Source organism: Pseudophryne corroboree, chromosome 1, assembly GCF_028390025.1.
Source record: "Pseudophryne corroboree isolate aPseCor3 chromosome 1, aPseCor3.hap2, whole genome shotgun sequence".
Taxonomy (NCBI): domain Eukaryota; kingdom Metazoa; phylum Chordata; class Amphibia; order Anura; family Myobatrachidae; genus Pseudophryne; species Pseudophryne corroboree.
The window spans coordinates 1,059,859,298-1,059,931,386 of NC_086444.1; the positions used below are offsets into that span (position 1 = coordinate 1,059,859,298).

General features: G+C 46.9%; 1 long non-coding RNA gene and 1 pseudogene across 1 annotated transcript in view; both read left to right on the forward strand.

Moving 5' to 3' along the window:
• The first annotated feature begins 23,517 nt into the window (after positions 1 to 23,517).
• LOC135050416 (homeobox protein OTX1 B-like) lies at positions 23,518 to 54,864 on the forward strand (annotated as a pseudogene).
• A 1,360-nt stretch (positions 54,865 to 56,224) lies between these two features.
• Positions 56,225 to 72,089, forward strand: part of LOC134989010 (uncharacterized) — a 16,992-nt gene continuing 1,127 nt past the window's right edge. Inside the window, exons 1-3 of the long non-coding RNA XR_010194391.1 lie at positions 56,225 to 56,476; positions 63,696 to 63,717; positions 71,498 to 71,994. This is a non-coding gene — a long non-coding RNA (uncharacterized LOC134989010). The remainder of the gene's footprint in view (positions 56,477 to 63,695; positions 63,718 to 71,497; positions 71,995 to 72,089) is intronic.

Consider the following 72,089-nt stretch of genomic DNA (forward strand, 5'->3'; position numbering starts at 1 on the left):
AATTCAACCCTCTATATGCTTCAGAGGTTGGAGGAGCAGCAAAAGGCCATTCAAGCCTATACAATTGAGCACGATATAGGAGGTGGAATGCACCTGTCTCAAGCGCAGTGGAGAATGATTTCAACGTTGTGCAAGGTTCTGCTGCCCTTTGAACTTGCCACACGTGAAGTCAGTTCAGACACTGCCAGCCTGAGTCAGGTCATTCCCCTCATCAGGCTTTTGCAGAAGAAGCTGGAGACATTGAAGGAGGAGCTAACACGGAGCGATTCCGCTAGGCATGTGGGACTTGTGGATGGAGCCCTTAATTCGCTTAACAAGGATTCACGGGTGGTCAATCTGTTGAAATCAGAGCACTACATTTTGGCCACCATGCTCGATCCTAGATTTAAAGCCTACCTTGGATCTCTCTTTCCGGCAGACACAAGTCTGCTGGGGTTGAAAGACCTGCTGGTGAGAAAATTGTCAAGTCAAGCGGAACGCGACCTGTCAACATCTCCTCCTTCACATTCTCCCGCAACTGGGGGTGCGAGGAAAAGGCTCAGAATTCCGAGCCCACCCGCTGGCGGTGATGCAGGGCAGTCTGGAGCGACTGCTGATGCTGACATCTGGTCCGGACTGAAGGACCTGACAACGATTACGGACATGTCGTCTACTGTCACTGCATATGATTCTCTCACCATTGAAAGAATGGTGGAGGATTATATGAGTGACCGCATCCAAGTAGGCACGTCACACAGTCCATACTTATACTGGCAGGAAAAAGAGGCAATTTGGAGGCCCTTGCACAAACTGGCTTTATTCTACCTAAGTTGCCCTCCCACAAGTGTGTACTCCGAAAGAGTGTTTAGTGCCGCCGCTCACCTTGTCAGCAATCGGCGTACGAGGTTACATCCAGAAAATGTGGAGAAGATGATGTTCATTAAAATGAATTATAATCAATTCCTCCGCGGAGACATTGACCAGCAGCAATTGCCTCCACAAAGTACACAGGGAGCTGAGATGGTGGATTCCAGTGGGGACGAATTGATAATCTGTGAGGAGGGGGATGTACACGGTGATATATCGGAGGATGATGATGAGGTGGACATCTTGCCTCTGTAGAGCCAGTTTGTGCAAGGAGAGATTAATTGCTTCTTTTTTGGGGGGGGTCCAAACCAACCCGTCATATCAGTCACAGTCGTGTGGCAGACCCTGTCACTGAAATGATGGGTTGGTTAAAGTGTGCATGTCCTGTTTTGTTTATACAACATAAGGGTGGGTGGGAGGGCCCAAGGACAATTCCATCTTGCACCTCTTTTTTCTTTTATTTTTCTTTGCGTCATGTGCTGTTTGGGGAGGGTTTTTTGGAAGGGCCATCCTGCGTGACACTGCAGTGCCACTCCTAGATGGGCCCGGTGTTTGTGTCGGCCACTAGGGTCGCTAATCTTACTCACACAGCTACCTCATTGCGCCTCTTTTTTTTCTTTGCGTCATGTGCTGTTTGGGGAGGGTTTTTTGGAAGGGACATCCTGCGTGACACTGCAGTGCCACTCCTAAATGGGCCCGGTGTTTGTGTCGGCCACTACGGTCGCTAATCTTACTCACACAGCTACCTCATTGCGCCTCTTTTTTTCTTTGCGTCATGTGCTGTTTGGGGAGGGTTTTTTGGAAGGGACATCCTACGTGACACTGCAGTGCCACTCCTAGATGGGCCCGGTGTTTGTGTCGGCCACTAGGGTCGCTAATCTTACTCACACAGCTACCTCATTGCGCCTCTTTTTTTCTTTGCGTCATGTGCTGTTTGGGGAGGGTTTTTTGGAAGGGACATCCTGCGTGACACTGCAGTGCCACTCCTAAATGGGCCCGGTGTTTGTGTCGGCCACTACGGTCGCTAATCTTACTCACACAGCTACCTCATTGCGCCTCTTTTTTTCTTTGCGTCATGTGCTGTTTGGGGAGGGTTTTTTGGAAGGGACATCCTGCGTGACACTGCAGTGCCACTCCTAAATGGGCCCGGTGTTTGTGTCGGCCACTACGGTCGCTAATCTTACTCACACAGCTACCTCATTGCGCCTCTTTTTTTCTTTGCGTCATGTGCTGTTTGGGGAGGGTTTTTTGGAAGGGACATCCTGCGTGACACTGCAGTGCCACTCCTAAATGGGCCCGGTGTTTGTGTCGGCCACTACGGTCGCTAATCTTACTCACACAGCTACCTCATTGCGCCTCTTTTTTTCTTTGCGTCATGTGCTGTTTGGGGAGGGTTTTTTGGAAGGGACATCCTGCGTGACACTGCAGTGCCACTCCTAGATGGGCCCGGTGTTTGTGTCGGCCACTAGGGTCGCTAATCTTACTCACACAGCTACCTCATTGCGCCTCTTTTTTTCTTTGCGTCATGTGCTGTTTGGGGAGGGTTTTTTGGAAGGGACATCCTGCGTGACACTGCAGTGCCACTCCTAAATGGGCCCGGTGTTTGTGTCGGCCACTACGGTCGCTAATCTTACTCACACAGCTACCTCATTGCGCCTCTTTTTTTCTTTGCGTCATGTGCTGTTTGGGGAGGGTTTTTTGGAAGGGACATCCTACGTGACACTGCAGTGCCACTCCTAGATGGGCCCGGTGTTTGTGTCGGCCACTAGGGTCGCTAATCTTACTCACACAGCTACCTCATTGCACCTCTTTTTTTCTTTGCGTCATGTGCTGTTTGGGGAGGGTTTTTTGGAAGGGACATCCTGCGTGACACTGCAGTGCCACTCCTAAATGGGCCCGGTGTTTGTGTCGGCCACTACGGTCGCTAATCTTACTCACACAGCTACCTCATTGCGCCTCTTTTTTTCTTTGCGTCATGTGCTGTTTGGGGAGGGTTTTTTGGAAGGGACATCCTGCGTGACACTGCAGTGCCACTCCTAAATGGGCCCGGTGTTTGTGTCGGCCACTAGGGTCGCTTATCTTACTCACACAGTCAGCTACCTTATTGCGCCTCTTTTTTTCTTTGCGTCATGTGCTGTTTGGGGAGTGTTTTTTGGAAGGGCCATCCTGCGTGACACTGCAGTGCCACTCCTAGATGGGCCCGGTGTTTGTGTCGGCCACTAGGGTCGCTAATCTTACTCACACAGCTACCTCATTGCGCCTCTTTTTTTCTTTGCGTCATGTGCTGTTTGGGGAGGGTTTTTTGGAAGGGACATCCTGCGTGACACTGCAGTGCCACTCCTAAATGGGCCCGGTGTTTGTGTCGGCCACTAGGGTCGCTAATCTTACTCACACAGCTACCTCATTGCGCCTCTTTTTTTCTTTGCGTCATGTGCTGTTTGGGGAGGGTTTTTTGGAAGGGACATCCTGCGTGACACTGCAGTGCCACTCCTAGATGGGCCAGGTGTTTGTGTCGGCCACTAGGGTCGCTTAGCTTAGTCATCCAGCGACCTCGGTGCAAATTTTAGGACTAAAAATAATATTGTGAGGTGTGAGGTATTCAGAATAGACTGAAAATGAGTGGAAATTATGGTTTTTGAGGTTAATAATAATATGGGATCAAAATGACCCCCAAATTCTATGATTTAAGCTGTTTTTTAGGGTTTTTTGAAAAAAACACCCGAATCCAAAACACACCCGAATCCGACAAAAAAAATTCGGTGAGGTTTTGCCAAAACGCGGTCGAACCCAAAACACGGCCGCGGAACCGAACCCAAAACCAAAACACAAAACCCGAAAAATTTCAGGCGCTCATCACTAGTCTGGAGGCGCTGCGGGTACTGTGCCTGCCAAAAAGGTAGTTGGAGGGCATGCAGTAACAGGGCCAGGACAGGAGTGACAGGATCAGAACAGGGGTGACAGGGTCAGGACAGAGGTGACAGTGTCAGAACAGGGGTGACGGGGCCAGGACAGGGGTGACGGGGCCAGGACAGGGGTGACGGAGCCAGGACAGGGGTGACAGTGTCAGAACAGGGGTGACGGGGCCAGGACAGGGGTGACGGGGCCAGGACAGGGGTGACGGTGCCAGGACAGGGGTGACAGTGTCAGAACAGGGGTGACGGGGCCAGGACAGGGGTGACGGGGCAAGGACAGGGGTAACAGGGCCAGGACAGGGGCGACGGGGCTAGGACCGAAATGACAGGGACAGGATAGGGGTGACGGCCAGGGTAGGGGCGGCAGGACCAGGACAGGGGTGACAGGGCCAGTATAGGGTTGACAGGGCAAGCACAGGGGTGACAGGGCCAGGATAGGGGTAACAGGGCCAGCATAAGAGTGAAAGGGCTAGGATAAGGGTGACAGGGCAAGGCCAGGGGTGACAGGGACATGACAGAACACAGGGCACGGGAGAGATTGGTATTAGGGACAAAACAGTGGTGACAGATAGATGTGTATTACCGGAGTGACTGCTGCTGGCTGCTGCTGTTCCACTCCGACCTGTTGGGATCTGCTGCTGGTGGAGACTTGGCATGGCTGACTCTCTCAGGCTGGAGTCCTGCTTCTTCTGCCCGTCAGCATCCCTCCCCCCTCCTCAGTCACACACTGCAGACCTCGTGCAGCTGCCGGGCACTGTGGTAAGGGGAGACTGGGAGTGACTGGTTAACCCCCAGGAGACGCTGCGGCTGGAGGGAGGAGGGGGTCATAGCATGCACGCGGCGCGGACCTCGCGGCTGCTGGGCACTGTGGTAAGGGGAGACTGGGAGTGACTGGTTAGCTCCCAGGAGATGCTACGGCTGGAGGGAGGAGGGGGTCGGAGCCTGCAAGCAGCTCGGACTTCTGCAGCGCTACCCGCTGGCTAAAGTGTGTGAAGGAACTGGGCGCACCTCACTGCGGGCGGCAGCACTGCAGCTAGCGGTGGTGTTGCCGGGGCTGGAGATAACAGAGGCAGTACATAACCTGCACAGCAGCAGTTGCCCCACAAAACTGCAGCTAAGAAGCGTGGAGTGTGCTAGAAAGTGACGCTCCTCCGCGCCAAAGAGTATGCTGATGTGGGGGGTCAAGCACACAGTGAGCCGGTGCCCGTCTGTCTGTACGGCATACCACCTCACACACCCTCATACCTCCCAACTGTCCCGAGGTTCCGGCAGCAGAGCCGGATTAAGGGGGGGGGGGGGCAGGGGGTACGTACCGTGGGCCCCACAGTTTTAGGGGGCCATCCGGCTGGAGTAGCTCTGTCCCAGCTCAGAAGCTTCCCCGTCCTGCCAGCAACAGCGGCAGCATTGTGCTACAGTCAGCACACGCTGCTGCGTGTTGGCAGGTCTGTGGTGTTGCAGGGAGGCAGCAGTCTCCCTGCTTTCTTCTGCCTGTGCGGGTGTGTAGGGGGGAGCGACCACCTCCTCTGGATGTGGCCCTAGATGAGGGGCCAAAATACCATATAAAAAAAAAAAAATCCCGGAATTTGCATAAGGGGGCGTGGACACGTGGGGCGCGATTAGGCCACGCCCCCAACCCACAGCAGGCACAGCAATGAGATAGGGCTCCCCTGTCTCAAGTGCCCTGGGCCCCCTGGACTCATAATCCGCCCCTGGAGGCATGCCAGCAGCTCACAGAGCGCTGGGCATGCCCCCTCACTGACGAAAACGGGGGCCCTCCCGTGAAGCCACGCCCCCTTTTTGTTTGCCACATCCCCTTTTCGCCGCTGGGAGGTATGCACCCCTGTCTACCTGAAGAAAGCTGGGAGATATGCACCCCTGCCTGTGCCATGCCCATACTATCTGCTTCTGCTCCTAGTCTCCTATAGATTTGCCCAGATCTGCGACTCATTTGACTAACTCCGCCCAGTATTGTGACTCCGCCCAGCGTTAGCAAATGAGTCACAAAGTCACAGATCTGGGCTATTATATAGGAGATATATATATATATATATATATATATATCATTTTATTTTTTATTTTTTACTTCATTTCAGCAGGGACGTGCAGTGAGCTAAATGGCTCAGGAGGCACTGGCTAGCCCCAGAGCCAGATTTAAATGCAACATATGAGCCAAAGGGTACATGTGGGCATTATCCACAGGTGCAGCATTATAAACTCCTGGAAATTTGGTGAGTTTTGATCAGAGATGTGCGAAAAAGTTAGCCAGGTGATGCACTGCTTCACCTGCCATAGACTTTTTACTCCAGTGTTTTGGCTATAAAAATGATTAGAATAATACAAAGAAGATATTTCAAACAGATTACTTGTATTTTTCATATACATTATGCAGTCAAAGCTCTGGTAAAAACATTAGTATGACAGGAAAGGCTCTGCCTCACCTGCCTTACCCCACCGCACGTCACTGCATTTCAGCCTATACGCTATAGGATTATCTTTGGCAATCTATCTGACAATTATCATGGCTGTATTTGTACTGCTGTACTCCCTGTTCTATTATCACCATTTCAATACAATTTCAATACAATAGAAGATTAGGGGCAAATTTAGCATTTATCTAAAAAACAAGCCCCTAAAACTATAAATCCTTACCACCAGACTTGCGCATTGCTGATTATCCTTTTATCATAACATTACATTTCTGGTGAACTCATCATAGAAGACTGCATGGGGCCAGACATTGCAAGGTGGATGAGCATTAATAAGTTGCAGTCAGGCCCGCCATCAGGGGGGTGCTGTGGGCACAGCTGTCCCGGGCCTGGCCTCTCTAACATTCATGCTGCTGCCCGCCCGCCGCCATCCATCTTCCTGCCGCCACTGCCATTGTTTGCCCGGCACCCGCAGGCTATTGAAAATGTCCCTCTCAACATGGCCGCCACCTCAGAGGAGACAGTTATTAAAGATACTAGAGGACGCTCTAGTATCTTTAACAACTGTCTCCTCGGAGGTGGCGGGAGGGACATTTTCAATAGTTTTACTTGAAGCAGCAGCGGGTTTTTTTTTTTTTTTTTTTTTATGGGGGGGGGGGGAAGTGGCCACTGCCTATTTAGCCAGTCCCAGGCCCCATCATTTCTGATGGCAGCCCTGGTTGCCGTGGTTCTTTATACCAACGGCGGGATGTACAGTAATGCCACCCGAATCTGGCAGACGTGTGGGATGCCGGCTGAACTCGGATGTTTTTTTAAAGAGTCAATCACTTACAAGGCAAAACCATGCATTGTAAGTAGTGATGTGCAACGGAAATTTTTCGGGTTTTGTGTTTTGGTTTTGGATTCGGCTCCGCGGCCGTGTTTTGGATTCGGCCGCGTTTTGGCAAAACCTCCCTGAAATTTTTTTGCCGGCCGACACAAACACCTGGCCCATCTAGGAGTGGCACTGCAGTGTCAGACAGGATGGCCGATTTAAAAAATAGTCCCCAAACAGCACACGATGCAAAGAAAAAAAGAGGTGCACCAAAGTCGCTGGATGGCTAAGCTAAGCGACCCAAGTGGCCGACACAAACACCTGGCCCATCTAGGAGTGGCACTGCAGTGTCAGACAGGATGGCCGATTTAAAAAATAGTCCCCAAACAGCACATGATGCAAAGAAAAAAAGAGGTGCACCAAGGTCGCTGGATGGCTAAGCTAAGCGACCCAAGTGGCCGACACAAACACCTGGCCCATCTAGGAGTGGCACTGCAGTGTCAGACAGGATGGCCGATTTAAAAAATAGTCCCCAAACAGCACATGATGCAAAGAAAAAAAGAGGTGCACCAAGGTCGCTGGATGGCTAATCTAAGCGACCCAAGTGGCCGACACAAACACCTGGCCCACCTAGGAGTGGCACTGCAGTTTTCTAGCGAGAGGATGAGTGCTTCCATCCTCATGTGAATCTGAACCACTAGCCATGAACATAGGCCAGGGCCTCAGCCGTTCCTTGCCACTCCGTGTCGTAAATGGCATATTGGCAAGTTTACGCTTCTCATCAGACGCTTTTAATTTTGATTTTTGGGTCATTTTACTGAACTTTTGTAGTATACTTGACGACACAGAGGTAGAGCAGTGGACTACTGTACCGTACTGCTATATATATACTGGTGGTCAGCAAAATTCTGCACTGTCCTCCTACTATATAATACTGCGCACAACAACTAAAATGCACCACAGGTATGGATGGATAGTATACTTGACGACACAGAGGTAGGTAGAGCAGTGGACTACTGTACCGTACTGCTATATATTGTATACTGGAGGTCAGCAAAATTCTGCACTGTCCTCCTACTATATAATACTGCGCACAACTAAAATGCACCACAGGTATGGATGGATAGTATAATTGACGACACAGAGGTAGGTAGAGCAGTGGACTACTGTACCGTACTGCTATATATTACATACTGGTGGTCAGCAATATTCTGCACTGTCCTCCTACTATATAATACTGCGCACAACTAAAATGCATCACAGGTATGAATGGATAGTATACTTGACGACACAGAGGTAGGTAGAGCAGTGGCCTACTGTACCGTACTGCTATATATTATATACTGGTGGTCAGCAAAATTCTGCACTGTCCTCCTACTATATAATACTGCGCACAACTAAAATGCACCACAGGTATGGATGGATAGTATACTTGACTACACAGAGGTATGTAGCGCAGTGGACTACTGTACTGTACTGCTATATATTATATACTGGTGGTCAGCAAAATTCTGCACTGTCCTCCTACTATATAATACTGCGCTCAACTAAAATGCACCACAGGTATGGATGGATAATATACTTGACGACACAGAGGTAGGTAGAGCAGTGGCCTACTGTACTGTACTGCTATATATTATATACTGGTGGTCAGCAAAATTCTGCACTGTCCTCCTACTATTTAATACTGCGCACAACTAAATGCACCACAGGTATGGATGGATAGTATACTTGACGATACAGAGGTAGGTAGAGCAGTGGCCTACTGTACCGAACTGCTATATATTATATACTGGTGGACAGCAAAATTCTGCACTGTCCTCCTACTATTTAATACTGCGCACAACTAAATGCACCACAGGTATGGATGGATAGTATACTTGACGACACAGAGGTAGGTAGAGCAGTGGACTACTGTACCATACTGCTATATAATACTGGTGGTCACTGGTCAGCAAAATTCTGCACTGTCCTCCTATACTACAATGCAGCACAGATATGGAGCGTTTTTCAGGCAGAGAACGTAGATATTTTCAGCTCACTGAGCACAGATATTTGCAAGCACACTGAGCACAGATATTTGCAGCACACTGAGCACAGATATTTGCAGCACACTGAACACAGAAACTGAGAGAACGCTGCACGTCCTCTCCCTATCATCTCCAATGTACGAGTGAAAATGGCAGCGACTCGCGGCTCCTTATATAGAATACGAATCTCGCGAGAATCCGACAGCGGGATGATGGCGTTCGGGCGCGCTCGGGTTAACCGAGCAAGGTGGGAGGATCCGAGTCTGCCTCGGAACCGTGTAAAATGGGTGATATTCGGGGGGGTTCGGATTCCGAGAAACCGAACCCACTCATCACTAATTGTAAGTGACTGCCCCTTTAAAAAAACATCTGAGTTTGGCCGGCATCCCGCACGGCCACAGTACTCGGGCGGCATTACATACCGCCGCATATCTCTGTTGTACAATGCAATATACTAGTTTATTACTTGTTGGACTTCTTCTCTGGAATTTTCAAGGGGCAAGTCAGTGGGGCATAACACTGCGCATTGCATCATCAGACCCCATGGCTCTGTGCAAAGACACATGTCTTGATGGCCTTGGATTCCCTGATATTCCTGATCGCAAAAGAAAACTTTTTCTCTAATAGACAAAATCATGTGCTCTGAAGTTGGGGCAAATATAACGTGTACATTTGCAGAGAGACTTAGATTTGGGAGGGTTATATTGTTTCTGTGCAGAGTAAATACTGGCTGCTTTATTTTAACACTGCAATTTATATTTCAGTTTGGACACACCCCACCCAAATCTAACTCTCTCTGTGTTTTGTTCATATGTTTGTAAATCCAGTCATAAACAACAGAGACATGTGAGTTCACTGCTGTGCTGTTTATTCCATCACCAACTCCAGGCACACTGCACACTGGACCACCCACTTCCCAGCATCCCCCTGGTCCTAGGGACCATCACTGAAGATTCAGGCTTACACATATCAGTAAGGGAGTGTCTACAAATATTAAGCATTCTAATACACTAACATCACATCCTCTTTTCTTTAAAGATAAGCCCTGTACGCTTCAATGCAACAATTAACAACGTCATATTAAGAACATCATCTAACACGTTTTAATGAGTCTCTTGGGTCTGCGTATTTCCCTTTTGGGTCTTTCATACACAGTCTGTGTTTCATCGACCATGTTGGACCTTTCTAGAATCGTGGTTTGTTCACCATTATCAGGATCATCATACATGTCAGATGAAGGGTATTCTTCAGTCATGTTGTCTTCATTATGGTTAGGTTGAGATCTTAAATCCACCCGATTTCTTCTTACTTCCGTTCCACGCTCTGTACATATAGTATAAGATCTTGGTGCTACTTGTGCTTGCACAATACCTTTCTGCACCCAAATACCTTTCTCATGATCTCTGAGACGGACTTGGTCACCCGATTTTAGATCAGATAAGCTTTTTGCTCGCCTGTCATGGAACAGTTTCTGTTTCGCCTGTTGACGTTCCTTACTCAGTCTGACCAACGCTGAGTTATGTGTATTAAGCAGTTCATCATGTATCGGGAGATTTGCTCTAATCCTCCTTCCCATCAGCATTTGTGCAGGAGAAAGTCCATTCTGTAAAGGTGTACTGCGGTAGATTAAAAGACTTTTGTAGAAATCTTCTTGAGCTTTTTTCATGAGACTCTTTACAGTTTTTACTGAACTTTCCACCAACCCATTTGAGCGTGGATAGTGGGGACTTGACGTAGTATAGACAAATTCCCACTCATCAGCAAATTGTCTAAATTCAGCACTGGAAAACTGAGGACCATTGTCAGTGAACACTTCCATAGGAACACCATGTCTTGCAAAGATTGACTTCATGCAATTGATTACGGCTTTACTAGTAGTTGTATGTAGTGTCTTCACCTCATGGTAGTTAGAGTAATAATCAGTCACGACAATGTACGTTTTCCCATTACAATCAAACAAATCTGCGCCAACTTTCTGGTACGGTCTCTCTGGCACTGCGTGAGGACTCAGTGGCTCGACTTGTTGTTTCGGTCTATACGTAAGACATAATTCACATGTAGCTGTAGTCTGTGCTATGTCTTGGTTCATTCTTGGCCAATACATAACTTCACGCACTCTCCGCTTACATTTTTCTTCTCCTAAGTGGCCTTCATGTATCTTGCACAGCATAGTTTTTCTTAGTCGTGCAGGTATGACAAACCTATTGCCTTTGTAAATAATACCATCGACAACTGTAAGGTCACTGCGGTACATCCAATAATCATGGATAGACAGTGGGCACGCATGTTTTTCTGCTGGCCAACCTTTCAGAATGATATCTTTCAACACTTTCATTGTGTCATCTGTCTCAGTTTCTTTCCTAATCTGTTCTTGTCTTGCAAGAGACACTGGTAGAGAAGCTATGATCAAGTTAACATAGGCTTCTATCTCTTCATCCATCAGACTTTTGGAACCTTCACTTTTGTCCACAGCACGAGAAAGTGTATCAGCAATGTACATGTATTTCCCGGGACAGTACAGCAAGTGTACATCATATTTCTGTAGTCTGATAAGCATTCGTTGAATTCTCATGGGACAGTCATGTAATGATTTAGTCATGATAGCTACCAATGGCTTATGGTCAGTTTCCACTGTAAATGTTTGACCATACACAAACTGATGAAATCGCTCACATGCATATGTGATCGCTAGAAGTTCTTTTTCTATCTGAGCATACCTTGTTTCAGCACTTGTCAGTGCTCTTGATGCATAGATTACTGGTTGCCATGTATCCTCATGTTCTTGTAACAGCACTGAGCCTAGGCCAAATTGCGAAGCATCTGCTGAAATTCTTATTCTTTTCGCAGGATCAAAGAATTTTAGCACTGGTTGCTCTGTAATGATATGTTTCAAGTTTTGCCAACTTTCTTCTTGTTCATGTGACCACATCCACTCGTTATCTTTGTCCAACAACCATCTAAGAGAGGCTTTTCGTTCAGAGAGTTTAGAAATAAACTTTCCTAAGTAAGTAATCATTCCTAGGAATCTTCTGGCGTCGTCTTTGTTGTTAGGACGTTCCATGTTCACTATAACTGATATTTTCCTTGAGTCTGGTCTTACACCTTGATCAGAGACCACGTCGCCCATAAAGGTAAGTGTATTCATGCCAAATTCACATTTGTCCTTGTTTAGCTTTAGATTCACTTTCTTAACAAGTTCCATTACTTGTCTCAATCTAGAATCATGTTCTTCCTTTGTAGATCCCCAGACAATAATGTCATCCATCATTGTTTCAACACCTGGAATATGTTCAAAAATCATGTGTAGCTTTTTGTGATATACTTCTGGAGCAGACAATATTCCATATTGTAGTCGAAGAAATCTGTATCGACCTTCTGGTGTATTAAATGTACAAAGCTTTGAGCTGGCCTCATCTAGCTTCATTTGCCAGAATCCTGAAGATGCGTCCAATTTACTGAACCATTTTGCTCCCGCAAGTTGCGACATGATTTCATCTCTGGTTGGTAGTTTGAAATGTTCTCGTTTAATAGCTTTGTTTAAATATCTGGGGTCTAGACATATTCTGAGTTGTCCATTTTTCTTTTCAACAATTACTAAGGAACTTACCCATTCAGTAGGCTCATCAACTTTCTGTATCACACCAAGGCTTCCAAGCAATTTAACTCGTTTCAGTTTTTCTCTCAGCGCAAACGGCACTTTTCTACAGGGGTGTATCACTGAAGAAACTTGCGTGTCTATATTTATTTTATGCTCTCCAGGCAAACAACCTAGACCTTCAAACAAGTCTCTGTATTCTGTAAACATCGATTTGCAGTCATTTTCTACTTGTGATGTCACCATAAAAACTTTCTTTAGCAAGCTTAGTTTCTCACAGGAACGTAATCCTAGAATCGGTTGCACATTTTTATCCACAATCCGTAGAGATGTTTTAAACTGTTGTCCCTTATATTTCAGTGTCACTAAGCATGTACCTTTCACAGGAATTACCTCCCCAGTGTACCCTGTAACTTTCACTATGGCTGGATGAATTTTAGGTTTTACTCTAAAAGTCTTATAGTCTTGAAACAATATTAAATTCACCTGCGCGCCAGTATCAAGCTTAAAGGGAATGACAATCTCATTCACAGTTAAAGGGACAATCCATTCTTTCTTATCTGCACTGCAAAGTTCAATGCAATCCACAAAGAATTCCTCTGTTTGTTTAACAGCATGCACATTGGTTGTTTCACTTTTCATTTTACAGTATTTGGCAAAGTGATTAAGTCTACCACATTTTATGCAGGTTTTACCATAAGCCGGGCACATTTTAGGATTGTGAGCATTTCCACATCTACTACACATTTCCTTATTAGACTGTGGCTTAGACTGCTTTATTCTTGAGAATGGAGGTTTGCTTGGCTCTGTTTTCTGCACTACATGTACATCAGCTTCCTTGTGTAACGTTTTGGCTTGAAATCTAGTTATTTCTGCAGATCTACACATAGTCACTGCCTTGTCTAGTGTTAGGTCTTGCTCTCTCAGCAGTCTCTCTCTGAGTCCATTATCAGGTATTCCACAGACAATACGATCTCTAATCAGTGAATCCTTTAAATCACCAAACTCACATGTTTTACTGAGTGATTGCAGCTCTGTAACATACTGATCAAATCCATCTACAGACTTCTGATCACATGTGAAAAACTTATATCTTTCATATGCCACATTTTTCCTTGGCACAAAGTAATCTTCAAACTTTTGCATTATAGAAGATAGCACCATATTCTGCCCCTCAGCAAAATGAAAACAATTATAAATGTCCAGCACATCCTCTCCTATCACATGGAGGAAAATGGATGCCTTCGTTTTGTCAGCCTCTGTATCAGCTCCACATGCAGCAAGATATATATTAAACCTTTGCTTAAATCTTTTCCAGTTTTCAGACAAGTTACCAGACATCAGCATGCCGGTTGGAGGAGCTAGTTTATCCATGGTTACTCACTGTTTGAAGAGAGGAGCACACAGCAGGCTTTGCAGACACTGAGTATCACAGCCTTACAGACTTCTACAAGATTCTTTCACACTCTGAGAGCACTAGCAGTCCAAGTTAAACTTCTTCTGACACCATGTTTTGTTCATATGTTTGTAAATCCAGTCATAAGGACACAGAGACATGTGAGTTCACTGCTGTGCTGTTTTATTCCATCACCAACTCCAGGCACACTGCATACTGGACCACCCACTTCCCAGCATCCCCCTGGTCCTAGGGACCATCACTGAAGATTCAGGCTAACACATATCAGTAAGGGAGTGTCTACAAATATTAAGCATTCTAATACACTAACATCACACTCTGCACATGTTATATCTGCTCCACCAGCAGTGCACGTGGTTTTGCCCATTAGAGAAAAAGTTTGCTGTTGCGATCAGGTCTGAATAAGGCCCTAGGTTGGGAGGTATGTCCAGAAAAACACCATAGCCCACTAGGCCCAGCGCTGACCACTCAGCAAAGTGATGCAGAGCAGGTAGGCGCTAGGCAGGAGAGGCGCTCTCCCTGCTCTGCATCCCTGTGCTGAGTTCCCCTGCTGCCGGCTGCCGCTGCTCTTGTCACACTACAGACACAGGCAGCGGCGCCAGCAGCCTTAAGAGTCTGTACCCCTTCTCCCTGTCAAACTTCGAAGCAGCAGTGTTGTTGATGAGAACAGGGGGTGGAGCTAAGTCAGACAGAGGGGGCGGAGCTACATGGAGCGGAGAGGCGGGGCTACACGGACCAGGCTGCTCCTGTGAGTGAACTGTGAAGAGGGAGAGGATGCTGCTCCTGATCAGGCCAGGCAGACTTGGGAGTAGAGTGAGTGAGAGAGAGAGAGAGAGAGAGAGAGAGAGAGAGAAAGTGTGTGTTTGGAGGGATTATGTGTAACTACTATTGGGGGTATTGTGTATAACTATTACTATAGGCACTATATGTCTAAGTGATGCTACTACTGGGGGCACTGTGTATAAGCAGCACAACTACTGGGGGGCACTGTGTGTAAATGGCACTAATCCTGGGGGCACTATGCATGTAAGCGGCGCTACTACTGGAGGCACTACTACTGGGGGCACTATGCGTGTAAGTGGTGCCACTACTGTGGGCACTATGTGTGTAAATGTTGCTACTACTGGGGGCACTATGCATGTAATCAGCGCTACTGCTGGGGGCACTATGCATGTAATCGGTGCTACTACTGGGGGCACTATGCGTGTAATTGGTGCTACTACTGGGGGCACTATGCATGTAAATGGTGCTACTACTGGGGGCACTATGCGTGTAATCAGCGCTCCTACTGGGGCACTATGCGTGACAGCGGCACTCCTCCTGGGGGCACTGTGCATATAAGCATTGCTGCTACTGGGCGCACTATGCGTGCAATCGGCGCTACTACTGGGGGCACTATGCGTGACAGCGGCACTCCTCCCGGGGGCACTGTGCATATAAGCGGCGCTACTACTGGGGGCACTGTGCGTGTAAGCGGCGCTACTACTGGGGGCATTGTGCGTATAAGCGGCACTACTACTGGGCACACTATGCATGTAATCGCCACTACTACTGGGGGCACTATGCATGTAATCGGCGCTACTACTGGGGGCACTATGCGTGTAAACGGTGCTACTACTGGGGGCACTATGCTTGACAGCGGCACTCTTACTGGGGGCACTATGCATATAAGCAGCGCTACTACTGGGTGCACTATGCGTGTAATCGGCGCTACTACTGGGGGCACTATGCGTGACAGTGGAACTCCTCCTGGGGCACTGTGCGTATAAGTGGCGCTACTACTATGGGCACTATGCGTGTAATCGATGCAACTACTGGGGGTACTATGCATGTCAGCGGCGCTACTACTGGGGGCACTATGCTTGTCAGCGGCGCTACTACTGGGGGCACTATGCGTGTAAGCGGCGCTACTACTATGGGCACTATGCGGGTAATCGGCGCTACTACTGGGGGCACTATGCGTGTAATCGGCGCTACTACTGGAGCCACTATGCGTGTAATCGGCACTACAACTGGGGGCACTATGCGTGTAATCGGTGCTACTACTGGGGGCACTATACATGTCAACGGCGCTACTACTGGGGGCACTATGCGTGACAGCGGCACTCCTCCCGGGGGCACTGTGCATATAAGCAGCACTACTACTACTGGGTGCATTGTGCGTGTAATTGGCGCTACTACTGGGGGCACTATGCGTGACAGTGGCACTCCTCCAGGGGGTACTGTGCGTATAAGCGGCGCTACGACTGGGGTCACTATGCGTATAATCAGCACTACTACTGGGGGCACTACGCATGTAAGTAACACTACTACTGGGGGCACTATGCGTGTAATCGGTGCTACTACTGGGGACACTGTGTGTATAAGCGGCACTACTGCGTGCGGTGTAATGTGAATAATATTGTCCTACTGTGTGGAGTAATTTGAAATGGGGGTACTATTGTGTGGCCACGCCCCTTCCTTCCTTTTTTGTTGCGTGACGTCCCTCTGTAAAGTATGGGAGGCAGCAAATTTATAGTTTGCAGGGGGCGCCGAACACCCTAGCACCGACCCTGTAGCCCACTATGATTCAGCTTCTCCCCTGAGTACCATAGCCATGGCCCATCACAAATTACTATCTGACAATGGGGGTAATTCAGATCTGATCATAGATGTGCTGAATTTAGCACATCTACGATCACTTACTCTGACATGCGGGGGGACGCCTAGCACAGGGCTAGTCCACCCCGCATGTCAGGCCCTGCTCCTCCCCCGCACCGGTGCAAAAGCATCGCATGGCGGAAATGCTTTTGCACCTGGTGAGTAGATCCCTAACTGCGCAGCTCTTGTGCACTGGCAGGCGGCTACCCGCCGTGTTCCGGGTCACAGTGGCTGCGTGTAACATCACGCAGCCGGGGCGGCCCGCTCCTGCAATGGTCCAGACATGCCTGCGTTGTCCAAACCACACCCCGCCAACGGTGTTCTAACACCATTGGCATAGCCCCTCCCGCCCCGCGACCGCCTCTGCCTGTCAATCAGGCAGCGGCGATCGCAGCCCAGTAATGCTGTTAGCATCTCATTGGGCTCCCGGAGTGCGCGGGTGCACTCCACAAAGGGATTCAGACTGAGATCGCTGCAGCTGCAGTGATCCAGTCTGAATTGCCATCTATGTTTGGAGGTATGGATCAGTGCAGTATTCAAATTTAAGTTGATACAACCAGGGGAGGGACAGATAAGACCCTATTAAATGGTTAATATATGTCTGTTTTATTAGCAGTGTGATCACGTAATTTTGTGTGCCTCTCACAGGAACCATGGGGGCTCATTCCGAGTTGTTCGCTCATTACCGATTTTTGCAATGGAGCGATTAAGGCGAAAATGCGCATGCGCATGGTACGCAGTGCGCATGCGCTAAGTATTTTAGCACAAAACTTAGTAGATGTACTCACGTCCGAACGAAGAATTTTCATCGTTGAAGTGATCGGAGTGTGATTGACAGGAAGTGAGTGTGGCTGGGCGGAAACTGGCCGTTTTCTGGGAGTGTGCGTAAAAACGCAGGCGTGCCAGGATAAAACGCGGGAGTGTCTGGAGAAACGGGGGAGTGGCTGGCCGAACACAGGGCGTGTTTGTGACGTCAAACCAGGAACGAAATGGCCTGAGCTGATCGCAGTGTAGGAGTAAGTCTCGAGCTACTCAGAAACTGCTAAGAATTTTCTATTCGCAATTCTGCTAATCTTTCGTTCGCAATTCTGCTAAGCTAAAATACACTCCCAGAGGGCGGCGGCTTAGCGTGTGCAATGCTGCTAAAATCTGCTAGCGAGCGAACAACTCTGAATGACCCCCCATATCTCTGGGCTGGTGCAAATTCATGCTCTCATGATGAAGACAATTGGCACCACTAGCTAGCCACTTATGATTGGATGATTGTGCATTGTTGACCTTTCCTGTACTTAGGGGCTTATTCAGAGTTGTTAGCAAACTAAAAAAAGTTAGCAATTGGGCAAAACCACGTACACTGCAGGTGGGGCAGAAAGAGTTAGATTTGGGTGGGTTATATTGCTTCTGTGCAGAGTAAATACTGGCTGCTTTATTTTTACACTGCAATTTAGATTTCAGTTTGAACACACCCCACCCAAATCTAACTCTCTCTGCACGTTACATCTGCCTCCCCCCCCCCCCCCCCCCCTCCTGCAGTGCACATGGGCCCTCATTCCGAGTCGTTCGCTCGGTATTTTTCATCGCATCGCAGTGAAATTCCGCTTAGTGCGCATGCGCAATATTCGCACTGCGACTGCACCAAGTATCTTTGCTATGAAGATAGTATTTTTACTCACGGCTTTTTCATCGCTCCGGCGATCGTAATGTGATTGACAGGAAATGGGTGTTACTGGGCGGAAACAGGCCGTTTTATGGGAGTGTGGCTGAAAACGCTACCGTTTCCGGAAAAAACGCAGGAGTGGCCGGAGAAACGGGGGAGTGGTTGGGCGAACGCTGGGTGTGTTTGTGACGTCAAACCAGGAACGACAAGCACTGAACTGATCGCACAGGCAGAGTAAGTCTGGAGCTACTCTAAAACTGCTAAGTAGTTTGTGAGCGCAATATTGCGAATACATCGGTCGCAATTTTAAGATGCTAAGATACACTCCCAGTAGGCGGCGGCTTAGCGTGTGTAACTCTGCTAAATTCGCCTTGCGACCGATCAACTCGGAATGAGGGCCATGGTTTTACCCAATTGCTAAATTATTTGATTTGCTAACTCTGAATAACCCCCACAATTCTTTATTGTGGCTGCTATTTAATAAGAAGCTGCAGGTGCCTGTTCGCATTACTTGGCCTGATGCAGGAAAAACAATTAACTTTCTGAAGGGGAAAATAATTTAGAAATTAATTTGTTTGTTTTTATGCTTGTATTTAAAAATAATATTGTTTACAATTTAAATGTAACTTTGATGTAACATTTAGTAATTAAACTATCTAGACACTATTCAGTTGTGTTTACTTTATGACAGTTCATTATATATTGCGTAGAGCAGCGGTGGTCGACCAGTGGCTCTTGAGCCGCATGTGGCTCTTTCTTTATTCAAATGTGGCTCCCAACACTCTAAATCATGTGACCACAACAGATACAGAAACCGCTGCACTCCAGCCAGACACGCAGCAGCACTTCAGGGACTGAAAACTGAAGGAGCCAGATACTAGGGGTGAGACACCCACCAGCAAACAGAGGACACATGGCACGAGTTGGTGGTGGGGCTGTAGTGATACATGAGGGTGGGCTAGAGTGACATAGGAGGGTGGTAGCAGGAGTGACACATGGGGTAGCTGGCTGGAGTGACACATGGGGTAGCTGGCTGGAGTGACACATGGGGTAGCTGGCTGAAGTGACACATGGGGGAGCTGGCTGGAGTGACATAGGAGAGCTGGATGGAGTGACATAGGAGAGTGGTAGCAGGAGTGACACATGGGAGAGCTGGCTGGAGTGCCATAGGAGGATGGTAGCAGGAGGGACACATGGGGAGCTGGCTGGAGTGCCATAGGAGGGTGGTAGCAAGAGTGACACATGGGGGAGCTGGCTGGAGTGCCATGGAAGGGTGGTAGCAGGAGTGACACATGGGGGAGCTGGCTGGAGTGCCATGGGAGGGTGGTAGCAGGAGTGACACATGGGGGAGCTGGCTGGAGGGATATAGGAGGGTGGTAGCAGGAGTGACACATGGGGGAGCTGGCTGGAGTGACATAGGAGGGTGGTAGCAGGAGTGACACATGGGGGAGCTGGCTGGAGTGACATAGGGTGGTAGCAGGAGTGACACATGGGGGAGCTTGCTGGAGTGACATAGGAAGGTGGTAGCAGGAGTGACACATGGGGGAGCTGGCTGGAGTGACATAGGAGGGTGGTAGCAGGAGTAACACATTGGGGGAGCTGGCTGGAGTGACATAGGGTGGTAGCAGGAGTGACACATGGGGGAGCTTGCTGGAGTGACATAGGAAGGTGGTAGCAGGAGTGACACATGGGGGTGCTGGCTGGAGTGACAGCAGGGTGTTGGCTAGAGTGACACATGGGGGAGCTGAAGTTTATTATGTGAATATGGCTTTTTCAGTTATTTTATGTGAAAGTGGCTTTTTTAATGGATATGGCTTTAAAATATGTATTTTATGTCGTTCTGGCTTTTTCAATGTATTTTACAGCAGGGGCGTGGTCTAACAAGAAGACCACATTAAATTTTTGCATGCGCGCCGTCCACTCGATGTCGGCTCTTTGACGTACCTAACAAGGATTTTTGGCTCTTTGTCACTGACTGGTTGGCCACTCCTGGCGTAGAGTAATGGGGTAATGCAGCTTGTACAGTCACAAACTACATCTCTATACTGGTATCTGGTCTTTAGGTCGACAAGACTTAGGTCGACAGTGTCTAGGTCGACCACTATTGGTCGACAGTAAGTAGGTCAACATGATTTGTAGGTCGACAGAGACTCTATGTCAACATGTACTAGGTCGATATGACAAAAGGTTGACATGAGTTTTTAAAAAAACAAAACATTTTTTTATCTTTTTCATACTTAAGATCCACGTGGGAACGGTAACCTGTGCTGAGCGCAGCAGTAGCGGAGCAAGGCACTTTGCCCGAAGCATGGCGAGCGAAGCGAGCCATGCGAGGGGACACGGTGACACAGTGCACTAATTGGGGTTCCCCGTCACTCTACGAAGAAAACTACACCAAAAAAATGTAAAAAAACTCATGTCGACCTAGTACATGTCGACCTAGAGTCCCTGTTGACCTAAGTCTATTCTATCTAACATACCACACCTCTATACTACACTTGTTGTTCCAGACAGAAACCTGGGCTATACTGTATGCCAAAGTTTAGAGCTGGATGTAATGTAAATACCTTTTTTTGTAACCTGTGTCTTTTTAAGGCATATATTCTATGCGTGTACGTACATCTCTGCATCAGGCTCACATTTAAAATTTGGCATATGCTCCTTTACGCTTAAAGAGGGGGAACAGAGTGTGCACAGTGATCTAAGCAACATCATTAGTCTGAAAGTAATCGCAGAAATGCCTCTTATGAGTACTGGGGGGCTGGTGCAGAACTATGTGGTAATGATGACCATCAGCAGCACTGTATAGTCACTTCTGATTGGCTCTCAAGATGACAGAACATGATTCATTCGGATGGTCTTCAGTTTGCCGGCTGTCGGGATCCTGGCGCACCGTATACCAGCACCGGAATCCCGACAGCCGGCATATCAACACTTTTTCTCCCTCTTGGGGGTCCACGCAAGGGGCTCATTTGCGGTCGCCAAGCTGTCGGTATGTCGGCAGTTGGGATTCCGGCACCGGTGTGCTGGTCGCCGGGAGCCCGGCTGCCGGCATACCCTGCTACACCCGATTAATTCATTAGCCTCCCAGCTACATAACATCAAGTCACCACAGTCTGTTTGCACTGGGGGCAGATGCAGTGGTGAACATGTGAGGCATGTGCCTAGGGGCGGAACTTGCTGAGGCGGGGGGAACTGGGGGCGGCACACTAGGCTGATGAGGCCAGTGATTTTTTTTATCATTACAAATTATTATTTTTTTTAGATTTTTATTTTGCAATTGATGGAAGTGGGACAATGGGCAGATTTTGGTCCAGGAGCTGGTAGTGAGGTAAGGTTTGGGCTACTTAGGTGGTCTCGAGCTGTCTGGATTGGCCCCCGAAAAGAAAGGGTCAGTGCTGTGATGGAGAGGGGCAAAAATGTAGGGGCAGTGACGGGGGGAGTGAAGTTTCTTCACTCCCCCCGTCACCCGGCTCCATAGCAGTGCATGCTAATATGGATGAGATCGTCCATATTGGCCTGCATGCATAGGCGACGGGGCACCAGCAATGAACGAGCGCGGGGCCGCACATCGTTCATCGCTGATGCCTCCACACTGAAAGATATGAACGGTATCTCATTTATTAATGAACGAGATCGTTCATATCTTTCAGTATTATCGCCCAGTGTGTAGGGCCCATAAATCGTGGAGAGAGATAATCTACCAACCAATCAGCTCCTAAGTATAATTTTTCAAACACAGCCTGTAACATGGTGGTTAGAAGCAGATTGGCTGGTACTTTATCTCTCTCCACTTTACCAATCTCCAAGGCTTAGTACATATGCCTCACATTATGTTATTTCTGTTTGGACTACTACAGTAAAGGAGATTTGCATAGGCTTTTTAAAGGGTTAAGTAATGAATTGGGATGTGTTTTATACGGTATTTCAAGATATTTTATATGGAAATTTTGACTGACACTGCATATGTATATGGGGTGCACTAATGCACAATCTCCATGATGCTCCTTTAGTGAAGCCTCTATTCTTCCCTAAGATGGCCACCGCTATGTCTTCTGCGTATGTACAGCACCATCTTGGCACTGTGTTTAAGCGCCACTGTACAAGGACATGCAGTATTCAATTACGGGGAGACCCTAGAATATCCCGTATTGCCACACCCATACTTGACCGGCTGGTCCGCTGTATGCTCCGCTCCATCTCCGCTGACTACTGATGTTACTGTAAGGACGGCTGTACAATCTGTGCACTGCAATAGACCCAGTCTCCTGTTTAAGTCTATTGGTCTGGTATGCCTTTACTACTTCTTTCCGCTGGTGTCTGCTATTTATCCCCAGTGTACATTGTAAAATAGTACACAATAACTCGTCTATGTATTATATACATTTCATTATTATTTAGGTAAAAACTACATCTCAGTCAGCACCATCCTACTCATTGCAGAGACGATCACACCTTGCCTTGGGGCCCCTGTTCCTAGCACTCTCCCCACCTCCTGTGTTGGCACTGATTATAACTGCAGGAGCTAATGTAGTGACTGACTGCTTAAAAGGAATAAGGACAGTATAGTGCAAGCAGGGCCGAAACTAGGATTTTTGGCACCCGGGGGAAAGTTTGGCACCACAGACCCCCCCCCCCCCACACACACACACACACACACACACACACACCACACACACACACACACACACACACACACACACACACACACACACACACACACACACACACCTCCCCATCGGGCAATTGCCAGTATAGTGTTATAATAGAATATGATTAAAAAACAACAAAACACAACAAACGGCTGGATGCAATGGCATCCGAGTTTGTTGTATGGTTTTGTATTGTAAATGGCTGCTACTTTGAAAATGCGTCTTAGTTCGGCCAGCATCCAGGACCTATGGCAAATGCATTACATCCCACTGAAAATGTATTGTTTTCTTGTACTGCTACTTGTAGCACTGATGGACTAAAACAGGCAGAGAATTCAACCCACAAACAGCAAAAATAGACAAATGAAATGATCCAAGATTGATGGGCTATTTCATAATGCATGCAACCCAAGATTGACTGGCCAACTGCTGTAGAAAGCCCAGCATGCCAGTTGTGACCCAGGACTGCTCTTTGGGGGGGCAGCATCTGTCCTGGTGTATAGAGACCTCACCTAAGTTCCCAAACAGATGACCGGCTGCTGGTGCTTTCTCTTGTACTGTACTCCGCCGGTGGAGCTGCGGGGTGGGAAGGGAGAGGAGCTGGGAGAAGACTTCTACACAGACAGACTGTGTGAGTGGCCACGGACCAGTGCTCTGGAAACAAAATTGGATATGGCCACAGCTAGACCATCCAGCTAGAGAGTCTGTGGTCAGCAACCCTGTCTCCATCCCATTTATTCATTTTTTAGTTGCAGGGGAGCAGGTACCTGCGGCAGGAGCTACGGGATACAGCAGAAGGTAGTCCCTTAGGCTGAGAGGAGGGAGGGGAGGCAGCGTAACCATCTCGCCACCCCCTCAGATTTTGCACCCCCCCCAGTTGCGTCCCTGGTGCAAAACAATGCTCTCTCTTCCTCTTTTGCCGCACCACCACCTCTCTCTGGAGTGTTGTGGCAGCACTTATAGGGGAAAAATATCTGATGCATCTATACCATAGATGGTGGGAAACCATTTGGTTCTCCCCTATCAAGGGCAAAAGTATTTGATATCGGACATACACCATCGATGATTTTGAATCATCAGTGGTCGATGGCCATACCTAACAGGTACCTTCTTAGCCTGCATAAGGGTTAGAAGGCTACTATAGAGCACATTTGGGTTTTTGCACCTATTTTATTAGATGAAAATAGCTGCCAACCTGACTCTCTATCACAACAGTATTACAGTCTGTTTCTGATTTTCCCAATTAATTTGCTGGTTAATTTGCCTATAAACATTAGTTAGTAAGTTGAGCCTGGTTAAAAATAAGCGGAAAAGCAGAAGCAGACAATTATTGCACAGTGAAATGGAGCTACAAATGACAGCGGTCAGACTGATTTCAGACAAAAGTGACACTATACCAAAATAACTAGTTTTACAGTTTTACTTTATTACATTTCACAGTTCTAAAATGTGTCACAACACACATGTATGGAGGGAGTTCAGTGTTCATACATGGCTGCTCTAGCACACAAACAATAACTCTAATCAAACATATGACTTTTTTGTTGTTCTGCTGTTGCATCTCGCTAGTTGACACGTTAGATACAGTACGCATTCACACAGCACGTCACCAAGTTTCCACCTGCATTTTCAGGATGTTTTTCTCCTGACACCATAACAAGGCAGTGCTGCTCTTTGTTTCAACTCTTATGCAACTATACACCGGCTTACATTCATTGATAAAAAAAAGTCAATCAATTTAAGTCATCCTTTTGGCAAACAACAGCTGCACAGGAAGAGGAAAGCTGCTAGCCATCTTTGGCTGATGCTCTATGCTTATCCCGTGGAGGAGTTTACGCAGTCCATGTCTGAACTGTATGTTAGTATATCCGACAGGAAAAGACATCACAGGAAAATTACTGGGCCGAACAATAGTGTGAACTGGATTCCACGTGTTATTTGCCGAACATCTGTTTGCAGGAGTTGAGTTAACTTGCAAATATTGGTAATTAACCGTATCAGACACAGATTTTTTAATGCTAATGTTATATAGTTGTTAACCTGTTATCTTTACCTGTTTTATATATATATATATACACAGTATATATATATGAACAATATTTGTAAATAAAAAAAATCTGTCAAATATGTGTCCCACTTAGGCTCACGGTTTGGCTCACGGTTTGGGGTACTCAGACCCTCCAGAGAGCTTGACCCCCCCATTGGGGCCAGGTAGCCTGGGCGACTGGCTACCCCAAACCGGTGACCCCAAGTTTCTAGACCCCATTTTGGGGGAGGTAGGTCCCGGGGGGTAGTGACGGTACCCTTCCTGGATCCCCAAAATTAGCTGGAAGGTAGGTTATGCGTTCTGGAAGGGACCATGTTTCAGCTGAGTGGTCGTGGCCATTGCAACTCTAAGTCCCCGGTTGGGATTTGTATAAGTATTTCATTTCAAAGCTGTGAAATTGAAAACTGTATTAGCAACTATTTTTAGGTGAAATCCTATTATGACTGATAAGCTTTATTGTTGTATAGGAGTACATATTTGCTAGGACCAACAGTTTCCAAGATAAAAACGAAAAACCACAACAAGTGACATGTTTCACGTCACTGCGACTAGAGCTCACCTCCGATTCATTAGGATTTTTGTGTAATTCATCACTAGACACCTCTAAGTAAGTGTGCCAAGTTTCAAAACGGTTGGATTTATTTTGAGGTGATGGCCTTTTTTGCCCTTCATTGACTGGACTAATCTAGAACATATTTATACTAGAGAAAGGAAAGAGCATATGGAATAGAGGAACAAGGAAATATTAAAAGATTGTCACGTAGCCAAAAGAAAAAGGAGAAAGGAAAGAATGTGGGGTGTTTTTTTTTCTTTTCTTATTCTTGATGCAGTTTTTTCTTCATTTCGTGTACATTAATGTAGTTAATTTTGAGAATGAAAACTGGAAGAGTAGCCTTCTTCTCCCTCATTGCCTAACCCATTTATTGGAAAGTGTCTACTCCTTTGTTGGCACTCCATTTGTGCAGTGGTTAGAATGCTGCCTCTCATTGAAGTCACAAATTTGATTCCAGTTCAGGGAGTAACTTTACTAAAGGTCGACTTTAGTAAATAAATTGTCTATTGGTAAATGTACAATTCAGCCTCTGAAACACTACATCGATTTAGATCGAACTTTAGTAAATTTACCCCCAGGGCTCTATCTGCATGGGGGTTGGATGTTCTTTCCAAGTTTGCATGGGCTTCAATTTCCCCCCACCTGCCAAAGATGGGTAAAAATGTACTCTGGGTTATGGAGTTTAGACTACAAGTACCACTATGACAAGGACTGATATGAATGACAATTACAGTATTCTTTTTGTTCAACGCTGCATAATATGGTGGCGCTACGTGTATATAAATACAGGTAAGCAAGTTATAATTGTTGCACCTTAGGAGACCATATCTGTGAATTTTACAGTGTTTACTTTTAGTATACTATAATCTAGTATAATAAGACAAATACGATTTTCAGCAAGAGCCTGACGTTTTGCAATTGTCGCATATCCAGCACAACCCCACAAATGAAGGCGTGGTCTGTAAGAACTATATCTAAATTATGCTTTCCTGGCATCCTTGGTTTACCAGAATTATTGATGAATTTGTACATTAGTTTGTATTGTCAAAATTGTAGTAATGTAAACTAATAGTGAAGTTACTTATTGCTAGAAGCAAGCAAGGGTTATTATTCTGACCCTCATTACACGTAAGGAGTGTGTAACTATTCAGATAGCTAAACGAAGTCCATCTCTTAATGCCCATACAATGACCTTCTGGAAGTTTCACCTTTTATTCATGTAAGAGGGCAGCGGTGCGTGTGGTGGTGCCTGCTGCCGTGCAGGTGTAGTTTCGGTACTCACCAGGCGCCGCTCTCTCTCACCTTCAGGTACCGGAACCTTCAACGGACCTGGCAATCTTCAGTCGGATCCGGACACGGCGATTCCCTCTCGGAGCTGACAGACGAACGAGCTGAGGAGAAAATAGTCTACCTTAAGGGGGGTATCAACCCTTCTTTCACCGGAAAAGGGGATACCCCAGGGGTGACGGCGACCTTCACCGGTTGGGTGAAAGGTCATCACTGGCACAAAGCCTCAGCCACCCAGATTTCACACACTCGCACTCTCGCGTGTAGTGTGATGAAGGGGATTCTCACGTCCGTGAGCAATCCCTATTCCGGCGCTCGGGGACAGACAAGGGACAAACGTACACAGATGCTACTCACCGTCAGTTCCGCACTGCGAACGTCTTCTTCTCTTACAGGTTCCTGTAAGGAGACAACCAAACAAGCAAACAGCCGTGCAGGGCCTAACTCTAACCTAGTGTCACACCCCTATACTAACTACAACGGCAGAGCCCTCAAACTAGCTCTGTGGGTGTGGTGCAACAAAACTAAACACACTTAACAAGCTCACACTTTGCCCAGCACGGTAACAACATACATCACGATACACAGTGCAAGCAACTACCACGGTGCTGTCCCTTTAAGTCCCCGACTCAGAGCACCAGGTAGTGGGGGCCGCACAGCTCACCCACCTCCCGTACTCTGTCTTTCCTGGGGCCCAGGCCGAGCGGGCCTGCTTGCCTAAACACCTTGGGGTGGATTGGGCCTAGTGCCCAGTGCCACCTCTATTCACTTCGGGGGAGCCGCTTTTTTATTGGGCCTAGCGCCCCCTATTTGCGCACGGACCTGAGGCCCGACATTACCGACGGGCCTAGCGCCCGCCTAACTGGTCCCTCGTTGGGTGATCTGGGCCTGGTGCCCAGGGTCACCTTTTATCCCTAAGCCAAAAGGAACTAGGGCCTAAAGCCCTCTAATGCTCCCACAGGCCTAATGCCTGAATTGCCCACGGGCCTAATGCCCGCCTAACATGCGCCACGGGCCGGGGGCCCGACTATGTGCCCACGGGCCGGGGGCCCGACAAAGTGCCCACGGGCCGGGAGGGCCCGACTATCTGCCCACAGGCCGGGAGGGCCTGACTGTGCCCACGGGCCTAATGCCCGAACACCCAGTGGTCTAGGGAGGAGAGAGAGGGTACAGGGGCACCTGATAAGGGCCTACCTGACCCGGTGGGAGAGGCACCAGGGGGGAGCTTCGTCAGCTCTCTTCCTTCCCACACCTGGTGGCCTCTCCGGCACTCCCCTTAACTCTTCGGCCGCTGGCCCGTCCTGGCCAGCGGCGCCGCCGTCGCCTCGCCGCGTCCAGCCGCCGCTGGACATCTTCTTCCCGGAGCCTGGAGTCTTCTGACCTCTTCCGCGGCCACCGGAGCACTTCAGCGCTCTTCCGCACGCCCTCCGTCCTCGGCTCCCGCCCGGCGTCTTCTTCTTCCTCCGCGCTCCCGCGCGCGGTCTTCTTCTCTGGTTCCCGCCCGGCGTCTGATGTAAGACGCCGGGGGCGGGGCCCATGACGCGGCGAGCGCCGATTGGCTCGCCGCGTCCACCTCCGATTGGCCGGTGCCCCGCGAGCTGCGATTGGCTCGCGGAAGGCGCCGGATTTGAAAAGCCGCGGGCGGCGCTTCTGATTGGCCGCCAGAATGGCGCCAAGTTTAAAGCGCCGCTGCTGCGCCGCTACCCGCCGCCAACGACAGCCCGGTGCAGGGAAACGTCCGATCCCTGCACCAGACACCCGCCGCCGCCGCACACCCAGCGCTGGGGACAGACAAGCTGCCCCAGCGCTGTCCACCCTCACGCTCTGCAGGTGACACAGATCCCCTGCACACTGTTGTGGTGATGTGCCCTGGGACACAGGGCACATCTCCTCATTTCCCCCCCCTTTTTCCTTTGTAGTCCCTACAAAGGTCTCCACGACGTCCAATGTCCGCGGGTCAGGGAATTCCGAGGTTCCGAGGTTGTATTCGAGGGCCCAGCCTGGACAGACTGTGACCCCACACCCTTCCCCCTCCAGCTCCGGGTTCCTCTTCTTACGTCCTGACCTCCATCGGCGGATCCTCTGGGGGAGTGGCACCTCCTCACGGTCGCTCGACGTTGGCCACCAAGGGGAATCTTCCTCCACGGGGACAACAGTCACCCACTCTTGACCTCCGATATCGTCTGTGGCTTCGTCCCTGTCTTCAGGGTGTGGTACCGACCACCACCCAACAGCGGAATCCTCCGGGGCATCCGTTTCCTCCCGGGCAACAACCACCATCTGTCGCATCTCCTCGTGGGGCATCTCCAAAGGTCCCATGTCTTCCTCTGGAACGGGTCCTCCCACGGCATCACGATCCAATCCCCGTACGTCCGTCCATTTCGGCACTTCTGGCAGGTATTCTTGCTCCAGGACTATCTCCTCCTCTTCACGGAGGGCAATCAACTGGGAGCACGAATCCACCCGATCCTGCCAGTCCCACTCGTCGGCACTCCCGATGCCCGAGTCGTCCTCCATCTGCTCTTGGAGGAATTCGTCGGCGGACATCTCACCGTAGTCCGAGTCCTCCTCCACCGATACCTGGACTAGGGGATTATTTTCCTCCTCAGCGTACTTGGTCCCTTCCGCTGGCATCTTTACTTCCTCAGCGTACTCCTTAGCTTCCGCTGGCATCTTTACTTCCTCAGCGTACTCCTTTGCTTCCGCTGGCATCTCTTGGTACCCAGGGCACACCTGTTCCACACGTCCTGGTAGTGGACAGTTCCATCGCGGGGAGATTCCGGACGTCCCCGTCACTGGGTCTTCACGCTTTTCTTCGCAGCGTGGTCTCTTCACCTCCCAGTCGTCCACCTCCGCCTTATGCGGGAAAGGATTCTGCCTTACTGGGGTCGCTTTCTTGGAAAGGGTAGGTCCGCGGCATCTTCCCAGGGGCACTCACTAGCCGCATGTCCTGGTCGCCGACACTTCCAACAAGGGAGGGCCACTGCCACCTTCTCCAAGACGGGTTCCTTGGCCACCTCCTTCACTGAGGGATCTTCACCCGTTGGTTCCGGCTCAGAGGAAATGGGCACCTGCGAACTAACTTCAAGCAGGGTCTTCTGCTCCATTTCCCTGGTTTCCTCCTCCCATCTCTGGGCACGACCATCCGCAATCATCCGGTCTTCATTCCACGGACAATCGGGAAGCGCATGTCCCCTCGCCTCGCAGAGCGCACACACGGGCTCTGCAGCCACCCGGTCCCAAAGTTGCTGACGAGACTCCGTCAGCTGCTTCACAGTGGCCTCGTAGTCTGTCCTGTCTTCCGTCCATGGACACTCCAGGAGCCGATATCGGGGATCTCCACAGCTTTCACACCAGGAATCAACCTCGTCTTGGCTCAACTCTTCATCCCAGGGACAACTGTTATGCTCATGCCCGTAGTTTCCGCAGAGCAAACACCAGGACTCTTTCTTCGCTTGGCCCTTTTGACATCTTCGGTCCGCTTCCTGGACCACCTTCTTTGGGGACGTCTCTCGCCAAGTACACTCGTTGGCAAAGTGCCCCGTTTGCCGACATTTCTTGCAGGGCGTCACAGCGGCCTTCTTGCGCCCCTTCTCCCGGCGCTCTTCCTTTTCACGCTGGACCGACCGCTGCACCATCTTCAGGAGGTCTGCCCCAGACACCGTCACCCAGTCGCTCTGGTCTGCACACATCCGGGGGTGGGTCTGTTCCGGAGCCATCCGCAGGGAGGTCTTGGTGACGTTCCACATCGTGTCCGTGATCCTGTATCCTTGATCCTGCCGACTACACCAAAATGTAAGAGGGCAGCGGTGCGTGTGGTGGTGCCTGCTGCCGTGCAGGTGTAGTTTCGGTACTCACCAGGCGCCGCTCTCTCTCACCTTCAGGTACCGGAACCTTCAACGGACCTGGCAATCTTCAGTCGGATCCGGACACGGCGATTCCCTCTCGGAGCTGACAGACGAACGAGCTGAGGAGAAAATAGTCTACCTTAAGGGGGGTATCAACCCTTCTTTCACCGGAAAAGGGGATACCCCAGGGGTGACGGCGACCTTCACCGGTTGGGTGAAAGGTCATCACTGGTACAAAGCCTCAGCCACCCAGATTTCACACAGTCGCACTCTCGCGCGTAGTGTGATGAAGGGGATTCTCACGTCCGTGAGCAATCCCTATTCCGGCGCTCAGGGACAGACAAGGGACAAACGTACACAGATGCTACTCACCGTCAGTTCCGCACTGCGAACGTCTTCTTCTCTTACAGGTCCCTGTAAGGAGACAACCAAACAAGCCAACAGCCGTGCAGGGCCTAACTCTAACCTAGTGTCACACCCCTATACTAACTACAACGGCAGAGCCCTCAAACTAGCTCTGTGGGTGTGGTGCAACAAAACTAAACACACTTAACAAGCTCACACTTTGCCCCGCACGGTAACAACATACATCACGATACACAGTTCAAGCAACTACCACGGTGCTGTTCCTTTAAGTCCCCGACTCAGAGCACCAGGTAGTGGGGGCCGCACAGCTCACCCACCTCCCGTACTCTGTCTTTCCAGGGGCACAGGCCGAGCGGGCCTGCCTGCCTAAACACCTTGGGGTGGATTGGGCCTAGTGCCCAGTGCCACCTCTATTCACTTCGGGAGAGCCGCTTATTTATTGGGCCTAGCGCCCCCTATTTGCGCACGGACCCGAGGCCCGACATTACCCACGGGCCTAGCGCCCGCCTAACTGGTCCCTCGTTGGGTGACCTGGGCCTGGTGCCCAGGGTCACCTTATATCCCTAAGCCAAAAGGAACTAGGGCCTAATGTCCTCTAACGCTCCCACAGGCCTAATGCCTGAATTGCCCACGGCCTAATGCCCGCCTAACATGCGCCACGTGCCGGGGGCCCGACTATGTGCCCACGGGCCGGGGGCCCGACAAAGTGCCCACGGGCCGGGAGGGCCCGACTATCTGCCCACAGGCCGGGAGGGCCTGACTGTGCCCACGGGCCTAATGCCCAAACACCCAGTGGTCTAGGGAGGAGAGAGAGGGTACATGGGCACCTGATAAGGGCCTACCTGACCCGGTGGGAGAGGCACCAGGGGGGAGCTTCGTCAGCTCTCTTCCTTCCCACCCCTGGTGGCCTCTCCGGCGCTCCCCTTCACTCTTCGGCCGCTGGCCCATCCTGGCCAGCGGCGCCTCCGTCGCCTCGCTGCGTCCAGCCGCCGCCGGACATCTTCTTCCCGGGGCCTGGAGTCTTCTGGCCTCTTCCGCGGCCACCGGAGCTCTTCAGCGCTCTTCCGCACGCCGTCCGTCCTCGGCTCCCGCCCGGCGTCTTCTTCTTCCTCCGCGCTCCCGCGCGCGGTCTTCTTCTCTGGTTCCCGCCCGGCGTCTGACGTCAAACGCCGGGGGCGGGGCCCATGACGCGGCGAGCGACGATTGGCTCGCCGCGTCCACCTCCGATTGGCCGGCCGGATTTGAAAAGCCGCGGGCGGCGCTTCTGATTGGCGGCCAGAATGGCGCCAAGCTTAAAGCGCCGCTGCCGCGCCGCTACCTGCCGCCAATGACAGCCCGGTGCAGGGAAACGTCCGATCCCTGCACCAGACACCCGCCGCCTCCGCACACCCAGCGCTGGGGACAGACAAGCTGCCCCAGCGCTGTCCACCCTCACGCTCTGCAGGGGACACAGATCCCCTGCACACTGTTGTGGTGATGTGCCCTGGGACACAGGGCACATCTCCACATTCACACAGACTGGAATGATTGCCCATATAATATAGCTGTAATTACCTAGGTTAGATCGATGTACATGTGATAATAAGAATTTACTCACCGGTAATTCTATTTCTCATAGTCCGTAGTGGATGCTGGGGACTCCGTAAGGACCATGGGGAATAGACGGGCTCCGCAGGAGACTGGGCACTCTAAAGAAAGATTCAGTACTATCTGGTGTGCACTGGCTCCTCCCTCAGTTAAGGAAACTGTGCCCGGAAGAGCTGACATTACAAGGAAAGGATTTTGGAATCCAGGGTAAGACTCATACCAGCCACACCAATCACACTGTACAACTTGTGATAAACTTACCCAGTTAACAGTATGAACAACAACTGAGCATCACTCAACCGATGCTACATAACCATAACCCTTTGTTAAGCAATAACTATATACACGTATTGCAGAAAGTCCGCACTTGGGACGGGCGCCCAGCATCCACTACGGACTACGAGAAATAGAATTACGGGTGAGTAAATTCTTATTTTCTCTAACGTCCTAGTGGATGCTGGGGACTCCGTAAGGACCATGGGGATTATACCAAAGCTCCCAAATGGGCGGGAGAGTGCGGATGACTCTGCAGCACCGAATGGGCAAACACCAGGTCCTCCCCAGCCAGGGTATCAAACTTGTAGAATTTTGCAAATGTGTTTGAACCCGACCAAGTAGCAGCTCGGCAAAGCTGTAATGCCGAGACCCCTCAGGCAGCCGCCCAAGAAGAGCCCACCTTCCTTGTGGAGTGGGCTTTCACTGATTTTGGATGCGGCAATCCAGCCGCAGAATGAGCCTGCTGAATCGTGTTACAGATCCAGCGAGCAATGGTTTGCTTTGAAGCAGGAGCACCCAGCTTGTTGGATGCATACAGGATAAACAGCGAGTCAGTTTTCCTGACTCCAGCCGTCCTGGCAACATAGATCTTCAAAGCCCTGACTACATCAAGCAACTTGGAATCCTCCAAGTCACGAGTAGCCGCAGGCACCACAATGGGTTGGTTCAAATGAAAAGATGACACCACCTTTGGCAGAAACTGCGGACGAGTCCGCAATTCTGCCCTATCCATATGGAAAACCAGATAGGGGCTTTTACATGACAAAGCCGCCAATTCTGACACACGGCTAGCTGAAGCCAAGGCCAACAGCATGACCACTTTCCACGTGAGATACTTTAGCTCCACTGTCTTAAGTGGCTCAAACCAGTGGGATTTCAGGAAACCCAAGACCACGTTAAGATCCCAAGGTGCCACTGGTGGCACAAAAGGAGGCTGAATATGCAGCACTCCCTTAACAAACACGTCTGAACCTCAGGCAGCGAAGCCAGTTCTTTTTGAAAGAAAATGGATAGGGCCGAAATCTGGACCTTTATGGACCCTAATTTTAGGCCCATAGTCACACCTGACTGTAGGAAGTGCAGGAATCGACCCAGCTGGAATTCCTCTGTAGGGGCCTTCCTGGCCTCACACCAAGCAACATATTTTCGCCATATACGGTGATAACGTTTTGCTGTCACGTCCTTCCTAGCCTTTATCAGCGTAGGAATAACTGCATCCGGAATGCCCTTTTCTGCTAGGATCCGGCGTTCAACCGCCATGCCGTCAAACGCAGCCGCGGTAAGTCTTGGAACAGACAGGGCCCCTGTTGCAACAGGTCCTGTCTGAGAGGCAGAGGCCATGGGTCCTCTGTGAGCATTTCTTGCAGTTCCGGGTACCAAGTCCTTCTTGGCCAATCCGGAACAATGAGTATTGTTCTCACTCCTCTTTTTCTTACGATTCTCAGTACCCTGGGTATGAGAGGAAGAGGAGGAAACACATAGACCGACTGGAATACCCACGGTGTCACCAGTGCGTCCACAGCTATCGCCTGAGGGTCTCTTGACCTGGCGCAATACCTCTTTCATTTTTTGTTGAGGCGGGACGCCATCATGTCCACCTGTGGCAGTTCCCATCGATTTACAATCTGCGTGAAGACTTCTTGATGAAGTCCCCACTCTCCCGGGTGGAGGTCGTGTCTGCTGAGGAAGTCTGCTTCCCAGTTGTCCACTCCCGGAATGAACACTGCTGACAGTGCTTGCACGTGATTCTCCGCCCAACGAAGAATCCTGGTGGCTTCCGCCACTGCCACCCTGCTTCTTGTGCCGCCCTGGCGGTTTACATGAGCGACTGCCGTGATGTTGTCTGACTGAATCAGCACTGGTTGGTCTCAAAGCAGAGGCTCCGCTTGACTCAGGGCGTTGTATATGGCCCGTAGCTCCAGGATATTTATGTGCAGACAAGTCTCCTGACTTGACCACAGCCCTTGGAAGTTTCTTCCTTGAGTGACTGCCCCCCACCCTCGGAGGCTTGCATCCGTGGTCACCAGGACCCAGTCCTGTATGCCGAATCTGCGGCCCTCGAGGAGGTGAGCACCTTGTAGCCACCACAGAAGAGACACCCTGGCCCTGGGGGACAGGGTGATCATCCGATGCATCTGAAGATGCGATCCGGACCACTTGTCCAGCAGATCCCACTGAAAGATCCTCGCATGGAACCTGTCGAAGGGAATGGCTTCGTATGACGCCACCATCTTTCCCAGGACTCGTGTGCAGTGATGCACCGACACCTGTTTTGGCTTTAGGAGGTCTCTGACCAGAGTCACGAGCTCCTGAGCCTTCTCCTCCGGGAGAAACACTTTCTTCTGGTCTGTGTCCAGAATCATGCCCAGGAAGGGCAGACGCGTCGCAGGAATCAGCTGCGACTTTGGAATGTTCAGAATCCAGCCGTGCTGACGCAACACTTCCTGAGAGTGTGCTACGCTGATCAGCAACTGCTCCCTGGACCTCGCCTTTATGAGGAGATCGCCCAAGTATGGGATAATTGTAACCCCTTGCTTCCGAAGGAGCACCATCATTTCCGCCATCACCTTGGTAAAAACTCTCGGTGCCGTGGACAGGCCAAACGGCAACGTCTGGAATTGGTAATGACAGTCCCGTACCACAAACCTGAGGTACTCTGATGAGGCGGATAAATGGGGACATGCAAGTAAGCATCCTTGATGTCCAGAAACACCATAAAATCCCCCTCTTCCAGGCTTGCAATGACCGCTCTGAGCGATTCCATTTTGAACTTGAATTTCTTCAGATAAATGTTCAGGGATTTTAAATTTAAAATGGGTCTGACCGAACCGTCCGGTTTCGGTACCACAAACATAGTGGAATAGTAGCCCCTTCCCCGTTGAAGGGGGGATCCTCTACCACCACCTGCTGCAGAAAAAGTTTGTGAATTGCCGCCAACACTATCTCCCTTTCCATGGCGGAAGTTGGTAAGGCCGATTTTAGGTAACGGCAGGGGCGTCGGAACTGGGGGGGCAAGGGGGCAGCTTGCCCCCCCCCCAAATATGACAGAGGCGCAGGGGAGCACTTACCTCCGAATCCCTGCAGGCGGCATCTCCTTAAAAAACAGCCTGCTACTCTCCTAACTCCCCGTGATTATACCACAGGGCAGGGCAGCAGCGGTGCCGGGGGAAAGTGCCGTCCGGCAAAGAAGAAGTGCCGCACGCCCCGGGAGAGCTCGGGCTCGGAGAGCAGCGGCCAGTTCATCCCGCCGGCCCTCCGTGTCCAGCTCCGGTGACTCCTCCAAGTTCAGCACCAACCCCGGCCTGGGCGCAGCGCTGACCTGTAGTGCACCCTTTGCCTCCTCCATCTGGAGCCCGGCCTCCATCTCCCCGGGCACCGCCCCGGCCTCTGGCGTAGACCCCCTGGGCCCTGACAGCGCCTCCTGCATGCAGCGCTCCGGCTCCTCATTTACAGCCACCCTCTACCCCATGTACTGTCCTAAGGCCAGGCCGCCAGCTACAGCCAGGGATACCCGGCCCCTTCCTTCTCTTACTTTGGGGGTGTGGACTGTAGCTCGTACCTGGCCCCCATGCACTCCCACCACCACCCCCAACTCAGCCCCATGGCCCCCCTCCTTTATATCCGGCCACCACCTGAGCCAGAGCTCCAGTCACCACCCCCATCACCACCACCACTAGGGCTATGCCGACACAGCGCTACCCTTCAACTCCTCTGACTGCCTGTACTACAAGGATCAGGCTACCTGGAAGTTCTAGGTGCTGTGAGCCCTGGTGCTAGCGGGAAGGACAGGGCAGGGCTCCCCTGTGGCCTGGTTCCCAGTAACTTGTGCCTGGACCAGTGGTCGAAGTATGGTATAACGCCACTTCTTCCACTGACCCGGAAAAGCGGAACTGAAAGTGCAGCAGGAGGCGAGGGAAGTGGCCATCCTGTTGCACATGTTGCTCCCCGTCCCTGCGTGGTGGCTGGCGGCTGTGTAGAGCGCTGTACTAGTTCACAACCAACCGCCGCCCGCTGCTTACCGCCGCCAGCAGCTCACCGCCGCCAGCCGCCCACCGCCGCCAGCAGCACACCGCTCAGCGCTGCCAGCCACCAGCAACAAATGAGGTAAAGTTCCCCTGCTGTCACGTCTCTCCCTGTCATTACCATCCCTGTCCCTACTGTCACTCTCTCTCTTCCAGCTGTCACTGTCGTCACTCTCTCTCTCCCAGCTGTCACTGTCGTCACTCTCTCTCTCCCTGCTGTCACTGTTGTCACTCTCTCTCCCTGTCGTCACTCTCCCTCCCTGTCGTCACTCTCTCACTGTCGTCACTCTCTCTCTCTCCCTGTCGTCACTCTGGCTGTCCCTGTTGTCACAATTTCAGCTCATTCAGTGTGCTACAATGTGAATTTTGGCTCATTCAGTGTGCTACAATGTGAATTTCGGCTCATTCAGTGTGCTATAATGTGAGTTTCGGCTCGTACCGTGTGCTAGAATGTGAATTTCGTCTCGTACCGTGTGCTACAATGTGAATTTCGGCTCGTACCGTGTGCTACAATGTGAATTACGGCTCATTCAGTGTGCTATAATGTGAATTTTGGCTCGTACCGTGTGCTATAATGTGAATTTCAGCTCATTCAGTGTGCTATAATGTGAATTTCAGCTCATTTAGTGTGCTACAATGTGAATTTCGGCTCATTCAGTGTGCTACAATGTGAATTTCAGCTCATTCAGTGTGCTATAATGTGAATTTCAGCTCATTCAGTGTGCTACAATGTGAGTTTGGGCTCGTACCGTGTGCTACAATGTGAATTTCGGCTCATTCAGTGTGCTACAAGGTGAATTTCGGCTCATTCAGTGTGCTACTATGTGAATTTTGGCTCATTCAGTGTGCTACAAGGTGAATTTCGGCTCATTCAGTGTGCTACAATGTGAATTTCGGCTCGTACCGTGTGCTACAATGTGAATTTCGGCTTGTACCGTGTGCTACAATGTGAATTTCGGCTCATTCAGTGTGCTATAATGTGAATTTTGGCTCATTCAGTGTGCTATAATGTGAATTTCGGCTCATTCAGTGTGCTACAATGTGAATTTCGGTTTATTCCGTGTGCTATAATGTGAATTTCGTCTCGTACCGTGTGCTATAATGTGAATTTCGGCTCATTCAGTGTGCTATAATGTGAATTTCGGCTCATTCAGTGTGCTATAATGTGAATTTCGGCTCATTCAGTGTGCTATAATGTGAATTTCGGCTCATTCAGTGTGCTATAATGTGAATTTCGGTTCATTCAGTGTGCTACAATGTGAATTTCGGCTCGTACCGTGTGCTATAAGGTGAAAGGGGCACCAGTACTAGATAGTATAAGGGGTTCTACTGCATGGGAGCGAAGGCACGCACATAATTACGTCCTTGACTTTTGCATACCCCCACTTCAAGATTTCCACTTCGACCACTAGCCTGGACCTCATACACTGCTCTGCTCAGCCATGGTCTCTATTTATTGCTCGTCTGGGATCTGGACTGTACCCTCAGGCCCTTCCATTGAGATCCTCTATGAATGGTGTTCCAACCCAAAGCTCCTTGGTAAGTTTATATACGTGGGGGAGATTCCCCCCCTCCCCCATCTATTGTCAATCTGTACAGACTCAGATGTGTTTTTTGTCCCCCCTTCGCCCAGAAACTATATTATATAGGACTTTTAGCCATTTGGGTGCATGAAACAGCTGGAATATGTACATATTCGATCCGTTTTTAGGATCCATTTTAATTTCTTAAGTTAATTATAATTGTTTTTGAGTTTAATATTTCCTAACACAAACCCCCCACCCCCCACCCTTCTTCAGAGAAACCAAAATATTGACTTGATATTAGAGATGAGCGCCGGAAATTTTTCGGGTTTTGTGTTTTGGTTTTGGGTTCGGTTCCGCGGCGGTGTTTTGGGTTCGACCGCGTTTTGGCAAAACCTCACCGAATTTTTTTTGTCGGATTCGGGTGTGTTTTGGATTCGGGTGTTTTTTTTTTAAAAAACACTAAAAAACAGCTTAAATCATAGAATTTGGGGTTCATTTTGATCCCAAAGTATTATTAACCTCAAAAACCATAATTTACACTCATTTTCAGTCTATTCTGAATACCTCACACCTCACAATATTATTTTTAGTCCTAAAATTTGCACCTAGGTCGCTGGATGACTAAGCTAAGCGACCCTAGTGGCCGACACAAACACCGGGCCCATCTAGGAGTGGCACTGCAGTGTCACGCAGGATGTCCCTTCCAAAAAACCCTCCCCAAACAGCACATGACGCAAAGAAAAAAAGAGGCGCAATGAGGTAGCTGAGTGAGTAAGATAAGCGACCCTAGTGGCCGACACAAACACCGGGCCCATCTAGGAGTGTCACTGCAGTGTCACGCAGGATGTCCCTTCCAAAAAACCCTCCCCAAACAGCACATGACGCAAAGAAAAAAAGAGGCGCAATGAGGTAGCTGTGTGAGTAAGGTGAGCGGCGGCACTAAACACTCTTTCGGAGTACACACTTGTGGGAGGGCAACTTAGGTAGAATAAAGCCAGTTTGTGCAAGGGCCTCCAAATTGCCTCTTTTTCCTGCCAGTATAAGTACGGACTGTGTGACGTGCCTACTTGGATGCGGTCACTCATATAATCCTCCACCATTCTTTCAATGGTGAGAGAATCATATGCAGTGACAGTAGACGACATGTCCGTAATCGTTGTCAGGTCCTTCAGTCCGGACCAGATGTCAGCATCAGCAGTCGCTCCAGACTGCCCTGCATCACCGCCAGTGGGTGGGCTCGGAATTCTGAGCCTTTTCCTCGCACCCCCAGTTGCGGGAGAATGTGAAGGAGGAGATGTTGACAGGTCGCGTTCCGCTTGACTTGACAATTTTCTCACCAGCAGGTCTTTCAACCCCAGCAGACTTGTGTCTGCCGGAAAGAGAGATCCAAGGTAGGCTTTAAATCTAGGATCGAGCACGGTGGCCAAAATGTAGTGCTCTGATTTCAACAGATTGACCACCCGTGAATCCTTGTTAAGCGAATTAAGGGCTCCATCCACAAGTCCCACATGCCTAGCGGAATCGCTCCGTGTTAGCTCCTCCTTCAATGTCTCCAGCTTCTTCTGCAAAAGCCTGATGAGGGGAATGACCTGACTCAGGCTGGCAGTGTCTGAACTGACTTCACGTGTGGCAAGTTCAAAGGGCATCAGAACCTTGCACAACGTTGAAATCATTCTCCACTGCATTTGAGACAGGTGCATTCCACCTCCTATATCGTGCTCAATTGTATAGGCTTGAATGGCCTTTTGCTGCTCCTCCAACCTCTGAAGCATATAGAGGGTTGAATTCCACCTCGTTACCACTTCTTGCTTCAGATGATGGCAGGGCAGGTTCAGTAGTTTTTGGTGGTGCTCCAGTCTTCTGTACGTGGTGCCTGTACGCCGAAAGTGTCCCGCAATTCTTCTGGCCACCGACAGCATCTCTTGCACGCCCCTGTCGTTTTTTAAAAAATTCTGCACCACCAAATTCAAGGTATGTGCAAAACATGGGACGTGCTGGAATTTGCCCATATTTAATGCACACACAATATTGCTGGCGTTGTCCGATGCCACAAATCCACAGGAGAGTCCAATTGGGGTAAGCCATTCCGCGATGATCTTCCTCAGTTGCCGTAAGAGGTTTTCAGCTGTGTGCGTATTCTGGAAAGCGGTGATACAAAGCGTAGCCTGCCTAGGAAAGAGTTGGCGTTTGCGAGATGCTGCTACTGGTGCCGCCGCTGCTGTTCTTGCGGCGGGAGTCCATACATCTACCCAGTGGGCTGTCACAGTCATATAGTCCTGACCCTGCCCTGCTCCACTTGTCCACATGTCCGTGGTTAAGTGGACATTGGGTACAACTGCATTTTTTAGGACACTGGTGAGTCTTTTTCTGACGTCCGTGTACATTCTCGGTATCGCCTGCCTAGAGAAGAGGAACCTAGAAGGTATTTGGTAACGGGGGCACACTGCCTCAATAAATTGTCTAGTTCCCTGTGAACTAACGGCGGATACCGGACGCACGTCTAACACCAACATAGTTGTCAAGGCCTCAGTTATCCGCTTTGCAGCAGGATGACTGCTGTGATATTTCATCTTCCTCGCAAAGGACTGTTGGACAGTCAATTGCTTACTGGAAGTAGTACAAGTGGGCTTACGACTTCCCCTCTGGGATGACCATCGACTCCCAGCAGCAACAACAGCAGCGCCAGCAGCAGTAGGCGTTACACGCAAGGATGCATCGGAGGAATCCCAGGCAGGAGAGGACTCGTCAGAATTGCCAGTGACATGGCCTGCAGGACTATTGGCATTCCTGGGGAAGGAGGAAATTGACACTGAGGGAGTTGGTGGGGTGGTTTGCGTGAGCTTGGTTACAAGAGGAAGGGATTTACTGGTCAGTGGACTGCTTCCGCTGTCGCCCAAAGTTTTTGAACTTGTCACTGACTTATTATGAATGCGCTGCAGGTGACGTATAAGGGAGGATGTTCCGAGGTGGTTAATGTCCTTACCCCTACTTATTACAGCTTGACAAAGGCAACACACGGCTTGACACCTGTTGTCCGCTTTTCTGTTGAAATACCTCCACACTGAAGAGCTGATTTTTTTGGTATTTTCACCAGGCATGTCAACGGCCATATTCCTCCCACGGACAACAGGTGTCTCCCCGGGTGCCTGACTTAAACAAACCACCTCACCATCAGAATCCTCCTGGTCAATTTCCTCCCCAGCGCCAGCAACACCCATATCCTCCTCATCCTGGTGTACTTCAACACTGACATCTTCAATCTGACTATCAGGAACTGGACTGCGGGTGCTCCTTCCAGCACTTGCAGGGGGCGTGCAAATGGTGGAAGGCGCATGCTCTTCACGTCCAGTGTTGGGAAGGTCAGGCATCGCAACCGACACAATTGGACTCTCCTTGTGGATTTGGGATTTCGAAGAACGCACAGTTCTTTGCGGTGCTTTTGCCAGCTTGAGTCTTTTCAGTTTTCTAGCGAGAGGCTGAGTGCTTCCATCCTCATGTGAAGCTGAACCACTAGCCATGAACATAGGCCAGGGCCTCAGCCGTTCCTTGCCACTCCGTGTGGTAAATGGCATATTGGCAAGTTTACGCTTCTCCTCCGACAATTTTATTTTAGGTTTTGGAGTCCTTTTTTTACTGATATTTGGTGTTTTGGATTTGACATGCTCTGTACTATGACATTGGGCATCGGCCTTGGCAGACGACGTTGCTGGCATTTCATCGTCTCGGCCATGACTAGTGGCAGCAGCTTCAGCACGAGGTGGAAGTGGATCTTGATCTTTCCCTAATTTTGGAACCTCAACATTTTTGTTCTCCATATTTTAATAGGCACAACTAAAAGGCACCTCAGGTAAACAATGGAGATGGATGGATACTAGTATACTTATGGATGGACTGCCGAGTGCCGACACAGAGGTAGCTACAGCCGTGGACTACCGTACTGTACTGTGTCTGCTGCTAATATAGACTGGATGATAATGAGATGTAGTATGTATGTATAAAGAAGAAAGAAAAAAAAAACCACGGGTAGGTGGTATACAATTATGGATGGACTGCCGAGTGCCGACACAGAGGTAGCTACAGCCGTGAACTACCGTACTGTGTCTGCTGCTAATATAGACTGGTTGATAATGAGATGTAGTATGTATAAAGAAGAAAGAAAAAAAAAACCACGGGTAGGTGGTATACAATTATGGATGGACTGCCGAGTGCCGACACAGAGGTAGCTACAGCCGTGGACTACCGTACTGTACTGTCTGCTGCTAATATAGACTGGATGATAATGAGATGTAGTATGTATAAAGAAGAAAGAAAAAAAAAACCACGGGTAGGTGGTATACAATTATGGATGGACTGCCGAGTGCCGACACAGAGGTAGCTACAGCCGTGGACTACCGTACTGTACTGTGTCTGCTGCTAATATAGACTGGATGATAATGAGATGTAGTATGTATAAAGAAGAAAGAAAAAAAAAACCACGGGTAGGTGGTATACAATTATGGATGGACTGCCGAGTGCCGACACAGAGGTAGCTACAGCCGTGGACTACCGTACTGTACTGTGTCTGCTGCTAATATAGACTGGATGATAATGAGATGTAGTATGTATAAAGAAGAAAGAAAAAAAAAACCACGGGTAGGTGGTATACAATTATGGATGGACTGCCGAGTGCCGACACAGAGGTAGCTACAGCCGTGGACTACCGTACTGTACTGTGTCTGCTGCTAATATAGACTGGTTGATAATGAGATGTAGTATGTATAAAGAAGAAAGAAAAAAAAAACCACGGGTAGGTGGTATACAATTATGGATGGACTGCCGAGTGCCGACACAGAGGTAGCTACAGCCGTGGACTACCGTACTGTACTGTGTCTGCTGCTAATATAGACTGGATGATAATGAGATGTAGTATGTATAAAGAAGAAAGAAAAAAAAACCACGGGTAGGTGGTATACAATTATGGATGGACTGCCGAGTGCCGACACAGAGGTAGCTACAGCCGTGGACTACCGTACTGTACTGTGTCTGCTGCTAATATAGACTGGATGATAATGAGATGTAGTATGTATGTATAAAGAAGAAAGAAAAAAAAAACCACGGGTAGGTGGTATACAATTATGGATGGACTGCCGAGTGCCGACACAGAGGTAGCTACAGCCGTGAACTACCGTACTGTGTCTGCTGCTAATATAGACTGGTTGATAATGAGATGTAGTATGTATAAAGAAGAAAGAAAAAAAAAACACGGGTAGGTGGTATACAATTATGGATGGACTGCCGAGTGCCGACACAGAGGTAGCTACAGCCGTGGACTACCGTACTGTACTGTGTCTGCTGCTAATATAGACTGGATGATAATGAGATGTAGTATGTATAAAGAAGAAAGAAAAAAAAAACCACGGGTAGGTGGTATACAATTATGGATGGACTGCCGAGTGCCGACACAGAGGTAGCTACAGCCGTGAACTACCGTACTGTGTCTGCTGCTAGTAGACTGGATGATAAATAATGATATAAAAAATATATATATATCACTACTGCAGCCGGACAGGTATATATTATATAATGACGGACCTGCTGGAGTGGACACTGTCTGTCAGCAGAATGAGTTTTTTAATTTTTATAGAATAAAAAAACACCACACAAGTCACACGACGAGTGTACTTTTTCAGGCAGACATTCAATCACAATATACTATACTGGTGGTCAGTGTGGTCAGGTCACTGGTCACAGTGGTCAGTGGTCAGTCACACTGGCAGTGGCACTCTGGCAGCAAAAGTGTGCACTGTTTAATATGTACTCCTGGCTCCTGCTATAACCTATAACTGCTCCCCAGTCTCCCCCACAATTAAGCTGTGTGAGCACAGTCAGATATTATACATAGATGATGCAGCACACTGGGCTGAGCACAGATATGGTATGTGAGTGTGACTGAGTCACTGTGTATCGTTTTTTTCAGGCAGAGAACAAGAACAGAACGGATTATTAAATAATAATAAATTATAAAACTGCACTGGTGGTCAGGTCACTGGTCATCAGTCACTAGTATAACTCCTCCTAAGCTCCAGTAAGTAAATGAAGTGTCTCACTCTCACTCTCCTATCTATTTTAATTTCTAAACGGAGAGGACGCCAGCCACGTCCTCTCCCTATCAATCTCAATGCACGTGTGAAAATGGCCGCGACGCGCGGCTCCTTATATAGAATCCGAGTCTCGCGATAGAATCCGAGCCTCGCGAGAATCCGACAGTGTGATGATGACATTCGGGCGCGCTCGGGTTAACCGAGCAAGGCGGGAAGATCCGAGTCGCTCGGACCCGTGTAAAAAAACATGAAGTTCGGGCGGGTTCGGATTCAGAGAAACCGAACCCGCTCATCTCTACTTGATATATGGGGGTTTATGGATAGTTACATTCACTGCACACTCTGCCACAATATATATATATTACAGGAGGATCTACAGTAGAGATTCCCCAAATAATTATAAAAAAGTAATTATAATGGGAAAGAAATGTGTGCAACTCTGATTAAAATGCTACTAGACTATTTTAGCTTTCACTTAGACAGGCTGGGTCAGTAATCTGCCACTAGATACTATTGAGATCACTGAGGCATGAGGCAGTCTGTGCCTCACTGATGTCATCAGTTCCTAGTGAATTGATGAGCTACATTCTCATGAATATTGCCTTGGTTGGCCTATAGTGTATGTCCCAGCCTGGCCAAGCCTCCTCCCAGTAATGCAACTGTGAAGGAGAGACAGCCGCTGGCGGCTAGGACACAACGAACAAAGATAGGAGGACATAGCACCCTGCAGTAGCAGACTGTTTTTAAAGGAGATGCCGCCCGCATGGATCTTTTGGTAAGCGCTCATCCGCACAGCGGTGGGGAGCTAAAACGGTAGAGGAGGCCTACACCATGGGGGCGCCAAAATAATTTTTTTCTACGCACCCCCCAACCTAAAAACATTCCAGCGCCTCTGGGTAACGGTGAGGGGGCGTCACCTCAAATTCCAGCTTGTATCCCTGAGACACAATTTGTATAGCCCAAGGATCCACCTGTGAGCGAACCCACTGGTGGCTGAAATGTCGGAGACGCGCCACCACGGCTCCTGGCTCCGCCTGTGGAGCCCCAGCGTCATGCGGTGGATTTAGTGGAAGCCGGGGAAGACTTTTGTTCCTGGGAACTAGCTGCATGGTGCAGCTTTTTTCCTCTACCCCTGCCTCTGGCAAGAAAGGACGCACCTCTGACCTTCTTGCTCTTCTGAGAACGAAAGGACTGCATTTGGTAATACGGTGCTTAGGTTCTTAGGCTGTGGAGGGACATAAGGCAAGAAATTTGACTTCCCAGCCGTAGCTGTGGAAACTAGGTCCGAGAGACCGTCCCCAAACAATTCCTCACCCTTATAAGGTAAAACCTCCATGTGTTTTTTAGAGTCGGTATCCCCTGTCCATTGCCGAGTCCATAAGACCCTTCTGGCAGAAATGGACATTGCGTTTACTCTAGAGCCCAGCAGGCAAACGTCCCTCTGGGCATCCCGCATATATAGGACCGCGTCCTTGATATGTGCCAGGGTCAGTAGAACAGTGTCCCTGTCCAGGGTATCTACCTCCTCAGACAGAGTATCCGTCCATGCAGCTACCGCACTATACATCCAGGCCGAAGCAATTGCTGGTCTCAGCAGTGTGCCAGAATGTGTATAAACAGACTTCAGGATAGCTTCCTGCTTTCTATCCGCAGGATCCTTAGGGCGGCCGTATCCTGAGACGGCAGGGCCACCTTCTTAGACAAGCGTGTCAACGCCTTGTCTACCCTAGGGGAGGATTCCCAGCGTAACCTGTCCGTTGGCGGGAAAGGATACGCCATAAGTAATCTCTTGGAAATTATCACCTTCCTGTCGGGGGAATCCCACGCTTTTTCACATAATTCATTTAATTCATGTGAAGGGGGAGAAGTCACTTCATGCTTTTTCTCCCCATACATATAAATCCTCTTGTCAGGGACAGGATTTTCCTCAGAAATGTGTAATACAGGTTTAGTATCCCATATCCAAATATTCCGAAATACGGAATATTCCGAAATACGGACTTTTTTGAGTGAGAGGGAGATAGTGAAACTTTTGTTTTTTGATGGCTCAATGTACACAAACTTTGTTTAATACACAAAGTTATTAATAATATTGTATTAAATGACCTTCAGGCTGTGTATATAAGGTATATATGAAACATAAATGAATTGTGTGAATGTAGACACACTTTGTTTAATGCACAAAGTTATAAAAAAAATTGGCTAAAATTACCTTCAGGCTGTGTGTATAAGGTGTATATCAAACATAAATGCCTTCTGTGCTTAGACTTAGGTCCCAACACCATGATATCTCATTATGGTATGCAATTATTCCAAAATACGGAAAAATCCGATATCCAAAATACCTCTGGTCCCAAGCATTTTGGATAAGGGATACTCAACCTGTACATCCTTCATTGCTACAATCATGTAGCGGATGGCTTTAGTCATTTTAGGCTGCAACTTTGCCTCCTCGTCATCGACACTGGAGTCAGATTCCGTGTCGACATCTGTGTCAACTATCTGGGATAGTGTGCGCTTTTGAGACCCTGAGGGCCTCTGCGCTGTAGGATCAGGCATGGGTTGAGACCCTGACTGTCCCAAGGTTACAGTTTTATCCAATCTGTTATGCAAGGAGTTTACATTATCATTTAACACCTTCCACATATCCATCCAATCAGGTGTCGGCACCGTCGGCGGCGACACCACACTCAGCTGCACTTGTTCTGCCTCCACGTATCCTTCCTCATCAAACATGTCGACACAGGTGTACCGACACACAGCACACACACAGGGAATGCTCTGACTGAGGACAGGACCCTACAAAGGCTTTTGGGGAGACAGAGAGAGAGTATGCCAGCACACACCCCAGCGCTATATAACCCAGGGATTACACTGTACCTTAGTGTTTACCCCGTAGCTGCTGTTAAATATATCTCTGCGCCTAAATTTATGTGCCCCCCCCTCTCTTTTTTACCCTTTATTGCACCTGTATACTGCAGGGGAGAGCCTGGGGAGCGTCCTTCCAGCGGAGCTGTGAAGAGAAAATGGCGCTGGTGTGCTGAGGAAGAAGGCCCCGCCCCCTCAGCGGCGGGCTTCTGTCCCACTTTAATGTGTAAAAAATGGCGGGGGCTCGGGCATATATACAGTCCCAGACTGTATATATGTCTATTTTTGCCAAAAAGGTAATTAATTGCTGCCCAGGGCGCCCCCCCCCTGCGCCCTGCACCCTACAGTGACCGGAGTGGGCGGTGTGCTGTGGGAGCAATGGCGCACAGCTGCAGTGCTGTGCGCTACCTTAAGTGAAGACAGGAGTCTTCAGCCGCCGATTTCGATGTCTTCATGCTTCTGCTGCTTCTGTACTTCTGGCTCTGCGAGGGGGGCGGCGGCGCGGCTCCGGGAACGGACGATCAAGGTTAGGTACCTGTGTTCGATCCCTCTGGAGCTAATGGTGTCCAGTAGCCTAAGAAGCGCTACCTAGCTGCCGTGAGTAGGTTTGCTTCTCTCCCCTCAGTCCCTCGTAGCAGAGAGTCTGTTGCCAGCAGAAGCACTCTGAAAATAAAAAACCTGACAAAATATTTTCTTTTCTAGCAAGCTCAGGAGAGCCCACTAGGAGCACCCAGCTCTGGCCGGGTACAGATTCTAACTGAGGTCTGGAGGAGGGGCATAGAGGGAGGAGCCAGTGCACACCAGATAGTACTGAATCTTTCTTTAGAGTGCCCAGGCTCCTGCGGAGCCCGTCTATTCCCCATGGTCCTTACGGAGTCCCCAGCATCCACTAGGACGTTAGAGAAAATAATATTCAGTAAGATAATAGAAGTATGAGTGGTAAGAAGATTTAAACTTGCAAGGGACAGCAGACGTAACACATCCTGTCAGTGTCTAATACACAGCTTAGGGATGGCCATCGACCATCGATTATAAGGAATAATCGATGGTTGCTGGTTGATATCGAATAGTTTTACCATTGAGATGGTTTCCTGCCATTGATGGTAGCCATGGGCCCGATGCATTCATGTATTCCCCCCTCCTTACACAGTGCTGCTCTGTGTGTAGCGCTGGAGCTGTGGGTGGTGCAGGGCTACTGACTGACAGCGGAGCGCGAGGTGGGCCGTTGGCTCGGGGATTCGGGATGCCGATGGCCCGCCTCGCGCTCCGCTGTCAGTCAGCAGCCCTGCACCACCCACAGCTCCAGCACTACACATACTGATTCAGGATGCCGATTAAGACTCCTCCCTTGGCCCCACCTCCACATCACAAATTAAACTAAGAAGCACGGCCGAAGCGCATGCGCAAAGGAAACTGCACGGCTCTCTTTTGCCCATGCGCATGTCTTTGATGAGCTAAACCATTGATGATATACAACCACATAGTTTGTTACCATTGATGGTTAATGCCATTATTGCCATCGATGCCAACCATCGATGGCAACCCTACCGATGGCCATCCCTCACACAGCTTAACTGAGCAGAAAATAAAATGGAGGATTTTACCCTTTCACCTGTCACATGACAAAAGACATCTAAGCATAGGCAAACAAATGCAGATCGACACAGAATAGAGTAGACTTAACTAGCAGAGTGCAGAACATTAACTTGTCACATAACATAGGAGTAGATTTAGTAAAACTTCTAAAAATGAAAAGCGATGCTGTTGCCCATGGCAGTTAAACAGATTTTAGCTATTATTTCTCTATTGCATCCTAGAAAATTATAGCACTTGATTGGTTGCTATGGGCAATATCATCACTTTTCATCGTTAGAAGCTTTAGGAAATCTACCCCTTAGACTGTGCTGAAAATAGATTGAGGATTGCTAGGGTACTCTCAGTGAAGTGTAATGGTGGGTACACACGGTACGATGTGTACCCACCAATGCGACGGAAGATCCGAGCTCAACATATTTTGCGGCCATACACGTGGAGCAATCCGGTGCACGACCGCCCGATATGACACCTCCATCCCGCATAGTGCTGCATGAGATCGTCAGCTGCAACCCATAATCTTTTGAACACGCAGAAATATCAGAGGAAGCGCTGGACAAACCAATGGGAGCGTGACATGCATGATATAGTGCACACACATGCAACGATTGGTCGTCCGATTGGTCGGGAGTGCCTACATCGTTTGACAGATTGTTCCATGTGTACGCACCTTTAGGTTTGGAAGCATGTTTGCACAGTCCAGAAAGAAGTAAGAGGAGACAGTGTGAGATAGAATACAGTGAAATAGACATCAAGTTGCTCAAAGTAGCTTGTAGCAAAGAAAGGGAGAAGGGGGGGGGGAGAGAGAAATAGGACAGTTGGTAAGATCATCTTGATCAAGAGATAGTCTATTTTCATTGGTGATACGTTTAAATGAGACTAGGAATGTGCCGGTTTGGAGAGACAGGTTAAAGGGGTGAGTTATAGCGAGACATACCACAGGTTGAGTATCCCATATCCAAATATTCCGAAATACGGAATTTTTTGAGTGAGACTAAGATAGTGAAACCTTTGTTTTCTGATGGCTCAATGTACACACATTTTGTTTAATGCACAAAGTTATTAAAAATATTGGCTAAAATGACCTTCAGGCTGTGTGTATAAGGTGTATATGAAACATAAATGAATTGTGTGAATGTACACACATTTTGTTTAATGCACAAAGTTATAAAAAATATTGGCTAAAATGACCTTCAGGCTGTGTGTATAAGGTGTATATGAAACAAATGCATTCTGTGCTTAGACTTGGGTCCCATCACCATGGTATCTCATTATGGTATGCAATTATTCCAAAATACGGAAAAATCTGATATCCAAAATAATTCAGGTCCCAAGCATTTTGGATAAGGGATACTCAATCTGTATTTGGCAAGGGAATAGAAAAGTTGCCAGGGAATAGGTTTGAGGGCACAGCAGAGTCTTTGTTGTTGGTTATAGGAGAGAAAGAACAGAAGATGGATTGGGAACTGCAAGTTAAGGTGGGTACAGCCAGTGTGGGCATCATGCCATGTTTTAATAGTAGAAGAAAAAATAATAATGGTATACATCCCTTCTGCAGGGTGTGTTTTCCTCTATGTACATTAAGGTACTCCTAGGCACTGGCATGTTTAAAGTACCAAACATGGCCCTCATTCCGAGTTGATCGCAGAGACTCATCGCATCGCAAACGGCATGAAACCAACTACCTGCATGCGCAAAAGCGAAAATACGCATGCGCGAGCTGAACGATACGACACTTGTGCAGAAATACTATAAAGAAAACTGCTCGCGAAGGCGTGGCAGAGGCGAGACTTCGCAATGGTCCGACATGGGCGTGAAAGTGGGCGTATAGTGTGGGAGTATGCAACTAGCAGTAGGCGTGTTTTTCGCAAAAATGCATTGTCGCTGTGAAATCTAACATAGCAATTCCTTGCAATCTTCACGCAGCAGCCGAGTAGGTCTGCAGTTACTCTGCATTTGCGAAGTAGTGTTACAAGTGTGTATGCACTAATTAGCAGTTAATTGGAGAGCCCATTCATCTGTTGGCCAATTACTTGCTAAATACTGCTCAGATGAAGTCCTGCAAACAGCAATTGTGTGGACACACATTACATGTTTATTCTAATCACATATAAATCAGTCACACTGCCAAATAAGGTTTTTATTTGTGTTCAAGTTTGTGCATAAACATTGTTGTTAACTGCATGTTTTAATGTGTGTAATACTACCAAATGCAAACAAGTGAAATTATCCAAACTTAAATAAAAAATCAGCAACATCTAAACTAAATAAAATGTGCCGTTTGGATATTCTAAATATCAAGACCAACATAATGCAGCATACACTTAATTTTGTGCATAAATGATAATTTTAACTTTGGTTTTAATATCTGTCAATGTTTAAAATGATGTCCTGTTGCCCATAGTAAAACAAATACAGAGTTGTGTCATTTTAATTAATATGGACATTAAAGTGTGGTGCAAGGCATACCTGTTGCATTTTTAAAGATGCAATGTTTGTTTAATTTAGCAGATTGTTCCCTTGTTCCCCAAGTGTCTATATGCTTAGCTAATCTTTCTGGAACTAAGATTTTCATAATGCATTACCTTGAATAAAGTACACAATTTTTTTTAAATTTTTTTTTATTACTGTTGTAATATATTTTGTGCTCAAAACAACATGGCTACAGGTGAGTATCACAGGCAGAGATGGACCAAGCAGCAAGCAGATGCAACTGACTCAAATGATATAGCAGAACTCAGTACTAGGGAAACTCCAGCTTCTGACAAAATCATAATTTAAATGCAAAAAAATAATATGAAACACCCTGCCAGACAAATATATTTGGGCAACTGAGAAAGATTCAGGAGCCACCACACAAACACAACAATACACAGCACACTAGTAAGAGGAAGATGGCTCTGGTGTTTCTGAAAAAAAGCTCACAGGCTACAATACCTCAAAACATTAATAATACTTTTAACTAAGAGGGAGTTAGCCATTCTGGCCACACAAGCCAACTCCAAAAAAACATAGAGACAACATGAAAAACATGGGTGCTGCCCATCTGGAGAGATATCACTTTCTTTTTTTTCTCCCCGCCTGATGCTGTTCTTCTTGGCTTGGTCTGCTGAGCAACCTTCGTGGGCCCTGCCCAGTGGGCTGTTCTTCCTGGGCAGGGGCAGGGGAGGGAGCCGATGTGGGTGGCTCTCTGCCACTGTGGGCAAGGGAGACAGCGATGGCCTGGAGCCCTTGCAAGATGTTATTTGCAAGGTTTTGGAATGAGGAGGCAAGTTGTTCTTGTCCCTGCCTGATCTCTGCCAGACCTTGGCAGAGTTGAGCAACACCTTACTCAACACTGGTTCGGTGCTCAGTGAGCCGGACAGCTATCTGGCTTACCTCCCGGATGACCCCGTCTTGAAAAGCATTTAGGCTCTCACCATACCTAGCTATTTCAAGCAGGATCTCCGGGATAGCAGAGGGTTGGGTGGGGGGGCCAGTTGGAACCTGGAGAGGTGGGATTTGTCGGCCCACACTGCCAGACCCACTAGGTCCCTCCACCTCAGCCTCAGCCACATAACCCTCCTGTGACTCCAACTGCTCACCCCCCTGTGCTGTGTTATGTGGCAAGCAAATAGAAGAATGTGTGGAAAAAGAGGAGAATAAAGAATTATTTTTTTTATTTTTAAACAGTTTAAATACCAGACAAATATGTGTGTAAACTTACCTGGCAAGTCATGTTCAGTCAGGATCTCAGGCAGGTCCGTGTCCATATGAGACACTCCTGTGCCCTCCTCATAACTCACACAGTCCATCGCCATCTCCTCCAACTCTGTAAACTCCACAGCGACAGCTGGTCCTCCACCTGTAGCCCTTGAGGCATTCCACTCCGCAGACCTCTTGCCCTTCAGGCGGGATTTGAAGTCGGCCCAACTACATATGTTTGGAAAAATAGGGGCAAGGTAGAGTATTATTATTTTAGGTCATAATATATAGGACACATGTTCTGCTTTTGTTTGCTATACACAACATCACATGTAACTACTTAGCACAGAGAATGGACTGCCAAGATGCACTTACCGTCGTCTAACTTCCTGTGATGTTCTGACGATAGAGCCGACTTCATTCACAGAATGTGTGATGTCCCTCCAGATGCGATCTTTCGTAGCAGCACCCATGTTTTTCGGTCCTCTATGTATTTTGGACATGGCCTGCGTGACCAAAACACGCAACTCCCTCTTAGTGAATGCTGGCTGTCTTTTTTTACGTCTTGAGGTAGCCTGTGAGCTTTGGTCCTGTTGCTCCTCACCATCTTCCTCGTCACTAGCAGCTTCTGTATGTTGTGGTTGTGTGGCTAATGATGATTCACCCTAAGTTTGCCCAGTATGTGTGTCTGCCAGGGTAACCCCACTTAACTGTTGTGTATCAGAAGCTGGAATGTCTCTAGTACTGGGTCCTGGCTCTTCCGAATCCGCAAAGGCGGATTCCAGCATTCGCCGCTGCAAATCTATGCGTTTTTTTGCCAATTCTACCTGCTGCCGCGTAATGCGGTCCATCTCTGCTGCGAAATCCTCACGAGTAGCCATGTTGGTAATGACATGTCTGTACGCACAGGTGTGTGGGTATTTATAGCTACGTGCGCAGCGTTAATTCACACAGGTGTAAATTATGCTAATAGTGTGACTGATTGTCCTGCTTATTTAAGTGCCTGGTTTGCAGGCAGTGAGTGTGTGTATGATGAAAGTAGTTGGTGTGTTTGGTCTGAGAAGGTGGTCTTTTGTACTTTGCAGAGTGAGTATTTTTTGCATTGTCAAGCATACAGATTTCCGGTTATTAGCTTATAGCATGTAGAGCGTAGTGCGTTTTTTTTGCGAAGTTTCGTTTGTGAGTATTCCTACATTAGTCATTTTTAAAGGCAAGTATGTTTGGTGGTGCAATGGAGGTGGGTTTCTGTATTTGGGAGGATATATGTTTGTAATTTAAATGGATTATTTTTATTTTTTATTTTTTTGGCTAACCTGTACTTTAGTGTATATGTTATATTTGTTTGTTTTTCTATATGTGCTCTTAGCCTCCTTGTGTGTCTCTTGTAGGTATTATTTATTGGAGAAGTTATCCAGATTTGTTTGCTGGCCAATTAGCCTAATTTCTTTTTGGTTTGATCTGAATCAAGTCACTTGTCCTTTCTTGAGCAGGTAAGTACCCTAGCCCTGTGTTTCTTTGCTCTTTGTGGTAATTGTCTATATGTGCTCTTAGCCTCCTTGTGTGTCTCTTGTAGGTATTATTTATTGGAGAAGTTATCCAGATTTGTTTGCTGGCCAATTAGCCTAATTTCTTTTTGGTTTGATCTGAATCAAGTCACTTGTCCTTTCTTGAGCAGGTAAGTACCATAGCCCTGTGTTTTTTGCTCTTTGTGGTAATTGTCTATATGTGCTCTTAGCCTCCTTGTGTGTCTCTTGTAGGTATTATTTATTGGAGAAGTTATCCAGATTTGTTTGCTGGCCAATTAGCCTAATTTCTTTTTGGTTTGATCTGAATCAAGTCACTTGTCCTTTCTTGAGCAGGTAAGTACCCTAGCCCTGTGTTTTTTGCTCTTTGTGGTAATTGTCTATATGTGCTCTTAGCCTCCTTGTGTGTCTCTTGTAGGTATTATTTATTGGAGAAGTTATCCAGATTTGTTTGCTGGCCAATTAGCCTAATTTCTTTTTGGTTTGATCTGAATCAAGTCACTTGTCCTTTCTTGAGCAGGTAAGTACCCTAGCCCTGTGTGTCGTGGAGTATGTGTGTGTTAAAAGTGTGTATCTTATGTTTTTATTCACATTTTTTTTAGCTTTAATTTTTAATTTTGTTTGTTGTTTTTTTTTATTTTGATCAAAGTAGGGCTGTTCTTGGCTGTAATAGCTACTAAAGGGACCCATTTTTTATAGAATGTGGTTAGAATTCGAAAACTCATTTACATTATTTATACTTAGGTGTTAGAATATATATTGTTGCTGTTATTATATGGGTATGTTTGGATTCTTTCTAACTTTTGTAATTGTTTTGATAACCTATGTTTGAACCACTTAGCTAATTTGTGTTTTAACTTTTGTTTCCAAATTTGTACTTTTGTGCCGTAATTGATTCCTGAAGAAATGTCGTATGCTCCTGCAGTAAGTTAACACCCATACACTTTTACTTTGATTATGGATGACAATGTGTGTTTTTAAATTATGTCTTATTCTCAATATTCTTACCTTCATTTTAAGTTGGTGATGTCGATTTTTGTGGCTGCTGAAGCCCTCCCACCCCAACCCACGGAAGCACTCCCACCCCAACCGCCAGCCCTCCAACCGCAACCGGCTCCTCATCAACCAAGGCAACGGAGGCGTGCTAGGCCACCAATTTTCCGTACCCGTGTCCTCCTTTTTGGGATGCCTGATGATGTGGTTTTGCGACGATACAGGCTGCCACCTCATCTAATCCTAGACACTCTCTCCATAATAGAGAGTGATCTGGAGCCTTCAATTCGGTATCCTACAGCAATACCACCATTGACACAATTCCTTGCTGTGTTACATTTTGTTGCCACTGGTTCCTTTCAACATGTTGTGGGAGACCTGGTTGGCATGTCGCAGGGCCAGTTCAGTAAGGTCCTGCGGCGTGTCAGCCAGGCTTTCATCAAGCGTGTTAAGCAATTTATTGCTATGCCTTTGGATGTTGGTGCCCTAGATGTGGTGAAGCGGCAATTTGAGGAAGGTGGTAGTCGCTTCCCACATGTTATTAGGGTTGTGGATGGCACACATGTAGCTATTGTGCCACCAAGACATAATGAAGAAATTTATAGAAACAGGAAACTGTTTCATTCTCTGAATGTAATGGTTGTTTGTGGGCTATCCCTCCAGATCCTGTCCCTGAATGCGAAGTTCCCGGGGAACTCCCATGATGCCTATGTAATTAGACAATCAGGGATATGGCAGAGATTAAGATCAAGGCAAGGACAAGACATGTGGTTATTGGGTGAGTTTTTGTCCAAATTTATTATAAAAAATATTTTTAATAAAGAGTATTATATTTATAATTTTTTCTTCTCATCAAACAGGAGACCGTGGATATCCTTGCACCCCCCTGGCTCATGACTCCTTACCGTAAGCCCAGGCCAGGACCACAGACGGCATTTAACTCCGCGCTTACTGCCACTAGACAGCTGGTGGAGCGCACAATTGGTGTCCTTAAAGGACGCTTTCGTGTGCTCCACCGCACTGGTGGCGACATCATGTATTCGCCGGAGATGGCAAGTAAAATAGTGGTCCTGTGCGCTATCCTCCATAACATCGCTGTAAGGAGTCGCGTGGAGCTTCCTCAAACAGAGGAATTGCCTGATGAGGAGCCAGGGGTTGGGCGGAGATATGGTGGGGGGAGTGTTTCCCGGAGTGGCAGTCAAGTAAGGGCACACATTGTGGAAGAATATTTCAGGTATAGTTGTATATTTTTTTTGACATTTTTAAGATCTAAAAACACTGTATGTTTCTGTGAATTTTGCTATGATGTCATTAAGGTAGCTATTGAAAGCTCATTGTGTATTTGTTTTGGTGTGTGTGATTATATTCATATTTGTTTTTGTAAATATTGTAACATGTTAACTAGAGATGAGCGGGTTCGGTTTCTTTGAATCCGAACCCGCACGAACTTCACTTTTTTTTCCACGGGTCCGAGCGACTCGGATCTTCCCGCCTTGCTCGGTTAACCCGAGCGCGCCCGAACGTCATCATGACGCTGTCGGATTCTCGCGAGGCTCGGATTCTATCGCGAGACTCGGATTCTATATAAGGAGCCGCGCGTCGCCGCCATTTTCACTCGTGCATTGAGATTGATAGGGAGAGGACGTGTCTGGCGTCCTCTCCATTAGAATAGAGATAGATAGATAGATAGATTAGATAGAGAGAGATTGTGCAGAGTCGCAGACAGAGTTAGTTTACCACAGTCAGTGACCAGTGCAGTTGCTAGTTAACTTTTATTTAATATAATATATCCGTTCACTTCTCTCTGCTATATCCGTTCTCTGCCTGAAAAAAAAAACGATACACAGCACAGTCAGTCACACAGTGTGACTCAGTCTGTGTGCACTCAGCTCAGCCCAGTGTGCTGCACAGTCATCAATGTATAAATTAAAAGCTTATAATTAATTGTGGGGGAGACTGGGGAGCACTGCAGGTTGTTAGCAGGAGCCAGGAGTACAATTATATTAATTAACAGTGCACACTTTTGCTGCAGGAGTGGTGACCAGTGCCTGACCACCAGTATAGTATTGTTGTATACTACTAATATCTCTTTAAATATCAACCAGTCTATATTAGCAGCAGACACAGTACAGTGCGGTAGTTCACGGCTGTGGCTACCTCTGTGTCGGCACACGGCAGGCAGTCCGTCCGACCAGAATTGTATTATTTATTATTATATACCTACCACCTAACCGTGGTTTTTTTTTCATTCTTTATACCGTCATAGTGTCATCCTAATTGTTACGAGTATACTACTATCTCTTTATCAACCAGTGTACAGTGCGGTAGTTCACGGCTGTGGCTACCTCTGTGTCGGCACACGGCAGGCAGTCCGTCCGACCAGAATTGTATTATTTATTATTATATACCTACCACCTAACCGTGGTTTTTTTTTCATTCTTTATACCGTCATAGTGTCATCCTAATTGTTACGAGTATACTACTATCTCTTTATCAACCAGTGTACAGTGCGGTAGTTCACGGCTGTGGCTACCTCTGTGTCGGCACACGGCAGGCAGTCCGTCCGACCAGAATTGTATTATTTATTATTATATACCTACCACCTAACCGTGTTTTTTTTTTCATTCTTTATACCGTCATAGTGTCATCCTAATTGTTACGAGTATACTACTATCTCTTTATCAACCAGTGTACAGTGCGGTAGTTCACGGCTGTGGCTACCTCTGTGTCGGCACACGGCAGGCAGTCCGTCCGACCAGAATTGTATTATTTATTATTATATACCTACCACCTAACCGTGGTTTTTTTTTCATTCTTTATACCGTCATAGTGTCATCCTAATTGTTACGAGTATACTACTATCTCTTTATCAACCAGTGTACAGTGCGGTAGTTCACGGCTGTGGCTACCTCTGTGTCGGCACACGGCAGGCAGTCCGTCCGACCAGAATTGTATTATTTATTATTATATACCTACCACCTAACCGTGGTTTTTTTTTCATTCTTTATACCGTCATAGTGTCATCCTAATTGTTACGAGTATACTACTATCTCTTTATCAACCAGTGTACAGTGCGGTAGTTCACGGCTGTGGCTACCTCTGTGTCGGCACACGGCAGGCAGTCCGTCCGACCAGAATTGTATTATTTATTATTATATACCTACCACCTAACCGTGGTTTTTTTTTCATTCTTTATACCGTCATAGTGTCATCCTAATTGTTACGAGTATACTACTATCTCTTTATCAACCAGTGTACAGTGCGGTAGTTCACGGCTGTGGCTACCTCTGTGTCGGCACACGGCAGGCAGTCCGTCCGACCAGAATTGTATTATTTATTATTATATACCTACCACCTAACCGTGGTTTTTTTTTCATTCTTTATACCGTCATAGTGTCATCCTAATTGTTACGAGTATACTACTATCTCTTTATCAACCAGTGTACAGTGCGGTAGTTCACGGCTGTGGCTACCTCTGTGTCGGCAGTCGGCAGGCAGTCCGTCCATCCATAATTGTATTATTATTATAATATATACCACCTAACCGTGGTTTTTTTTTCATTCTTTATACCGTCGTCATAGTGTCATACTAGTTGTTACGAGTATACTACTATCTCTTTATCAACCAGTGTACAGTGCGGTAGTTCACGGCTGTGGCTACCTCTGTGTCGGCAGTCGGCAGGCAGTCCGTCCATCCATAATTGTATTATTATTATAATATATACCACCTAACCGTGGTTTTTTTTTCATTCTTTATACCGTCGTCATAGTGTCATACTAGTTGTTACGAGTATACTACTATCTCTTTATCAACCAGTGTACAGTGCGGTAGTTCACGGCTGTGGCTACCTCTGTGTCGGCAGTCGGCAGGCAGTCCGTCCATCCATAATTGTATTATTATTATAATATATACCACCTAACCGTGGTTTTTTTTTCATTCTTTATACCGTCGTCATAGTGTCATACTAGTTGTTACGAGTATACTACTATCTCTTTATCAACCAGTGTACAGTGCGGTAGTTCACGGCTGTGGCTACCTCTGTGTCGGCAGTCGGCAGGCAGTCCGTCCATCCATAATTGTATTATTATTATAATATATACCACCTAACCGTGGTTTTTTTATACCACCTAACCGTGGCAGTCCGTCCATAATTGTATACTAGTATCCAATCCATCCATCTCCATTGTTTACCTGAGGTGCCTTTTAGTTCTGCCTATAAAATATGGAGAACAAAAAAGTTGAGGTTCCAAAATTAGGGAAAGATCAAGATCCACTTCCACCTCGTGCTGAAGCTGCTGCCACTAGTCATGGCCGAGACGATGAAATGCCAGCAACGTCGTCTGCCAAGGCCGATGCCCAATGTCATAGTACAGAGCATGTCAAATCCAAAACACCAAATATCAGAAAAAAAAGGACTCCAAAACCTAAAATAAAATTGTCGGAGGAGAAGCGTAAACTTGCCAATATGCCATTTACCACACGGAGTGGCAAGGAACGGCTGAGGCCCTGGCCTATGTTCATGGCTAGTGGTTCAGCTTCACATGAGGATGGAAGCACTCAGCCTCTCGCTAGAAAACTGAAAAGACTCAAGCTGGCAAAAGCACCGCAAAGAACTGTGCGTTCTTTGAAATCCCAAATCCACAAGGAGAGTCCAATTGTGTCGTTTGCGATGCCTGACCTTCCCAACACTGGACGTGAAGAGCATGCGCCTTCCACTATTTGCATGCCCCCTGCAAGTGCTGGAAGGAGCACCCGCAGTCCAGTTCCTGATAGTCAGATTGAAGATGTCAGTGTTGAAGTACACCAGGATGAGGAGGATATGGGTGTTGCTGGCGCTGGGGAGGAAATTGACCAGGAGGATTCTGATGGTGAGGTGGTTTGTTTAAGTCAGGCACCCGGGGAGACACCTGTTGTCCGTGGGAGGAATATGGCCGTTGACATGCCAGGTGAAAATACCAAAAAAATCAGCTCTTCGGTGTGGAGGTATTTCACCAGAAATGCGGACAACAGGTGTCAAGCCGTGTGTTCCCTTTGTCAAGCTGTAATAAGTAGGGGTAAGGACGTTAACCACCTCGGAACATCCTCCCTTATACGTCACCTGCAGCGCATTCATAATAAGTCAGTGACAAGTTCAAAAACTTTGGGTGACAGCGGAAGCAGTCCACTGACCAGTAAATCCCTTCCTCTTGTAACCAAGCTCACGCAAACCACCCCACCAACTCCCTCAGTGTCAATTTCCTCCTTCCCCAGGAATGCCAATAGTCCTGCAGGCCATGTCACTGGCAAGTCTGACGAGTCCTCTCCTGCCTGGGATTCCTCCGATGCATCCTTGCGTGTAACGCCTACTGCTGCTGGCGCTGCTGTTGTTGCCGCTGGGAGTCGATGGTCATCCCAGAGGGGAAGTCGTAAGCCCACTTGTACTACTTCCAGTAAGCAATTGACTGTTCAACAGTCCTTTGCGAGGAAGATGAAATATCACAGCAGTCATCCTACTGCAAAGCGGATAACTGAGTCCTTGACAACTATGTTGGTGTTAGACGTGCGTCCGGTATCCGCCGTTAGTTCACAGGGAACTAGACAATTTATTGAGGCAGTGTGCCCCCGTTACCAAATACCATCTAGGTTCCACTTCTCTAGGCAGGCGATACCGAGAATGTACACGGACGTCAGAAAAAGACTCACCAGTGTCCTAAAAAATGCAGTTGTACCCAATGTCCACTTAACCACGGACATGTGGACAAGTGGAGCAGGGCAGGGTCAGGACTATATGACTGTGACAGCCCACTGGGTAGATGTATGGACTCCCGCCGCAAGAACAGCAGCGGCGGCACCAGTAGCAGCATCTCGCAAACGCCAACTCTTTCCTAGGCAGGCTACGCTTTGTATCACCGCTTTCCAGAATACGCACACAGCTGAAAACCTCTTACGGCAACTGAGGAAGATCATCGCGGAATGGCTTACCCCAATTGGACTCTCCTGTGGATTTGTGGCATCGGACAACGCCAGCAATATTGTGTGTGCATTAAATATGGGCAAATTCCAGCACGTCCCATGTTTTGCACATACCTTGAATTTGGTGGTGCAGAATTTTTTAAAAAACGACAGGGGCGTGCAAGAGATGCTGTCGGTGGCCAGAAAAATTGCGGGACACTTTCGGCGTACAGGCACCACGTACAGAAGACTGGAGCACCACCAAAAACTACTGAACCTGCCCTGCCATCATCTGAAGCAAGAAGTGGTAACGAGGTGGAATTCAACCCTCTATATGCTTCAGAGGTTGGAGGAGCAGCAAAAGGCCATTCAAGCCTATACAATTGAGCACGATATAGGAGATGGAATGCACCTGTCTCAAGTGCAGTGGAGAATGATTTCAACGTTGTGCAAGGTTCTGATGCCCTTTGAACTTGCCACACGTGAAGTCAGTTCAGACACTGCCAGCCTGAGTCAGGTCATTCCCCTCATCAGGCTTTTGCAGAAGAAGCTGGAGGCATTGAAGAAGGAGCTAACACGGAGCGATTCCGCTAGGCATGTGGGACTTGTGGATGCAGCCCTTAATTCGCTTAACAAGGATTCACGGGTGGTCAATCTGTTGAAATCAGAGCACTACATTTTGGCCACCGTGCTCGATCCTAGATTTAAAGCCTACCTTGGATCTCTCTTTCCGGCAGACACAGGTCTGCTGGGGTTGAAAGACCTGCTGGTGACAAAATTGTCAAGTCAAGCGGAACGCGACCTGTCAACATCTCCTCCTTCACATTCTCCCGCAACTGGGGGTGCGAGGAAAAGGCTCAGAATTCCGAGCCCACCCGCTGGCGGTGATGCAGGGCAGTCTGGAGCGACTGCTGATGCTGACATCTGGTCCGGACTGAAGGACCTGACAACGATTACGGACATGTCGTCTACTGTCACTGCATATGATTCTCTCAACATTGATAGAATGGTGGAGGATTATATGAGTGACCGCATCCAAGTAGGCACGTCACACAGTCCGTACTTATACTGGCAGGAAAAAGAGGCAATTTGGAGGCCCTTGCACAAACTGGCTTTATTCTACCTAAGTTGCCCTCCCACAAGTGTGTACTCCGAAAGAGTGTTTAGTGCCGCCGCTCACCTTGTCAGCAATCGGCGTACGAGGTTACATCCAGAAAATGTGGAGAAGATGATGTTCATTAAAATGAATTATAATCAATTCCTCCGCGGAGACATTGACCAGCAGCAATTGCCTCCACAAAGTACACAGGGAGCTGAGATGGTGGATTCCAGTGGGGACGAATTGATAATCTGTGAGGAGGGGGATGTACACGGTGATATATCGGAGGGTGAAGATGAGGTGGACATCTTGCCTCTGTAGAGCCAGTTTGTGCAAGGAGAGATTAATTGCTTCTTTTTTGGGGGGGGTCCAAACCAACCCGTCATATCAGTCACAGTCGTGTGGCAGACCCTGTCACTGAAATGATGGGTTGGTTAAAGTGTGCATGTCCTGTTTTGTTTATACAACATAAGGGTGGGTGGGAGGGCCCAAGGATAATTCCATCTTGCACCTCTTTTTTCTTTTCTTTTTCTTTGCATCATGTGCTGATTGGGGAGGGTTTTTTGGAAGGGACATCCTGCGTGACACTGCAGTGCCACTCCTAGATGGGCCCGGTGTTTGTGTCGGCCACTAGGGTCGCTAATCTTACTCACACAGCTACCTCATTGCGCCTCTTTTTTTCTTTGCGTCATGTGCTGTTTGGGGAGGGTTTTTTGGAAGGGACATCCTGCGTGACACTGCAGTGCCACTCCTAGATGTGCCCGGTGTTTGTGTCGGCCACTAGGGTCGCTAATCTTACTCACACAGTCAGCTACCTCATTGCGCCTCTTTTTTTCTTTGCGTCATGTGCTGTTTGGGGAGGGTTTTTTGGAAGGGCCATCCTGCGTGACACTGCAGTGCCACTCCTAGATGGGCCCGGTGTTTGTGTCGGCCACTAGGGTCGCTTATCTTACTCACACAGCGACCTCGGTGCAAATTTTAGGACTAAAAATAATATTGTGAGGTGTGATGTGTTCAGAATAGGCTGAAAATGAGTGTAAATTATGTTTTTTGAGGTTAATAATACTTTGGGATCAAAATTACCCCCAAATTCTATGATTTAAGCTGTTTTTTAGGGTTTTTTTAAAAAAACACCCGAATCCAAAACACACCCGAATCCGACAAAAAAAATTCGGTGAGGTTTTGCCAAAACGCGGTCGAACCCAAAACACGGCCGCGGAACCGAACCCAAAACCAAAACACAAAACCCGAAAAATTTCCGGCGCTCATCTCTAATGTTAACCTTACAATGAGTGTTTGAGGTTTTTTTTTTTTCAAGTTGGTACAAAATTATATTCCTAATTTTGTTTTTTCCATTCCTGTTTTCTTGAAATTAACAAACAACATATGATACTAAATGTTGTTAACTTTGTGACTGTGCAGCTGATTGCTCATACAAAAAGTGGTGAGTACCCCGTTTTTTATTTTATGAACATAAAAGTGTGTGTGTGTGTATAATTGTGCGAATAGGTGACTATTGTCAGACACTTCCGTGACTGCGTATTTCCGCTCCAGCGAACACCCCTCTAGTCTTCACAGCACTGCAGCCAGCAATAAAGTATTGTCAATGCACACATCAATAAAGTTTATTTAGATGACAGCATATATCTTAGACCAATCACATGCCAACACACGCATTCTGTCTCTATTGTTTTAATATTTCACTCAGTTGTCCCCTTTAATTTAAAGAGGACATATAATACACCATATGTGGTAATAATAAAGGCACTTATATCACATGTGGGTATTGAGAATCTTTTTCGGAATTTATATTATCATTAATAAATATTTCAATAAATTCATTTTTAAACAATAAATAATTATGGGAATGAGTGCTGCTATAAAGAGTTGATCTGCTTTCCTTTTTTCTTCTAAAATTTGTATACTTAGATCAACAAGCAGCACCACTATAGTACAATTGTGTTGAAATATTTGTTGGATCAGCACAATATGTGATATCATAGATATTCCCAAAAAAGGATCAATTATTTATAATCTGGTGCGGGAGTCTCTTTAACTTGAAACTTAATGCCATTAGGGTGTTTACATTGTATAAACCCCTCTCTTTCCCTGCACAGAATTGTTACTACATTTATTTCCAGATTAAAATTTGCCTAAGTTGTCTGATCTCTTTCAGTACAACAGGAAAACTCTATATTTAATTAGAAAAAGACACTATATCCAGTGTGCAAAATCATGAGTGGTTTCAGCCTCAGTAAAGAACTAGGGAGCAGGAGAGAAAGATGGAACGAAGAACAGGGATCGTTATTTAGTGATGCCCACATTAACAGCAAACAGAACCATTGGATGGATAACTTAGTAGAGTTAAAGAATCTACTATATAAACAAACGAAGGCACATTGGAGCAAGACCACATTCGAAAATTATATTAAATATGATATGACACCAAGAGGTCTTAGACCCAAAGTATTCCCATCATTTGAATTGGAGGATGATTTGAAAAAGGAATGGGAAGAGGCACTCCTTAAATGCTCTAAGAATCTCATTGATATCCTGATAAAGCATGATAACAGACAATTGGAACACTGTTCCAATGAGATAGATAAAATTGGTGAGAAGCTTAAAACATATGAAAAAGAGGAAGAATTTCAGAAAATGTATGAGAAATATAAAAATGACCTTGACAAATTTGAAAATGGACTCATGGAACGAAAAAGAAATAAGTTCCTCAGGGATAAGAAAGATTACGTTCAGAACACTATCTATAAATGGAATCTCAAACCAAGAAGGCGAGATGTAGAGGGTTCAGTTAATTATAGCTCCTCAGAATTGGAGTCTTCTGAAGGGGAAGGAACCAGCAATACATCTAGAGATAAATGGCAACGGGCCCGTTTTTTAGGATTTGTTCCCAACCCCAGGGAAGGAGATCGGGGACTAGACGATCTCAGAGGACCAGACGGGGAGGCAGGAAACATAAGGAAAAAAGATGCCAGAGATTGGAAGAGATATCCGCAGAGAACAAAGCGACCTTACAGGAGAACGTAATAGATGATGACTTACAAATTATCAACCTTACCAGTAAAACATTGAATCCAGTCCAATTAAAGCTTTTGTCCAGGGGTTTAAGCTTCTCACCAGTACATGAAATAGATCGATTTGATGTCCAAAAGGACCTATGTTTATATGCCAGGAAATTACTGTTAAGAAAATTTTACAGCAATAGGGAAAGAGAGCATGAACATACACCCAATACAGATCAGGAAACCTCTTTTGCCCTTAGTGAGGAAGAAAGACAAGCCGTAGTTATACTGGAAGAATTGGCAGATAATCTTCAAGCAACACAGGATGAAAATCCCCCCACTGTGAGACCTATCCTGAGGAAGAAATCTACATTCTTCCCCAATTCACAAATCTGTCCTCAAGTACAGGTATTTTTAGATCTGGTTTCTCAAGAATTGGATCGGATCTTTAACCAAAGATGGATGAACAAGAATAATAACATCAGCAAAGAAGAACAGAGAGCTTTGGAAGAAATTATGGGCTGGGACGATATAATAATAAAACCCTCAGATAAAGGGGGCAATATTGTCTTGTGGAGTAAAGAAGCGTATCTTATAGAGGCATACAGACAGTTATCTGATGTCTCCACATACAAGAGACTTATCTTTAACCCCACTGCTAATTTTCTCAAAGAATATAATATCCTCATTCAAAATGCCCTGAAAGATGGGATTATCACCAAAATGGAATCAGAATTTTTGGAGGTAAAAGATCCTAAGACACCTACCTTCTATATGTTGCCAAAAGTGCATAAACACAAAGACTCCCCACCAGGAAGACCCATAATATCTGGGATTGAGAGCTTAACAGAGAAAGCTAGTGTATTTGTAGATGAGAACCTCAGACACTTTGTTCTTGAACTGCCCTCACACATAAGAGACTCGATGGATGTATTAAACAAATTAGAAAACCTGGATCTCCCACCAAACACATGGCTGTGCACCTGTGATGTTGAATCATTATACACGAGTATAAATCACAACATAGGAATCAAGGCGGTTGAATATTTTTTGAATATGAGGAGACATGAGGAGTTCAATGGTTTTATTTTACAATTACTTGAATTTGTTTTAACCAAGAACTTCTTCCTCTTTGATGATAAATATTTTCTGCAGGTCCGGGGCACAGCTATGGGCAGTACGTGTGCCCCGACGTATGCCAATCTGTATTTGGGATGGTGGGAGAAGGAGTGGGTCTTTAACCATACCAATGAAAACTATACAGATCACATCATTGGCTGGCATAGATTCATTGACGATGTCCTCATTGTCTGGGAAGGAGAGCGGGAGCTATTTGAAGAATTTATGTCAGTCCTTAATAACAACGAATTTAATTTGAGGTTGACATTTGATATCAATTTTCGTAGTGTCACATTCCTGGATCTTACCATCATGAAAACAGAGGATGACAAACTTGTCACTGACGTCTTCCGTAAGGATACAGCTACTAATAGTATTTTACACCATAGTAGCTCACATTTTCCAGCCACTTTGAGGGGCATACCAAAGGGAGAATATATCAGGTTGAGGAGAAACTGTTCTGAAGATATTACCTTTGAAGAAAGGGCTAAAGAACTCAAACATCGGCTGGAGAAAAGAGGCTATAAAAGAAAAACCTTGGAATTGGCATATAACAACACCAAAAAGATGCCAAGAACTGATTTGCTAACTCCAAAGAAGAAGATCACAGGACAGAGCCAAACCAGGTTCATAGGCACCTACTGCAAGGAATGGAAAAGTATCAACCAAGCCTTGCAGAAGCACTGTCATGTTCTTATGACAGATGAAGACCTGAAGAATGAAATTGGCAACAGGATTCAAACCAGTTGGAGAAAATCTCCCAACTTACGAGACAAATTAGTGCGCAGTCATTTTATTAGAACAAAGAAACAAGATCCTCCCGCAGAAGGTTGTTTTCGATGCGGAAAGTGTAAAGCTTGTGGCTTTATACAACCAACCAAAACTTATTCTAATAAATATCATGATGCTGTTAAAATTCGTGGCTTTATCAACTGTGCCACACAAGGTGTCATCTACTGCCTTACTTGCCCTTGTGGGCTAAGATATGTGGGCATGACCACAAGGCAGCTTAAAAAACGCATATTTGAACATGCAAGCCATATTAAGAATGCCCAGCGAGATCATGTAAATATGAAACAACTTACAAGTGTCGCCAGGCACTTTAGGAGAGAACATGGAAGTGATCCCACCAAGATGAAAATCTTTGGACTTGAGAAAGTGGAAATGGGCCTAAGAGGTGGTAATATCACCAAAGAGCTCCTGAAGAGGGAGTCCAGACAGATTTTCCTACTTAACAGTTTGACACCATCAGGACTGAATGAGGAAATACACTATTCAGCCTTCCTGTAAATTTTAAAGGATGGGGATGTCCTTAATCTATCTGTATGGATCTAACTAAACAGAATAACATTGGGATAATCATTAATATGGTCATTCAAGTACTACTAATTGAATACTCCATAATAAGTATGAGTTATTGATTATTTTGTCCCTTTTCAAACGATATGTAGTATTAAAAATATGAAATATTGACTATCTAGTTCCCCTTTAAATGAATAGGTGAATGAGGAATAACAATAAAATTACCTATATACAATTCATGGATGCTTACCTGGGGAAATGGTTCCCATACTAAGATTAGTATGTGTATATCTATCCATTTGGAACTCATGTATGTATCTGCAGTTTTTATTCTTAAAATTCATACTTATCTGAAGGATATTTATCTATATACAGTCTGCATTGATTTACCGGGAGTTTACTCTAGGGGTAGCTAACAGGTGTAAGTTTGTTAATACATTTAACATATATTCACCATGAGTCCGGCTATTTATCCACAGTGGTTATAAACATATTTATCTAGAGTCCATATAAGGACGAAAATGAGTGTAAACTCAAAAAATTTATAGTTTAGTACTAATGGATTGATGATCCCTAGAGATATCAGAGATAAATAATTGAATTTATAAAACGTGTGTATATTATAGCATATCAACTAGGGAGGAATAGCACCAGTAAATGAATAATTAGATTATATGGATATGGGGATCATTATATGGGTACTGTATATTTCATCTAAGTTTGCACACATAATACACATGAAATTATGCTGCATGATTGCAGCATTTATTTTATCACTAATATTATTATCCACATTTTAATTTATATTAATCCCATAAGTCTAACACAGTTTGGTTTTTCACTTTATTTATTTGCAATCAATTATTTGCACATATTGTCACTATTTTTAAGTGCACTTTTCATTGTAACTTATTTCACAGCTTATTTTAACATTCACAATTTTATCTGATTATTCAGTATAATTATTTCCATGAAATTCATAAGCGTGTTATTACTATTTCATCTCTTTGTTCCCCTTATATACAATCATGTTAAAATGGAACGCCAAACTCCACGAAGTTATGTATATACGTGTATATATTATAGAACATTACTATTATAAATAAAGACAAAATATAGCATTATATTGTTGGATACTCAATGTAACATTTGGAAACTGAATTTGTTATTCATCTTAGACTGCCTGTCGTTTTCCACAATAGCAGGACAGGACATATTGGTCATTTACCAGGTTCCAGGGCGTTTTTACCAGCCCAGGAACAGGTTTCATTAGTAAGAGGTGAGGAGAGAACGAACAGCACGGGTGGCTGTAATTAGCGGCTATTGCCGAGCCGCCTAACAAGTGTAACGAGTGAGCAGGAGAGACGCGTTACAGCCGCCGGCAATTAGCGGCCGCCGCTCACATACCTAATTGAACTAACGGACAGGGATTTGAATTCCCTGTCTGGATGAAAAAGATTGGTTCATCTAAAGCTGCTTCCCTTGGATTGGCAACTAATCAGAATAAATATGCTTCCTGAGGCGGGCGCTCCATACTATAAGCCCTGACGAAGCTTATTAAGTGAAATGCGCATCGGCTTTTGCTGTGCGCTGTCAATATCATAATCATCATGTATTGTTAACCTATGTATATCACAATTATTAGTAGGGGTTATTTTTCAGATTAATCTGTACATGCTGGCATAATGCACATAGGAGACAGGAGGGTCTCTTTAAGTGTTAGCTATTTGGGAGACAAAAATGCATATGAGAGATACACGGTCTATGATAGATTTCTCATGAGAAAGGAACAGCTTTCTTTAGGCTGTGAATGAACGCAGCGTGTTTGAAATAGACTTCATTGTGCTGTTTGGCAATACCAGCCAGATAATTTGACAGCAATGGAGTTTTGAATAGTTATATCCATATATGAGAGATCTCAATAAACCACTAACACTCTGGAATATTTTGGCATAATTTATTATAAGTATATTTTACTAGAATAATAATATACAGTGATTGTGGTTTTATTCAATTATATGTGCTCGGAATAGCTATTTATTTCAGACAGCATTAACTGCAATAGTCCCAAAAGTGCATTTATATTTATTATAATCTAATGAATGGGCATTTAAGCAGGTTTATTTTTGAGCTAACACTGTGTGCAAGTACCATCAAGTATAATAATATAATATCAAGATATCAATTAAGGAGTAGTGGCTAGCGAGCACACACTCCTATAAAGGATAATTTATAATACCTAAACACCCAAGAACTACTTGTCAGCATGTAATTATATACCGGTATTATTAGAGGTAATAAGAACCTCATGTATACAATAGACAGATAAACCATCTTCCGGATATTTGCAGTGTTTTTTCTTTACATTTTCCTTATTTTATTAAACAGCAACAAATGTTGCATTGTGATTCATAAAATTGAGAACTTATGAGAAATGTTACAACACTGATACAGCTAGTAACCCTGTATAGACACCACTGGTCAGAAGTGGTCAGTGGTGCTTTAATAAATCTAACCAATCAGAATCATAGGTTTACTGATCTAGATATTAAGACAGCGTACTAGCACTTTCTTTTAAATACATCTTCATACACATAAATTTAATTTTTTTCTTACACGTTATTCTGTCTCTATTGTTTTAATATTTCACTCAGTTGTCCCCTTTAATTTAAAGAGGACATATAATACACCATATGTGGTAATAATAAAGGCACTTATATCACATGTGGGTATTGAGAATCTTTTTCGGAATTTATATTATCATTAATAAATATTTCAATAAATTAATTTTTAAACAATAAATAATTATGGGAATGAGTGCTGCTATAAAGAGTTGATCTGCTTTCCTTTTTTCTTCTAAAATTTGTATACTTACCGTAGATCAACAAGCAGCACCACTATAGTACAATTGTGTTGAAATATTTGTTGGATCAGCACAATATGTGATATCATAGATATTCCCAAAAAAGGATCAATTATTTATAATCTGGTGCGGGAGTCTCTTTAACTTCAAATTAGGAAAACGCCATTGCCATGATGCGTGCAGCACCTTTCACCAGGCGGGAGCTCCGCGTCCTGGTAGCGGTGATGGACCGCCGCGTAGGCCGCGTAGGGCGATTTATCCCAAATCGGGTTAAGCGCGAGGCCTACGTGGAGGTCCGCCACCTACGTCAGGACTCGCGTCTGCAGCAGGCGGACCATCATCCAGTTGGAACGGAGATGGAGTGATCTCCGCAGGAGGACTCCGGAGCTGTTGGCGGAGATCCGCCAGCAAATCCGGCTAATGCGTGCACGCAGTAAGTTACATTACATAACAGAGATTATTAGCATAAACTGTGCAAATTTACACTAAGTGGTAGTCTGTAATTGCAACACTGACTGAACTAGTTTAATAAATATGACAGTGTGTGTGGTTAGGGCAAACAGTACTGACTGTAGCAAAGTTATTTAAAACAAGTGCATGTTGTACAGAATTGCTACACAGGCTGGAAACTGTACCAAATAACTTGATCAGTGGTGTCAATATAATAAGGTGGCTTGAATAGTGATATGGTGATGTTGCCTATACCAATCAATATGACTCAATGGAATAGATTCAGTAATGAGCATCAAAAATTTTATGTATAATCAGATTGTTTGCTATGGACAACATCAACAGATTTAAAACAAACAAAAAAAAATGTTAGCCCTGTGTCTTTTACATGGGACAGAACAGTGTAATTGACAAATGGTGTTTATAAAATTTGACATGCAACACAAAATATAATACATATATCATTCTAGGACGACCACAACGGCAAGCTGATGCAGGGAGGCAACATCAGGCCCCTTCTCAGCCCCCCTCCCCTTCTCACTCCCCCTCCCCTTCCCAGTCCCCCTAGCTTCCCAGTCCCCCTCAGCTTCCCAGTCCCCCTCAGCTTCCCAGTCCCCCTCCCCTTCCCAGTCCCCTTCTCAGCCTCCTTCTCCTTCTGTGGCCCCTTCTCCTCCTTCCCAGTCCCCTTCTCCTTCTCCTTCCAAATCCCCTTCTCAGCCCCCCTCACCCTCTATTGGCCAAACACTCTCTCCGCCCCCCTCGCCCTCTCAATCAGACTCACCCTCAGAAAATACATCCCCAATCCCTCCTCCTTCCCCCATCCAGCCTCCTTCCCCCATCCCTCCTCCTTCCCCAATCCCTCCTCCTTCCCCCATCCAGCCTCCTTCCCCCATCCAGCTGCCTTCACCACCCAGTGAATGGGCCGAAGAAGCCCCTGATGGACTAAGTGATGATGTTGCAGAGGAAAGTAAGTGTTTTAACATTTTAAAAATAATGATTACCTACTTACACTTACAATGTCAAAACAGGCACTGTTGTACTGTTGAAAATCTGCTACCAAGG